Source organism: Ranitomeya variabilis, chromosome 4, assembly GCF_051348905.1.
Source record: "Ranitomeya variabilis isolate aRanVar5 chromosome 4, aRanVar5.hap1, whole genome shotgun sequence".
In the NCBI taxonomy this organism is placed as follows: Eukaryota; Metazoa; Chordata; class Amphibia; order Anura; family Dendrobatidae; genus Ranitomeya; species Ranitomeya variabilis.
Window position 1 is genome coordinate 415,871,579 of NC_135235.1, and position 72,089 is coordinate 415,943,667.

General features: G+C 45.6%; 1 protein-coding gene and 1 pseudogene across 1 annotated transcript; both read right to left on the reverse strand.

The window, feature by feature from the left end:
• Positions 1-25,084: 25,084 nt before the first annotated feature.
• On the reverse strand, positions 25,085-26,702 carry NPB (neuropeptide B). Its single transcript, XM_077257580.1, has 2 exons — positions 26,300-26,702; positions 25,085-25,349 (listed from the first exon to the last, which is right to left on the reverse strand). The coding sequence occupies exons 1-2, from the start codon at positions 26,579-26,581 to the stop codon at positions 25,221-25,223; spliced, it is 411 nt and encodes a 136-aa protein (XP_077113695.1). The 5' UTR covers positions 26,582-26,702; the 3' UTR covers positions 25,085-25,220.
• A 36,991-nt stretch (positions 26,703-63,693) lies between these two features.
• On the reverse strand, positions 63,694-64,055 carry LOC143770898 (18S ribosomal RNA; annotated as a pseudogene).
• Between the last annotated feature and the right edge of the window lie 8,034 nt (positions 64,056-72,089).

The window sequence follows — 72,089 nt, forward strand, 5'->3', positions numbered from 1 at the left end:
TTTCTTAATCCAGTCAATTGGTTTGAGGGACTTGGGGGCTGGATAGCTGAAATCTTTCAAAGTTTGTTATATATTGTTGCCTTTATCCTTGAAGATCCTGATGAAGATGTTGGAGCCAAGCGCATGGCTATCTTCAAAAGATCCCCACTACTGTTATCAACAATTGTTATTTGTAAATTCTAGTATACAGGGGGGACGGGTACGCCGCAACAGCCATGGCTGGTAACAAGGCACCAGCCATGTGAAGACCAGTACCCCTCGAGCTTAGAGCTTGGGATAGTACCTCTGATGCTGGACATTAATTAACAAAATTTATCTAGGGGGGAATGTGAAGGAAGAAATTAAGAAAGATTCTCCATTTTGTGCTTTTCGACTCCATTTTCTTGTTGTTAAAGATAAATTCTGTTAACAACAAGACAATGATCCCAAACATAAAGCAAAATCTACAATGGAATGGTTCACAAATAAACATATCCAGGTGTTAGAATGGCCAAGTCAAAGTCCAGACCTCAATCCAATCGAGAATCTGTGGAAAGAGCTGAAAACTGCTGTTCACAAAAGATCTCCATCAAACCTCACTGAGCTCGAGCTGTTTGCCAAGGAAGAATGGGCAAGAATTTCAGTCTCTCGATGTACAAAACTGATAGAGACATACCCCAAGAGACTTGTGTTGAGGGAGGATCTAAATTGATCCTTCACGGTTAACTCAGTGATTTCCAAATTATTCTACAGGGCGTTGCCGGCAACTGAAAATGACCAGACGGAGACGTGTGCCTCTGTATGGGGGATCGAGCAGATCTCTGGCCCCCGTTTTATTGTGTATTGCTTTTCATAATCATAGAAATTATACTTCAACCAATCAGCATAAGAACACGCTCACAGTTCTTAACCTATAAGAATGCAGGAAAAACTTAACCCATGAGTATACAGAAAAAACGGAAACTACATATATGGTCATATCTTCTTGGCATAGAAAAACATATACTCACAGGTGCCTCAAAGTCTTATCTAGCAATACACCCCCGAGTCCCTTCCCTGGCTCGAGTCAGAAGACTCAAGGTCTTTATACCAATTATAAACCATAGCCTAGTTGAATACCAGGCTTGTGAACAACAAGATAAAGTTACTTCATGGCAGCTATAACCTTTTACCTAATTAACAGAATTTATCTTTAACAACAAGAAAATGGAGTCGAAAAGCACAAAATGGAGAATCTTTCTTAATTTCTTCCTTCACACTTGCAGCTGTAATCGCAGCAAAAGGTCGCGCAACAAATTATTAAGTTAAAGGGGCCGAATAATATTGCACGCCCCACTTTTCAGTTTTGGAATTTCCACAAAAATGTACAATAACCAATAAATTTCGTTCAACTTCACAATTGTATTCCACTTTTTGTTGATTCTTCACCAAAAATTTACATTTGGTATCTTTATGTTTGAAGCATGATATGTGGGAAAAGGTTGAAAAGTTCCAGGGGGCCGAATACTTTCGCAAGGCACTGTAGATCAATAATAAATATATATATATAATATAAATCAATACATATGAAAAAAGGGAGGAGGATGACAACCAGAATGAGGGCTCTAATCACGGTGTGTACTCATGCTTCAACATCATTATTGAATACTCTGTCCTCCTTCTCCTGGACCTGTCTTCTGCCTTTGACACAGTGGACCACTCCCTTCTGCTACAGATCCTCTCATCTCTTGGCATCATAGACTTGGCCCTATCCTGGATCTCGTCATATCTGACAGACCGAACATTCAGTGCCTCCCTCCCCCACACCACCTCCTCACTCCGCCCCTTGCCTGTCGGTGTTCCTCAAGGCTCTTCTTCTCCATCTACACCTTCTGCCTGGGACAGCTCATAGAATCCCACGGTATGCAGTATCATCTCTATGCCGATGACACGCAGATCTACCTGCTCAGACCTGACCTCACCTCCTTACTTACCAAAATCCCACACTGCCTGTCTGCTATCTCGGCCTTCTTTTCTGCTCGCTTTCTAAAACTGAACACGGCCAAAACAGAATTCATCATCTTTCCCCCATCTCACTCTACCCCTCCACCAAACCGATCTATCAATGTCAATGGCTGCTCACTTTCCCCAGTCCCACACGCTCGGTACCTCGGGGTGATCCTCGACTCTGCCCTCTCTGTCAAGCCACATATCCAAGCCTCCTCCTGCCGTCTCAAACTCAAAAATATCTCCCGGATCCGCGCATTCCTTGACCGCGACACCACAAAAACACTAGTACATGCCCTTATCATCTCCCGCCTTGACTACTGCAAACTCCTACTCTCTGGCCTCCTGTTGTGAATTCCGTTCTCGGGCTCCCTCCTGTGGTCATGAGTGGTACTGTGTGAGTTTGTTCTTGGGCTCCCTCTGGTGGCCTTTAGCGATATGGCTGGGCTCAGCTGCTTCATTTCCTTCTATGCTGGGCCTATTTAACTCACCTGGACCTTCATTTGTTGCCTGCTGACGGTGTATTCAGTCCTGATTCTGAGCGCTCCTGAATATTCCTTGTGACCAGTCTCCTGCTGGAGAAGCTAAGTTTGCTTGTTCATTTTGCTCATTATTTCCTTGAAAACGTTTCTCAGTATATGATGAGTTTAGTCCAGCTTGCTTTTATGTGATTTTTTGCTTGCTGGTTAGTTCTGGGGTGCAGAGTGCGCCCCTCACATCGTGAGTCGGTGTGGGGGTTCTTGTATTCTCTGCGTGGTTTATTTTTGATAGTTTTTGTACTGACCGCACAGATTCCTATCTATTTTCTGTCTATCTAGTGTTAGCGGGCCTCATTTGCTAAACCTGTTTCATTTCTACGTTTGTATTTTCCCTGTCATGGTTCCCAATGGCAGGGAAACATCAGAACACAAAAATAACGGACGAGCTCTGGGTGATGGAATCTAAAGCTGACCGTGAGCTAAATCTACCACACAACTCACAGTAGCCAGGGAGCATACCTACGGCTTCCTAGATGCCACGCGCCAGCCGGAGGACTAACTACCCCTGGTAGAGGAAGGAACAGACCTGGCTTACCTCTAGGGAAATACCCCGAAAGATGATAGCAGCCCCCCACATGTAATAACGGTGAGTTAAGAGGAAAAGACATACACAGTATGAAAGTAGATTTAGCAAAGAGAGGTCCACTTACTAGATAGCAGAAAGATACAAAAGAGGACTTCACGGTCAACTGAAAACCCTTTCAAAAACCATCCTGAAATTACTTTAAGACTCCTGTGTCAACTCATGACACAGGAGTGGCAATTTCAGCCCACAAGAGCTTCCAGCTACAGAGAATAACAAAACTGCAAACTGGACAAAAGATACAAAACAAAAGGACAAAGTCCACTTAGCTGATCAGCAGACTAGTAGCAGGAACATGCAACCGAAGGCTCTGGTTACAATGATGACCGGCAAGGAAATGACTGGAGAGCAAAGCTAAATAGGAAACTCCCAAACACTGATGGGAGCAGGTGAACTGAGACAGCAAAGACACACAAGTCACCAGTACCACCAGCAACCACCAGGGGAGCCCAAAAGCGGATTCACAACATTTCCCCTTAACTCACCGTTATTATTTGTGGGGGGCTGTCTATAACTTTGGGGTTATTTCTCTGAGGCAAGTGAGGTCTTTGCTTTCTCTCTAGGGGCAGTCAGTTTCTCAGGCTGTGAAGAGACGTCTAGGTTTTTAGGTAACGCTCCACGGCTGCCTTTAGTGTGTTGGATAGGATCAGGATTGCGGTCAGCATAGCTTCCACATCCCCAGAACTTGTCCTAACATTCTGGTTATATGTATCAGGTCAGTTTTGAGATCCTACCACCGGATCATAACAGTACAGCAGGCCCAAAAGTGTTAATGCAGCAGAAGAGGGAGAAGAGAAATCCTGAAGTCATTTTTTTTTTTTTTCTTCTCTGCACTGTGTTTAGCCTATCTCCTCCCCTTAATCTCTGGGTGGTTCTGAACTCAGCTGCAGATATGGACATTCAGAGTCTGTCTTCTAGTGTGGTTCATCTCACTGCAAGGGTACAGGGCATTCAGGATTATGTAGTCCGCAGTCCTATGTCAGAGCCTAAAATACCAATTCCTGAGCTGTTCTCCGGAGATAGATCTAGGTTTTTAAACTTTAAGAATAATTGTAAGTTATTCCTTTCTCTGAGACCTCGCTCCTCTGGTGATTCTGTTCAGCAAGTTAAAATTGTTATTTCTTTGTTACGTGGTGACCCTCAAGATTGGGCATTCTCTCTGGCGCCAGGAGATCCTGCATTGCTAAATGTGGATGCGTTTTTTCTGGCGCTTGGAGTGCTTTATGAGGAACCTAATCTGGTAGACCAAGCAGAGAAGGTTTTGCTGGCTCTCTCTCAGGGTCAAGATGAAGCAGAGGTTTACTGTCAGAAGTTTAGGAAGTGGTCTGTGCTCACTCAATGGAATGAGTGCGCCCTGGCGGCGATTTTCAGAAAGGGTCTTTCTGAAGCCCTTAAAGATGTTATGGTGGGGTTCCCCACGCCTGCGGGTCTGAATGAGTCAACGTCTTTGGCCATTCAGATTGATCGGCGTTTGCGGGAGCGCAAACCTGTGCACCATCTGGCGGTATTTTCTGAGCAGAAACCTGAGCCTATGCAATGCGACAGGATTCTGACCAGAGTTGAACGGCAAAACCACAGAATGGGTTGTGCTTTTACTGTGGTGATTCTACTCATGTTATCTCAGAGTGTTCTAGGCGCACAAAAAGGTTCGCCAAGTCTGTCACCATTGGTACTGTACAACCTAAATTCATTTTGTCTGTTACTTTGATTTGCTCTCTGTCATCCTACTCAGTTATGGCTTTTGTGGATTCAGGTGCCGCCCTGAATTTCATGGATTTGTCATTTGCCAGGCGCTGTGGTTTTATCTTGGAGCCTTTACAATTCCCTATCCCACTAAAGGGAATTGATGCTACGCCATTGGCCAAGAATAAACCTCAGTACTGGACCCAAGTGACCATGTGCATGGCTCCAGCACATCAGGAGGTGATTCGCTTTCTTGTGCTACATAATTTGCATGATGTTGTAGTGTTGGGTCTGCCATGGCTGCAGGCTCATAATCCAGTCCTGGATTGGAAAGCAATGTCTGTGTCAAGTTGGGGTTGCCAGGGAATTCATGGCGATGCTCCTTTGGTGTCAATTGCTTCTTCTACTCCTTCTGAAGTCCCTGAATTTTTGTCGGACTACCAGGATGTATTTGATGAGCCCAAATCCAGTGCCCTACCTCCTCATAGGGATTGTGATTGTGCTATAAATCTGATTCCTGGTAGTAAGTTCCCTAAGGGACGACTTTTTAATTTATCTGTACCAGAACATGCCGCTATGTGGAGTTATATAAAGGAGTCCTTGGAGAAGGGGCATATTCGCCCGTCCTCGTCCCCTTTGGGTGCGGGGTTCTTTTTTTGTGGCCAAGAAGGATGGTTCTCTGAGACCCTGTATTGATTATCGCCTTCTAAATAACATCACGGTCAAATTTCAGTACCCCTTGCCACTGTTGTCCGATCTGTTTGCCCAGATTAGCGGGGCCAGTTGGTTCACCAAGATAGATCTTCGAGGAGCGTATAATCTTGTGCGCATAAAGCAGGGCGATGAATGGAAAACAGCATTTAATACGCCCGAAGGCCATTTTGAGTACTTGGTGATGCCTTTTGGGCTTTCTAATGCCCCCTCTGTGTTTCAGTCCTTCATGCATGACATCTTCCGAGAGTATCTGGATAGATTTATGATTGTGTACCTGGATGATATTTTGGTCTTTTCTGATGATTGGGAGTCTCATGTGAAGCAGGTCAGGATGGTATTTCAGGTCCTGCGTGCCAATGCCTTGTTTGTGAAGGGCTCTAAATGTCTCTTCGGAGTCCAGAAGGTTTCCTTTTTGGGCTTTATTTTTTCTTCTTCTACTATTGAGATTGATCCAGTCAAGGTCCAGGCTATTTATGACTGGACTCAACCTACATCTGTGAAGAGTCTTCAGAAGTTCTTGGGTTTTGCTAATTTTTACCGTCGCTTCATCACTAATTTTTCTAGTGTGGTTAAGCCTTTGACGGATTTGACCAAGAAGGGTTCTGATGTGACGAATTGGTCTCCTGCGGCCGTGGAGGCCTTTCAGGAGCTGAAATGTCGATTTTCTTCGGCTCCTGTCTTGCGCCAGCCCGATGTCTCTCTTCCCTTTCAGGTCGAGGTTGATGCTTCCGAGATTGGAGCGGGGGCTGTCTTGTCGCAGAGAAGCTCTGATGGCTCTGTGATGAGACCATGTGCCTTCTTTTCAAGAAAGTTTTCGCCTGCCGAGCGGAATTATGATGTTGGTAATCGTGAGTTGTTGGCAATGAAGTGGGCATTTGAGGAGTGGCGACATTGGCTTGAGGGAGCCAAGCATCGTGTGGTGGTCTTGACGGATCACAAGAATTTGACTTATCTCGAGTCTGCCAAACGGTTGAATCCGAGACAGGCTCGATGGTCGCTGTTTTTCTCTCGTTTCAATTTCGTGGTTTCATATCTTCCGGGTTCGAAAAACGTGAAGGCTGATGCCCTTTCTAGGAGTTTTGTACCTGACTCCCCGGAAGTTTCTGAACCGACTGGTGTCCTCAAAGAGGGGGTGATTTTGTCTGCCATCTCTCCTGATCTGCGACGGGTGTTGCAGGAGTTTCAGGCCAATAGACCTGACCGTTGTCCACCGGAGAGACTGTTTGTCCCGGACAGATGGACCAGTAGAGTTATTTCCGAGGTTCATTCTTCGGTGTTGGCGGGTCATCCTGGGATTTTTGGTACCAGGGATTTGGTGGCGAGGTCCTTTTGGTGGCCTTCCTTGTCGCGGGATGTGCGTTCCTTTGTGCAGTCCTGTGGGATTTGTGCTCGGGCCAAGCCTTGCTGTTCTCGTGCCAGTGCATTGCTTTTGCCTTTGCCTGTCCCGAAGAGGCCTTGGACGCATATTTCCATGGATTTTGTTTCGGATCTTCCTGTCTCTCAGAGGATGTCTGTCATCTGGGTGGTTTGTGATCGTTTTTCTAAAATGGTCCATTTGGTACCTTTGCCTAAGCTGCCTTCCTCCTCCGATTTGGTGCCACTGTTTTTTCAGAATGTGGTTCGTTTACATGGTATTCCGGAGAACATTGTGTCTGACAGAGGATCCCAGTTTGTGTCCAGATTTTGGCGGTCCTTTTGTGCTAAGATGGGCATTGAATTGTCTTTTTCGTCGGCCTTCCATCCTCAGACGAATGGCCAAACCGAACAAACTAATCAGACCTTGGAAACTTATTTGAGATGTTTTGTTTCTGCTGATCAGGATGATTGGGTGACTTTTTTGCCATTGGCTGAGTTCGCCCTCAATAATCGGGCTAGTTCTGCTACTTTGGTTTCACCTTTCTTTTGCAATTCTGGTTTTCATCCTCGTTTTTCCTCGGGTCAGGTTGAGCCCTCTGACTGTCCTGGGGTGGATTCTGTGGTGGATAGGTTGCAGCAGATTTGGAACCATGTGGTGGACAAATTGACGTTGTCCCAAGAGAAGGCTCAGCGCTTTGCTAACCGCCGTCGTTGTGTGGGTCCCCGACTTCGTGTGGGGGATTTGGTGTGGTTGTCTTCTCGTTATGTCCCGATGAAGGTTTCCTCTCCTAAGTTCAAGCCTCGTTTCTTCGGTCCTTATAAGATTTTGGAAATCCTCAACCCTGTGTCATTTCGTTTGGACCTCCCAACATCGTTTGCCATTCATAATGTGTTCCATAGGTCATTGTTGCGGAGATATGTGGTGCCTGTGGTCCCTTCTGTTGATCCTCCTGCTCCTGTCTTGGTCGAGGGGGAGTTGGAGTATGTGGTGGAGAAGATCTTGGATTCTCGTATTTCGAGACGGAAGCTTCAGTACTTAGTTAAATGGAAGGGCTATGGTCAGGAGGATAATTCCTGGGTTGTCGCCTCCGATGTCCATGCGGCCGATTTGGTTCGTGCCTTTCATTCGGCTCGTCCTGATCGGCCTGGGAGCTCTGGTGAGGGTTCGGTGACCCCTCCTCAAGGGGGGGGTACTGTTGTGAATTCCGTTCTCGGGCTCCCTCCTGTGGTCATGAGTGGTACTGTGTGAGTTTGTTCTTGGGCTCCCTCTGGTGGCCTTTAGCGATATGGCTGGGCTCAGCTGCTTCATTTCCTTCTATGCTGGGCCTATTTAACTCACCTGGACCTTCATTTGTTGCCTGCTGCCGGTGTAATCAGTCCTGATTCTGAGCGCTCCTGAATATTCCTTGTGACCAGTCTCCTGCTGGAGAAGCTAAGTTTGCTTGTTCATTTTGCTCATTATTTCCTTGAAAACGTTTCTCAGTATATGATGAGTTTAGTCCAGCTTGCTTTTATGTGATTTTTTCTTGCTGGTTAGTTCTGGGGTGCAGAGTGCGCCCCTCACATCGTGAGTCGGTGTGGGGGTTCTTGTATTCTCTGCGTGGTTTATTTTTGATAGTTTTTGTACTGACCGCACAGATTCCTATCTATTTTCTGTCTATCTAGTGTTAGCAGGCCTCATTTGCTAAACCTGTTTCATTTCTACGTTTGTATTTTCCCCTTAACTCACCGTTATTATTTGTGGGGGGCTGTCTATAACTTTGGGGTTATTTCTCTGAGGCAAGTGAGGTCTTTGCTTTCTCTCTAGGGGCAGTCAGTTTCTCAGGCTGTGAAGAGGCGTCTAGGTTTTTAGGTAACGCTCCACGGCTGCCTTTAGTGTGTTGGATAGGATCAGGATTGCGGTCAGTATAGCTTCCACATCCCCAGAACTTGTCCTAACATTCTGGTTATATGTATCAGGTCAGTTTTGAGATCCTACCACCGGATCATAACAGCCTCCCCTCTAGCACTCTGGCACCACTCCAATCCATCCTACACTCTGCTGCCCGACTAATCTACCTGTCTCCCCGCTATTCCCCAGCCTCTCCCCTATGCCAAGCCCTTCACTGGCTTCCTATCACCCAGAGACTCCAGTTCAAAACCCTCACAATGACATACAATCTCCCGGTACCTACCTACACGCAACCTCCGATCCTCTCAAGACCTCCTTCTCTACTCCCCCCTCATCTCTTCTTCCCACAACCGCATCCAAGACTTCTCCCGTGCTTCCCCATACTCTGGAACTCTCTACCCCAACACATCAGACTCTCGCCTACCACAGAAACCTTCAAAAAGAACCTGAAGACTCACCTCTTCCGACAAGCCTACAGCCTGCAGTGATCCTCAACCTACTGAACTGCCGCACGACCAGCTCTTCCTTCTCCTAATGTATTCTCACCCATCCCTTGCAGACTGTGAGGCCTCGTGGGCAGGGTCCTCCCTCCTTCTGTACCTGTGTGCCTTGCTTTTTGCTCATGTTTAATTGTACTTGTCTATATTTGCCTCCTTTTCACATGTAAAGCGCCATGGAATAAATGGCGCTATAAAAATATATAATAATAATACATAATAATAATATCAGAAGCAAAAAAGACAAAAAAAAAATAAAATCAATTACATATATGCTAGAATAGTCACATGCAGCAATTCATATATCAGGTGCAATAGTGCTACAGTGCATAAATACATAGGTGTCATTTGCGGTAACCTAAAGTGTGGATATAGATGAAGTAACTGATATAAAGCTTATGCCAAATTGATCATATGCAGTAATTAATATATAAAGTGTAATAGTGCTACAGTACATGCATGCATAAGTGTATTGAAATCATATTTGGCAGCCTAGTGTTTTGACATGAATGTGATGCATGATGTGAAGCTGATCATAAAACCAAGAGAAATCCAGGGGATAAATAATAATGCAATATCTGGCAATAGATAGATATATCTACCTGGGTAGAGATGAGAGGACTCACGATGATTTCCCACCCTGATGCACGTTTCAGCATCTCCCACATCAGCCATCCCCCAATCCTGGGTCACTAATCCTGTTACAAGAGTCTAGGAATATGAGATTGTGTCAATTACTGAGCAATTCCCTCAATATCCGTGGATGAATTCCATCTACACCCAGTGATTTTCCAATGTTTAATTTGCTCAGATGTAGGCGTACTTCTTCTTGTGTTAAATTACGGTAGTTATTTTGGTGAATTTTGATTTTTGCCTTATTGAATGATCCCTGGAAAAGTTGATTGGTGAACATGGATGAAAAGTGCCTAATATCTCAGCCTTTTCGTCCTCTATTATTGACTTTTTATCGTCTTTTAAGGGGCCGATACCATTCGATTTTTTATTTTTGGCTTAATGTATTTATACAATTTTTTGGGATTTATTTTAATGTCTCTGGCAATTTGTGTTTCAGTAGCTAACTTTGCTAGCTTGATTTCTCTTTTACATTTCTTATTGAGCTCTTTATTCTCATGAAATGCTATTTCTGTATTGTCAGCTTTCAAGATTTTGAATGCCCTTTGTTTTTGTCTTATTAAACTTTGTACTGTCTTATTTATCCATACTGGTTTCTTTTTATTCTTGGACATTTTATGGCCAGAAGATATAAGTTTTCCACAGATTCTAGTAGTATTTCCTTAAAAATGCCCAATTCATGTTCGGTATCCCCAGTTACCATGACGTGGTCCCAGTCTACACGATTAAGCTCTTCCCTTCTTTGTGGAAATCAGCTTTTATAATTTGCTGCCTTTTTAATTTGTTGCAGCATTTCATCATTTACCTGTTCAGCTATAATAGGAGGCTTGTAGCAAACTCCAATTAGCTGCTTAAAGTTGGATTTGACGAAAATACACACACTTCAACCTTTTTGTCTTTCCTGTCCTTTCTAAATTTAGTGTAACCCTCTACATTTATCACCCAGTCACTGCTTTCGTCAAGCCAGGATTCCGTAATGCCAATCATATCATAATCTGTGGCTGACATAAGAGTCTCCAGTTCATTCATTTTGTTTGCAAGCCTTCTTGCATTTGCCAGGAGACATTTAATACTATGAGCACATGTATTATTCCTCCTCATCTGCCTATATTCCTTGCATGCCCCAGTCCCCCTAAATCCTCACTGACCGCTATTGTCTCACTGTCTCTGTCTAATCTATCTATCCTTTTATTAGCACAACTACCTTCCCCCCAGATCCTAGTTTAAAAGCTCCTCCATCCGACTGATTTTTCCCCAAACACAGCTGTGCCCTCCCCATTGACGTTCAGCCAGTCCCTACCATAGAGTCTGTAGCCGACAGAGAAGCTGGCCCAGTTTTCCATGAACCCAAACTCTTCCTTCCTGCACTAATTTCTAAGCCACTTATTTATTTCCCTAAGCTCCCACTGTCTTTCTAGTGACGCTCATGGCATTGGTAGTATTTTTGAAAACACCACCTTGGAGGTCCTGGCCTTCAGCTTCTCTCCTGGTTCCCTCTAATTATTTTTATGGACCTTCCACCTCCCTCTAAGTTTGTCATTGGTACCGCTGTGTACTATAACTGCTGATTTTTTCCCAGCCCCACCCAACAATTTGTCTATCCGATCCGCAATTTGCCAAACCGAAGCACCCAGCAGACAACACACTCGGTCTCAGTGGCAGATGACCCTGTCTGTCCGCCTAATTATAGAGTCCCCTACCACCAACATCTGTCTGGCCTTTGCTGCACTCCTATTTCCCTCCTTCCTACAGCAGTTGTTTCCCTGGTGGCTAGGAGCAACGTCCTGCTATAGTGTTCCCAGTACTGGGTTTACATTAATAATATCAGCCAAAAAGACATATTTACTAAGTTGTCCCAGATCAGTACTGGGTACACTGCCACTTTTTCTCCTTCCCTTTCCTCTAACTGTCACCCAGCTACCTACTTTTGGGTCCTGATCTTTCCCACCTCCACCCTCCTCCATATCACTGGCCTCAGCCAGGGCATGCTCAGTGAGCTCTAAACTCTCCAGGTTTGCAATGCTCTTGAGTACTGCAAGCTGCACATTTAACTCTATTACCTGGCATCGAGTGCAGATACAGTATATCATAAAAGTGAGTACACCCCTCACATTTTTGTAAATATTTGATTATATCTTTTAATGAGACAAAACTGAAGATATGACGCTTTTATACAATACAAATTAGTCGTTTACAGCTTGAATAACAGTGTAAATTTGTTATGAACTCTAAATAACTGAAAACACAGCCATTAATGTCTAAACCACTGGCAACAAAAGTGAGTACACCCCTGGCCAAATTGTACCCAAAATGTCAATGTTTTGTGTGACCACCATTATTTTCAAGCCATGACTTAACTCTCTTGTGCATGGAGTTCACTAGAGTCTCACAGGTTGCCACTGGAATCCTCTTCTACTCCTCCATGATGACATCACAGAACTGGTGGATTTTAGAGACCTTGCGCTCCTCCACCATCCATTAGGTCCAGAGACATGCTTGGCCAGTCCAGCACATTTACCCTCAGTTTCTTGTGTGGGGTCGTTATTAGTGATGAGCGAACCTGAACAGTAAAGTTTGGGGTCCTGTTATGGACTGGTAATTTAGGAGCGACATGCGACTAGCTCTGAGCAGGTGGTAACTATACAGACCGCAGTTCCTGATCTTAACACAACACTAGCAGTAGCCGTGGGATGTTCCTGTCACTCCCTGGACACCTCGTCACAGCCAGAGAACTAGCTACCCCTAAAGGTAGGAATAGGAAAGCTATCTTGCCTCAGAGAAGATTCCCAAAGGATAGGACAGTCCCCCACAAATATTGGCTGTGAGAGGAGAAGGAAATGACATACGTAGTATGAAACAAGATTTAGCAAAGGAGGCCACTTCTAGCTAGATAGATAGTACAGGAAAGAACACTGTGCGGTCAGTAATAAAAACTAGAAAAAGTCCACCGCAGAGATATGCAAAAATCTCCACACCTGACTAAAGGTGTGGAGGGCAAAATCTGCAGCCCAGAGCTTCCAGCTTGGCTGAATAGATCCATACTGATAAGCTGGACAAATGAGCAAAACATAGAATGTGCTGAACAAATAAGTCCACAACAAGTGGACTGCAAAAGGACAAGCAAGGACTTATCTTTGCTGAACTGGACAGAGTGTCAGGGAAATCCAAAAGAGCAGTGGCTCCAAGCAGGAACAATTGACAACTGGCATTGATTGAGGGATAAGGCCAGAATAAAATAGCCGAGCCAGAAAGACGATCAGTGGAAGCAGCTGCTGATGCTAAATCCAAGAAGCAGCTATACCACTCAAAACCACAGGAGGGAGCCCAAGAGCAGAATTTACAAAAGTGCTACTTACAACCACCGGAGGGAGCCCAAGAGCGGAATTCACAACAGTACCCCCCCTTGAGGAGGGGTCACCGAACCCTCACCAGAGCCCCCAGGCCGATCAGGACGAGCCAAGAGAAAAGCACGAACCAAATCGGCAGCATGGACATCGGAGGCAACCACCCCTTCCCTAAGAATGCCAACCGGCTCAAGAACTCCAGGAGAATCAGGCAAAAAACTCCTAGAGAGGGCATCCGCTTTAACATTCTTAGATCCCGGAAGATATGAAACCACAAAATCGAAACGGGAGAAAAACAGGGACCATCGAGCCTGTCTAGGGTTCAGCCGCTTGGCCGACTCGAGGTAAATCAAATTCTTATGATCGGTCAAGACCACAACGCGGTGCTTGGCTCCCTCAAGCCAATGTCGCCACTCCTCAAATGCCCACTTCATAGCCAACAACTCCCGATTGCCGACATCATAATTGCGTTCCGCAGGCGAAAACTTTCGGGAAAAGAAGGCACATGGTTTCATCAAGGAACCATCAGAAGTCCTCTGTGACAAAACGGCCCCTGCCCCAATCTCAGAAGCGTCAACCTCAACCTGAAAAGGAAGAGACACATCCAGCTGACGCAAGACAGGGGCAGAAGTAAATCGGCGCTTAAGCTCCTGAAAGGCCTCAACAGCCTCAGAGGACCAATTTGCACATCAGCGCCTTTCTTCGTCAAATCGGTCAGGGGCTTAACCACACTAGAGAAGTTGGCAATGAAACGGCGATAAAAATTAGCAAAGCCCAAAAATTTCTGAAGGCTCTTCACAGATGTGGGTTGAATCCAGTCATGAATGGCTTGGACCTTAACAGGATCCATTTCTATAGACGAAGGAGAAAAAATAAACCCCCAAAAAGAGACCTTCTGAACTCCAAATAGGCACTTAGACCCCTTCACAAATAGAGCATTATCACGAAGGATCTGGAATACCATCCTGACCTGCTTCACATGAGACTCCCAATCATTGGAAAAAATCAAAATATCATCCAAATACACAATCAAGAATTTATCAAGATAATTGCGAAAAATGTCATGCATGAAGGACTGAAATACAGAAGGAGCATTAGAAAGCCCGAAAGGCATCACCAGGTATTCAAAATGGCCTTCGGGCGTATTAAATGCAGTTTTCCATTCGTCACCCTGTTTAATACGAACAAGATTATATGCCCCTCGAAGGTCAATCTTGGTAAACCAACTAGCCCCCTTAATCCGAGCAAACAAATCAGAGAGCAAAGGTAAAGGGTATTGGAATTTGACCGTGATCTTATTAAGAAGGCGATAATCAATACAGGGTCTCAAGGAGCCATCCTTCTTGGCAACAAAAAAGAATCCCGCTCCCAATGGTGACGAAGATGGCCAAATATGCCCCTTCTCCAAGGACTCCTTAACATAGCTCCGCATAGCGGTATGTTCTGGCACAGACAGGTTGAAAAGTCGGCCCTTAGGGAACTTAGAGCCTGGAATCAAGTCAATAGCACAATCACAGTCCCTATGTGGAGGAAGGGAACTGGACTTGGGCTCATCGAATACATCCTGGAAATCTGACAAAAATTCAGGAACATCAGAAGAGGGGGAAGAGGAAATTGACATTAAAGGAACGTCACTATGTACCCCTTTACAACCCCAACTAGTCACAGACATCGATTTCCAATCCAACACTGGATTGTGTACTTGTAACCATGGAAAACCCAGTACAACAACATCATGTAAATTATGCAACACCAGAAAACAACAATCTTCCTGATGTGCTGGAGCCATGCACATAGTCAGCTGAGTCCAATACTGAGGTTTATTCTTGGCCAACGGTGTAGCATCAATACCCCTCAAAGGAATAGGGCTCTGCAAAGGCTGCAAAGAAAAACCACAGCGCCTGGCGAATTCTAAGTCCATTAAGTTCAGGGCAGCGCCTGAATCCACAAATGCCATGACAGAGAAAGATGACAATGAGCAAATCAGGGTCACAGACAGGAGAAACTTAGGCTGTACAGTACTAATGGTAACAGATCTAGCGACCCTCTTAATACGCTTAGGGCAATCAGAGATAGTATGAGCTGAATCACCACAGTAAAAACACAGCCCATTCTGACGTCTGTATCCCCTCTGTTCCGCTCTGGTCAGAATCCTATCACATTGCATAGGCTCAGGACTCTGTTCAGAGGATGCTGCCATATGGTGCACCACTTTGCGCTCGCGCAGGCGCCGATCAATCTGAATGGCTAGAGACATAGATTCGCTCAGACCAACAGGCGTGGGGAACCCCACCATAACATCTTTAAGGGCTTCAGAAAGACCCTTTCTGAAAATTGCTGCCAGAGCGTCCTTATTCCATTTAGTGAGCACAGACCATTTTCTAAATTTCTGGCAGTATAATTCTGCCGCTTCCTGACCCTGGCACAGGGCCAACAAGGTTTTTCCGCATGATTTACAGAGTTAGGTTCGTCATACAATAATCCAAGCGATTGAAAAAATGCATCTACATTAAGCAATGCCGGATCCCCTGACTCAAGGGAGAATGCCCAGTCCTGAGGGTCACCACGCAGCAGAGAAATAACTATTTTAACTTGCTGAGTGGGGTCACCAGAGGAACGGGGTTTCAGAGAAAAAAACAATTTGCAGTTATTTTTAAAGTTCAAAAACTTAGATCTATCCCCATAAAACAAATCTGGAGTAGGAATTCTAGGCTCTAAGGCTGGAGTCTGAACAACATAATCTTGGATACTCTGAACTCTTGCAGCAAGCTGATCCACACGAGAAAACAAACCCTGAACATCCATGTCCGCGCCCAAATCCACCCAGAGATTAAGAGGAAGGAAAAAGACAAAACAGACTAAAGAAAAAAAAAATGGCTCAGAACTCTTTTTCTTTTCCTTCTTTTGAGATGCATTCAACTCATTTTTGGCCAGTTGTAGTGTTATGGACTGGTAATTTAGGAGCGACATGTGACTAGCTCTGAGCAGGTGGTAACTATACAGACCGCAGTTCCTGATCTTAACACAACACTAGCAGTAGCCGTGGGATGTTCCTGTCACTCCCCGGACACCTCGTCACAGCCGGAGAACTAGCTACCCCTAAAGGTAGGAATAGGAAAGCTATCTTGCCTCAGAGAAGATTCCCAAAGGATAGGACAGCCCCCCACAAATATTGGCTGTGAGAGGAGAAGGAAATGACATACGTAGTATGAAACAAGATTTAGCAAAGGAGGCCACTTCTAGCTAGATAGATAGTACAGGAAAGAACACTGTGCGGTCAGTAATAAAAACTAGAAAAAGTCCACCGCAGAGATATGCAAAAATCTCCACACCTGACTAAAGGCGTGGAGGGCAAAATCTGCAGCCCAGAGCTTCCAGCTTAGCTGAATAGATCCATACTGATAAGCTGGACAAATGAGCAAAACATAGAATGTGCTGAACAAATAAGTCCACAACAAGTGGACTGCAAAAGGACAAGCAAGGACTTATCTTTGCTGAACTGGACAGAGTGTCAGGGAAATCCAAAAGAGCAGTGGCTCCAAGCAGAAACAATTGACAACTGGCATTGATTGAGGGATAAGGCCAGACTAAAATAGCCGAGCCAGAAAGACGATCAGTGGAAGCAGCTGCTGATGCTAAATCCAAGAAGCAGCTATACCACTCAAAACCACAGGAGGGAGCCCAAGAGCAGAATTCACAAAAGTGCTACTTACAACCACCGGAGGGAGCCCAAGAGCGGAATTCACAACATGGTCCATACCGAACACCAACAGTCCGTGCACGGACCCCAAACACGGACTTCTCCTGGAAGTCCATGTTACTGTTCGGGTTTGGCAGCCCCAACATTGGCTGTTTCGCACACTGTCATCTGTGTGACAGCGCAAGAAACACCTGCAGGTCTGATTGGCTGTAAGTCCTTTACCATGTTGCCCTATGGTTCCCGTGGTGTCAGATGACCGAATTTGAGCCAGCAGCTGTGACCGACGGGTGAAAAGGTTACCGCCAGTCACAGGTGGCATCTGACGAGAGTAGTACTTTCATCATCCTACACCTGCTTTCGCTGAGAGCAGGTGAGGCTGATGAGAGTATTCATCAGCCGGTGCCTGTGCAATAAATAAATAATAATTTAAAAAATGGTGTGTGGCCCCTTCTAGTTTTGATAACCAGCGCAGGCAGGGAGCAGGTGTGGGCTGCAACCCCCATCTGTCAGCTTTATATTGACTGGTTATCAAAAATAGAGGAGTCCTCATGCCATAATTTTACATAATTTAAACCATTTTTAAAGACTGCATCACTGATGCGACCGCTCCCCATGCCAGTCAGACCACATTAAGCAGAACGTGAGAAACACTGCCTGCCTGTGACCGGTGGTCACAGGGAGAGCTTCTCAAGTTCAGGTAGTGTGGAGAGCTCAGATTCCAAAGGAAGGGGTTCATGCTTTGTTTTAGTATGTCACAGTACATGCTGGCATTCATGGTTTCCTCAATATGCAAATTGCCTCTTCAGAGAAAAAGAGGACTTAAACTCTATAGCGCCACCTGTTGGTAGTAGTGATCCTACAAGTCACAATCAACCCTTTAACAAGTCGTGCAATATGACTTAGGATAAAAGCCAAATCAGTATCTCAATTCGCAAACACGGTGTATCGGGCTGTTGGCCCTCGTCAGTGCGAAGCATGAGAACTAATTTGGCTAGATGAGAGGCTCTGGACTGGGGTCTAAGGGGCAACGTTTCTCCTTATAGAGAGTGACATACCAGCTCTGGCTTGTCAAGGTAAGGAGGCTTATTCGCCGTGCAATGCTCCTCTGGGAAATTAAATATGCAAATTGCCTCTTCAGAGAAAAAGAGGGCTTAAACTCTATAGCGCCACCTGTTGGAAGCAGCGATCCGGTGGTGCTATAGAGTTTAAGTCCTCTTTTTTTCTGAAGAGGCAATTTGCATATTAACTGAGCGTTGCCCCTTAGACCCCTGGTTTCCTCAAAGAACTGTAGGTCCCCGGGAGCACACATGCAACCCCAGACCATGACACTCTCACCACCATGCTCGACTACATGCAAGACACATTTGTCTTTATACCCCTCACCGGGTTGCCGCCACAAATGCTTGGCACCATCTGAACCAAATAAGTTTATCTTTGTCTCATCATGGTTCCATGGTTACATGGTTCCAGTAATCCATGTCCTTAGACTGCTTGTCTTCAGCAAATGTTTACAGGCTTTCTTGTGCATCATTTTTAGAAGAGGCTTCCTTATGGGACGACAGCCATGCATGCCATTTTATGATGCAGTTAACAATGCTGGCAGCATATGCCTATTTGAAATGACATCCTCTGGATATTATGCTGAGCACGAGCAGTCAACTTCTTTGATCCATCATGGCGAGGCCTGTTCTGAGTGGATCCTGTCTTGTTAAAGGGAACCTGTCACCCCCAAAATCGAAGATGAGCTAAGCCCACCGGCATCAGGGGCTTAGATAAGCCCCAAATGTAACCTGAAAGATGAGAAAAAGAGGTTACATTATACTCACCTGAGTGGGCGGTCCGATCCGATGGGCGTCACAGTCCGGTCCGGGGCCTCCCATCTTCTTACGATGACGTCCTCTTCTTGTCTTCACGCTGCAGCTCTGGCGCAGGCGTACTTTGTCTGCCCTGTTGAGGGCAGAGCAAAGAACTGCAGTGCGCAGGCGCCGGGAAAGGTCAGGGAGGCCCGGCGCCTGTGCACTGCAGTACTTTGCTCTGCCCTCAACAGGGCAGACAAAGTATGCCTGCTCCGGAGCCGCAGCGTGAATACAAGAAGAGGGCGTCATCATAAGAAGATGGGAGGCCCAGGACCGCGACGCCCATCGGACCGGACCGTGGCGGGACCGCCCCTTGGTGAGTATAATCTAACCTCTTTTTCTCATCTTTCAGGATACATCAGGGGCTTATCTACAGCATTACAGAATTCTGTATATAAGCTCCTGATGCCGATGGGCTTAGCTCATTTTCGATTTTGGGGGTGACAGGTTCCCCTTAAATGGACGTATGGTCTTGGCCACCATGCTCTAGCTCAGTGTCAGGGTGCTGACAATCTTCTTATAGCCTAGGTCATCTTTATATACAGCAACATTTCTTTTTTTTTTTCAGATCCTCGGAGAGTTATTTTCTATGAGATGCCATTTAGAACTTCCAGTGACCAGTATGAGAGAGTGTGAGAGCGATAACATTAAATTTACCACACCTGCTCCCCATTCACACCTGAGACATTGTAACACTAATGAGTCACATGACAGTGGGAAGGGAAAATGGCTAATTGTGCACAATTTGGCCATTTTCACTTAGAGGTGTACTTACTTTTGTTGCCAGTGGTTTAGACATTAATGGCTGTGTGGGCATGCCAAATTTACACTGTGATACAAGCTGTATACTGACTACTTTACGTTGTAATAAAGTGTCATATCCTCAGTGTTGTCCCATGAAAATATATAAAATATTTACAAAAATATGTGGGGTGTACTCACTTTTATGATACTCTGTATATTCACCCTCAAACAGCTATTCAAGGCATGCATACATCTCACAAGATGCACACCTGGTAGTATTGTCCATGGAGCTAGGGCCAGTTTTAGACAATGTGGGGCCCTGGGCAAAAGTTTAAAGTTGGGCCCCAAATGGTAACATATTGCACCATCACGCAGAAACATTTTGTTTGTATTTGCAATCGCTGATTTCAGGCCGCTAAACAAGTGTGATAGACAATATTGAAGTCGTCTGACGCTTGTTTCCAGGCCTCCTTACATCGGGTGAGGAACAATGATGTGGACAGAACGATCACTAGTAGATAAATCTGTCCCCATACAGTATCATGTTATCAGCAGCATATATACAGCTTTCACCGTGTGATGTGCTGCTGAGAACAATGATTTTTGTTTCGGCATAAACAATCCAATCACTCAATGAATAGGCAGCATTTTGCTTGTTTAGTATAATACATCCCATAGTCCTCCACATAGTATAATGCACCCTATAGTCCTCAGTATAGTATAATGTGCACCATAGTCCTCCATATTTTATAATACACACCCCATAGTCCTCCACATAGTATAATGCACTCCCATAGTCCTCCATATAGTAAAATACACTCCTCAGTTCTCCATATAGTATAATACACTCATTAGTCCTCCATATAGTAAAATACATTCCTTAGTCCTCCATATAGTATATTACTCCTCATAGTCCTCCATATAGTATAATGCACACCCCAGTCCTCCATGTAGCACAATGCACTCCTCATAGTATAATGCACCCCATAGTTCTTCATATAGTATAATGCATTCCCCATAGTCATTGATACAGTATAATGCAGGTCCCAAATAGTATAATGCACTGTTCATAGTCTGATAGAGTAGAATACAGCCTTATATAGTATAATGCACACTATAGTCCTAGAAAGAGTATAATTAAGCTACCCCACCACCCATAGCGTATAGTTATGCCCTCTCATAGTATGATGCAGCCCCCTTAGAATATAATGCAGGCCCCCCTTAGAGTATAATACAGCCCCACAGTCTTATGGCCACCATGTATTCAGTTGATGTAAAAAAAAAAATGCAATACTCTCCTCTCCTCCTTGTTCCCTCGCTGCTCTGGTCTCTGAAGAGCGTCTCAGCAGCTCCACTGCCCTGCACAGCACAGTGCGTGATAAAATGATGTCACTGCGCACTCACTGCGTGAGAGGCAAAGGGGAATGATGGGGGAGGGAGCGTCACGTGACAATCTCTCCTCCATTATTGCTTTTAACTATATCTGCATCTATGATGCTGATACAGTTGAATGCGTGGGGGGGCGCTACTGGTGTGGTATGCCGCTATTAGCAACACTGACTGACAGACATACTGTATGTGCAAGTGGAAATATTTAGTTTTTTTTTTACCACAGTTATTAAGTGCTGTCGCTATTCATATACGGATTGCTCTGTGCATTACTACTTCAAATAACTATTATTTATAGGGATCCCAGACAAAATAAAAAAGACCAGTGGGGTGACACTATTTGCTTTTGAGTCAAGTCCTCAGATCTGAATATACATAGAGATTCAGGTGTCAATTGAGATTTGCGGGTATGATACATTTTCACAGAGCTGCAGTAAAATGTCAGATTTATTTTAATAAAATAAATATGGTAAATGACCCTGGCAAATAACTAATTTATATATGGGCATGAGAATTAGTCTAATTGACCGAGCCAGTAATTATCAGCATCACTAGTTTCTACAATGGAGATGATACAGAGATCTCTGTGCCTAGTGTGACAAATTGTTGTTATGAGTCTAGTGAAATCCTGAGCTGATGGGGTCAATAAAACACATAATCAAAGTCAATTAAACACTGTCCAATTTTCTGTTATCTGTAGGCCAAAGCAGAGTAGTGACTGATAGAATCGCCCAATGTAATCATCAGACTGACGACTGGCATTTATCAGATTTGTAGTTTTGAGATTCAAGGCCACTTTACACTTTAGACAAAAGACAGCTGAATTTCCTGCTTTCTGTCGGATCAGCCAAATGTATGGGGGTCTCCCGATTCACCATTGATCGATGATATCGGTGAGGAGAAGGCTTGCAATAATAGATAACTCCTCCTATATACAGTAGATAGCACATGAAAACCATTCCCAATTTGTGTTTTTTACTTTGTCTTCATTAGCACCTCCTAATGGTGCAATCAATTTTTAATTAAATCAAAGAAAAATGGAGTAATGAAAATGTTAAATTGTGCAGAATATGGGGGATATAATTTAATGTCAATTGAATGTATCATATCCAGTCCAAGATTATAGACCTCTTTCAAATTGTGAAGCTGAGACAGGCCACCTGGCTTAGCAGATAGTCCACCTCCAAAAGCTTCAAGTGAAAAAAATCACAAAAAAATCAAGTGGTCTTTCTGACAGGATGAACCTCTGCTGGGAGCCCAAGCTTCTTAACTGCTTGAAGGAAACCATCTGGGACAGACTGGAACCATAATTTCATAAGAAGTTATCGTACATCCTAGCCATAAAGAGGTAAAATTTCCAAGATCGCGAGAATGGGACGAATGGCCTCCTTGGTCTTGACCTGTTCTAGCTATGTAGAATGACTAGTGGAAACTAGGTAGCGAAGCCATGTTTGATCTCAAATCGTAATGGGGATCCGGCAGGATCTGATGGTGCCCAAACTGCCTTCCTATGATCTTCTGTTGAGAAGTTATGGTCCATCATAGGTTTTAGAGTTTCAGCTCCCAGAACCAAGGGGAGGGAAACTAGGACCTTTTCAGGGGTGAGAAAGGGAGTGGCCAACTAAGGGGTTAATTGCTTGTTCGAGGCTGTGGCCTAGCGTTCTTTTCTAAGGGAGATCATATCCTGTTGGAAGAAACCAGAAACTGCTGGCATCCCACACCTGCCAAGTGGCTGTGCAGCACCAAGACCTACCGTAGCATCCAACTGGTAACTGACTTTTGAATGATCTGCTCATGCTTATTGTACTACACCTGTATTTGCATATCTGACCCTTCTATATGGATATCCATTGTGTATCAAGTTTTGTCTAGTGTGCCATTAAGGCTATTAAATATCCAATTTAACCTTGGGTTGCTCTTTTATCTCGATCCACAAATCCACACAGTACGTGTTATTGGTTTAACGTCACATGCTACTGAGGCTGGTTTCTAGCCCAATATAATCCCATTAACGAACCAGGGTTATATCTCACAATGAACTGGAGGCAGTCCTACCGTTTCACTGGTGCTAGTGAAAGAGGTCTCTCAGCCTGTTAGAGTTGTGAGCAAGTGTTGTGCCATGCCAGCGGTTGCGTGGGCCACCCTGTCTCACTCTGCATGTCTCCCTGTGCCCATGTGGACAGGGGTGTCTGTGTAAAACTGTGCCAAGCTGACATTACATATCCCCAGGGGGTGCAGAACATCATGTTGTTGAAAGTGGGGAAATCGTACAGAGTGGCCACAGACGTATTAGTGACATCAGGCGGGCTGCGAGGTGCTGTTCGTCACATAAATAATCTGTATTAATTTAAAAACAAATTTTGTGGACTGGTTTTGAATTAAAAATACTGCTATTTGTTTATATTTGTACAGTATGCAGCAACCTTCCTGTCAGGGGCATAATGATCGTGGTCTGCGAGGTCACAACTGCTATTGGGCTGCTGTAGGTGGGGGCCCATTGTTGTCAACACAAACTTCAACTGGACATGCATCTTTGGATGAACATTCAACTGAAGTGTATTGCATCGCGATACACATTAATGGCAACAAGCAGCAGCTGATATCGGCATGCAAGTGACTGGGGGCGTATGGCAGTGACATGATGTGCTACCGTCACTTGCATGCTGAAATCAGAGGGAAGGGGAGTATAATGTTTTTGTGTTTTTTATGCATTAAAGAACAGCGGCAGAATGGGGGACATATACCAGAGTGGAGGACATACTGTATTTATACACCAGGATTTAGCACAGGACAAGGGACAAATATACAAGGATGGAAAACATACAGTTTTCTCTGCCTGTGACACACAAGCCAAAGTTTCAGGATTTTTTTTTACTCGCAATTTAGGACACTACTGTGTATCACAAATCATTTATTTCACAGTCACACTATACAGGTTCAACACGTTCACTTGAATCTTTGGATTATTTTTCACAGACCCATTTTCAATGTTCTTCAATACTGGTGCAGTAATTTGGTCCCTTTTCTGTCCCTATGTGGAATAAGCTGCGTGCAGATTCACGACCTCTGGAGGATAGCGAGAAAGGTTTTATCCACTGACAGCAAACAGTCTTGTGATGCTAAGGAAATGAAACACAAAATAAGTTGTACATTAGAAAGTTGTAGAACATTTTCTTAATTGAGGTTTATATCCATTAAACTGGAAGAAAATGCGCATGGAGGACTGAGAACTTTCATCCTCCTCCGTCCCTTCCTGTCAAGGTGATACCCTTGTGTACAGATTAGTTCTGTGTTATTTCACTCAGAAAGTGGAAAATTGCTTCTGAATTAATGATTAGCATGGCACATTAGATGCACTGTGACCCTCGTTACCTGCTTGTTAATCACTGCTCCAGGGACTGGCAGATAATGTCACCAAGACTCCCTGAAATGTGTACGTGTGGTGGGGGGCAGTTCTATATCTTGTCTCAACAAAGTATTAAATCTACGATTATCGCTCCTGTGTGCCCATACGTTGCTAGATGCCCACTCATTTACTGGAATACGTTTCCGTGATTGGAGGGTGGTTGGCATAGAGTCCCTGGCAGGTGTTTCTTTATGAGGAGACGGCTGGGAACAGAATATTGTTTCTGCATTATTTGGACTGCAGAGCTTATAAGAACAATTAGATTAGTGCGGAAATGAATCAGATCACAAGAAAATATATAAAATATGAATAAACCTCTCATGAGAGGAGAGTATTATTTGTATGTAAATTCCGGGAGCTGGAGAGCCGAGGCGATTTACATTACTAACTGACTAGACCTGTCACATCCACTCTCCGAGACTGGGACTCAACGTTGCCCAATATATCAGTCTATGAATGAGGTAATGGATTGGTGAATCATGTTTTTTTGCTTTCCTCATATTTCTCATTCTCTCATATATATCTTTATTGCAGGCTCTTGCTCATTATCGCTTCATCTCAGCCATACTCTTCGGTGGCTATTCCAGTTGGTTCATTATCATGGATCATTCATTTTGAAGTGAAGAATAAAAATAAATCATGTAAGTACTCTTTCTAGCCACTCTGTACCACACATGGGGCACATCAAAATTCTTGACGTACCCTCATATACACTGTTAAGTCTTTATTTTTTCAAATACACTCAATGACACACACAGACACAAGAAGGCAAGCCATTCGTTTATTAGTTGAACCAATATGTTCTAATGCAGCAGATACAGAATCAAGTACAAATCTACACAAATATGTGGCCCCTAATTTAAAGAGAAGGGGTCCAGCAGAATTAGGAGCAGTACATGGCAGTCTCTGAGTTGGAGGGGTCAGGGATTGAGACAGTCGGAGCTGTCCAGTGACAGGTAAATTTGAGCTTTGCACTGGAAAGTGCTGGAGGTGTCGGGGAGCAGCTCGCAGCTGTGAAGGTTTGGGGATACATCTTTTACACAGAGAGCCTGTAGGAGAGAGAAAGAAGAGAAGAGGGTTAAAAAATAGGTGAAATTGGATTAATAACTCATCAGCATTCATATGCTGATTTTTGTTCCCACTCAATTTTTTCACCCTATTAGCATTGATACACATTTGTTGTAAAAGTGCAACAAACTTTTAGTTGTGCAAAAGCTGGGGACCTCCAAGTTACAGACCACTGATTTACAACGGCTTCAATTGCTATCTTTTATGTTTTGATTTATACTTACCATGGTCAAGCTTCATTAGTAATGAATGTCCACCATGTTCGCCAATCTTTAATAGTCAGGTTGGGTTTGGTTTTTTTTGTACTTAGAAAAGTGGTGGGACTTGTTTCTAAGTTAATAAAATACTTGGTCCAAGTGTAAAGTTTGGATGGGAATGATTTTTCCTTAGGAAAGCCCTTTGCATAATGTTCACTTGAAGGTTATAGTGAAATAAAACAACCTCGTCAAAGACAATGGGAGAAAAACTGGTGTAAGGGAAAAGTGTAGCAGATTTTCAAAGCAATCTATAAAGTTATTACTTTTATTTTCCAAAGGGCATCTGAAAAATTAAAACTGATTAGTTATGACAGACAACTTCACTTATGCTTAATAAATCTTCTCCATTGAATGCAGTAGTAAAGTGGTTTCCATGCAAACATGTGGCCAAAATCAGCCAGGCGCAATTATGAACTTCCAAGTTTCCCTGTACATTACCTAGGAAAATATTCTGGAACTTCCACTAAGATGGTCTTGGTTGTGTCATTTACCTGGTAGCCTTAGGAAACCACATTTTATAGACATACACTTGGCAAGATTTAATTCGTAACCCAAAGCCAAGCCAAAAAAGACTAACTATGTAAAGAAGACTTACCAGACCCATGAGACTGTTTTCATTAACACCAATGGTAGTTGGCATCACATTGTAGAAATGGAATAATATTGATACTCACCATGCTTTTGAGCAGCGCTCCTTGCCGTTGGTTGCTGTAGTTGTTCAAGAAATTGTCTTCCATATTCTCTGCGCTCTCCCCTGCATTTTCAGGCTCTGAGCGTCGAATGTCTGGAGATCTGCGGATACCAGACAGTAGCCCTGATGCCCTTCCCACAGAATAATAGCTGGGGCCAGTTGACTGCTTGTACCAGGCATTTGTGCATTGGCAAGAGAGCAGCAGAGCTAGGGCACTGCATATCAAGGTCAGCCGTAGTGAAGAGCGGGAGCCTAGAGACAGCATGATGAGGATGTGGAGCTTTGGGCTGTCGTAAGGAACAGTTCTAAAGGAGAATAGGGTGTCAGACTTTTATAGAGGAGAGGGGTGTGCATGCCAGCTCAGACCAGGAGGGAAGGATGGCGAAGTGAGAGATAACTGGGGGTGGAGGGATGTTGTTATTCTCTTATTAAGCCCATGACAGCTCTCTGATCAGTCAGTATCTACAAGGAGCCTGGGGCGAATAATATAGAGATGTTCTGCCAAGTGACAGATCTAATTTGACTGGGTAGTAAGTGATAAAGAATCAGTAGTTCTGATTACAGTGTGACAATTGACCCAAAAAGCTGATCTACATAGTGACAGATGCTGCAAATGCTGGTCTCAACTCCCCAGCTACATAGAAGTGACAGAAGAATCCGCATAACTGATTCTGTCAAATGAGAACATATTGGAAACACCGTTTCCCTAGTAGATATTGCGCTCTATGGAAAGTATGCAAAGCAATCTCTCAGAATATTACTCCTCTTATCATCTCCAATACCTCCTGCACATGATGTGACACTTCGAGTTAATCCGACAGCTGATGAATTGATTACTTCTTATCTTAGTCAATGTGCTGCGATTGACCGCTCAGTGACTCACTCAACTCCCTGTTTATATGATGAGGGAGACCATTTGCGGGGTTTTCTGTGATATATATGACTCTGGGTGACTTATGAGACACAAACCGCAAAATAAAATCCTAATGTGATTTACATTTTTTTACGTTTTGTTACATAAGACTATAAGAATGGAAAAGAAGTGAGAACAGCAAGTCCGGGACAAGGTATTTTGGTGCCCTAGGCAGATGAAACTGATGGCGCTCCCTTCTCCGATGAACCCTCAGCCCCCAAGTAACAAAATAAGTCAAAGACTAAGGGTACCGTCACACAGTACCATTTTGATCGCTACGACGGTACGATTCGTGACGTTCTAGCGATATCGTTACGATATCGCAGTGTCTGACACGCAGCAGCGATCAGGGATCCTGCTGAGAATCGTACGTCGTAGCAGATCGTATGGAACTTTCTTTCGTCGCTTGATCACCCGCTGACATCGCTGGATCGTTGTGTGTGACAGCGATCCAGCGATGTGTTCGCTTGTAACCAGGGTAAACATCGGGTAACTAAGCGCAGGGCCGCGCTTAGTAACCCGATGTTTACCGTGGTTACCAGCGTAAACGTAAAAAAAACAAACAGTACATACTTACATTCTGGTGTCTGTCCTCCGGCGTCTCAGCTTCTCTGCACTGTGAGCGCCTGCCGGCCGGAAAGCGAGCACAGCGGTGACGTCTGACGTCACCGCTGTGCTTTCCGGCTATGGCGCTTACACAGTGGAGAGAAGCAGAACGCCGGAGGACAGACACCGGAATGTAAGTATGTACTGTTTGTTTTTTTTACGTTTACGCTGGTAACCACGGTAAACATCGGGTTACTAAGCGCGGCCCTGCGCTTAGTTACCCGATGTTTACCCTGGTTACCGGGGACTTCGGCATCGCTCCAGCGCCGTGATTGCAACGTGTGACTGCAGTCTACGACGCTGGAGCGATATTCATACGATCGCTGCGACGTCACGGATCGTGCCGTCGTAGCGATTAAAATGGTACTGTGTGACGGTACTAAGGTAACAGAACCCCTAACACACACACACCTCCGATGGATCAGGTAAACTCTGACGACCACTTCCTCTAGATCTGTTACCTTTTCACCAAAAAATATCAGCAAAAACAAAAATAAAAGTGATGTACTTTAGGGGTGAGGCTCAGAGTTTTCAAAGTTAGATATAAAATCATTCATTGTTTGGGGACCATTTACACAATACCAGGGACAAATAGCGATATTCATTCCTGACATCCTACATTTTAATATTAAATGTCAGACCCAAGGACGGTCATGGTAACTAATATAGCTTAACTTTAATGAGGTCTATTTAGTTTCAATTAAGATGTCTAGCAATTGGTGGATACCCTAATGAAAACTAAACAGACCCCATTATAAATAAAGACATATGTATAATGGTTTTTATGCCCATCATGCAACAAATACAGTTTGCAACAAAACTGTTGGTGGTTCTGGTGATGCGTTAATGTACTTATGGTGCTTCTGGTGATTCATTTATCTACTGATGGTGGTTCCTGTGATGTATTCATGTACTGATGGTGGTTCAGGTGTTGTATTTCTGTAGTGATGGTGGTTCTGGTGACATGCTCATGTAGAGATGGTTGTTCTGGTGTAGTTTTCATGAACTAGTGATGGCCCTGGCGATGTATTCATGTAGTTAGGATGGTTCTGGGGTGGTATTCATCACCAGAACCATCATCAATAAATGAATAAGAAATGAAAATCATCATCAGTACATAAAGAGAACACCAGATCCATTAATAGTACATAAATATGACACCAGAATCATCATCAGTAAAAAATAGGCCACCAGAACCACCATCAGTATATGAATACAGCACCAGAACCATTAGAAATACATTAATTTGGCAACAGAGCCACCATCAGTAGATAAATGCATTGCCAGGACCACCATCAGTACATTAATGCATCACCAGAATATCAATCACTACACTAATACATGACGAGAACCAGTCAGTAAATAAGTACAACACCAGTACATGTATATACCACCAGAACCACTATCAATACATGAATACATCACGAAAACCACCACAATAAATTAATGGCACCAGAACCACTGTCAGTACATGAATATATCACCAAGCGTAGTACAGCAATCAATTATAATGCCAGTCAGGCCCATGTACATTTGTATCTCATGAAACTACAACTCCTAGTATGTTGTTAACAATGGTAAGCAGATGCTGGGAGTTGTTGCTGTCAGTCTTTATCAGACTGCGGACCATACAGGAACCACAGGACTGATAGTCAATATCAAAAGTAAACATTTACATCCAGATATCCTATAGATTACATCTGCTCTGATAGAGTGCTTTCTTTCTTTTTGTCTCCATCTTGTCCGTATGCCATGTTGACTTTTCCTAAGAGTATTAGTAACCCCTTCCCGACATGCGCCATACTAGTACTGCTCTGTGGGAATTGCATTCCCACAAACAGCAGTACTAGTACAGCGCACCGATAGCGCGGCCTTACACTGAACACCGCGGCGATCGTAATGACTGTAATCGTACTGACCCGAAGAATAAAGTTGTCTTACCAATTTTACCACATGCAGAACGGTATAAAAACAAACAAAACAAAAAGCAATTCCTGAATTGCTGCTTTTTGTTTATTCTGTCTCCTAAAAATCAGAATAGAAAGTGATCAAAAAATGTCATGTTCCAAAAAATTGTACCAATAAAAACTTCCCGCAAGAAACAAGCCCTCACTTGACTCTGTCGGCTGAAATAGGAAAAAATTATAGCTCTCAAAATATGGTGATGCAAAAACTAGTTTTCACAATAAAAAGCGTTTTTTAGTGTGTGACAGCAGCCAAACATAAAAACCGGATATAAATCTGGTATCGCTGTAATCGCACCGACCCGAAGAACAAAGTAGCCTAATCACTTATACCGCACGAGGAATGGCGTAAAAAATAAATAAAACCAATTCTTCACATACTGTTGATTTTTTAATTCTGCCTCCCAAAGATCGCAGTAAAGCTCAGCGCACATTTATCCTGCGCTCTGCGTTGAGTGCTTACGCCAGAGTTTCTGTGAAAATCTCTGAAATATGTGATTCAGACAGCACACCCGGTGGAAGATTCCCTATAATGAGGAAGATGGAGGCACTGTGGACGCCATAGGACCTTGATCCGGTGGTGTCCATCTTTTTAGGATTGCATAAAAGTGCTGTCGGCCACAGTTTTGTGCACTTCTGAAAAGGACACCGCTGAACAGAGGCCAGACAGAGTCTGGAGTAACTCTGCTGCCTCATTATAGTGAATGGATACCTGGGGGGTTTCATCTGTCACGTCACTCAGAGATTTAGATGGAAATCCCAAACGTTATGTAAATTGTTCCCAATGAAAGCTTCAACTCAATCCACAAAAAAAGCCTCATTCAGATCTGTCATCTGTTAACAGAAATATAGGGGGCTTCCACGTTACTGGTAGCACAAAGGCTCTGGAAAATCAAAATGGCTCCTCACTCCCCAAAAGAAATTCAGCATATTCTCTGCTCCCAAATCCAAATGCCCCTCTCCAGAGACGTAGCAACGGTTTTGGTTCGGGGGTGCGAAACTTCTAAGTGTACCCCTAACCAGGTGACCTTGATTACAACTGGGTGACACACCCTAATAGTGGAAGTAGGAGAACCTCAGCAGATGAGTGCGCTGTTACTGAAAATAATCTCTATATAAAAAGCCCCATGGATATTACCGCCATATGCTCAGTGGTAGATACCAGTCCTACAGAACATATAAGAGATCACAGCACAGTTACAGATAATGTCTTACCGCTGACATCCTTTCTGATGGAATCGTTCATTTTTCCCGTCTTTTCCATCTGGCCCAGACCGACATGACAACTTTTTCCACCCAGGACTCGGCTGCAGAGAATACAACAAAGACACATTTCACGTCTCATATTTTAAGCACCGTCACCAATGGGACTATTCCCAACCAGCATAAACTTATCATCCTGCTGATACCCCAATACTGAGCGCTGCTGCCATATGTGTCCCTATTACTGCACCTGCTGTGTGGTACTGTGTGCCTTCTAAATTCTAAAGCAACTCTCTACAATATAGTAAAGCCGGATGCAAGTGCCCTAGAAAACAGTGCCCACATTTTGCCCCTTGAAAGTATTAATGCCCTGTGTGCCCCTTTAATAGTCACAGTAACCTGAGTTCCCCTATAACAATAAGGGCCCACTTCACATTGAATAATGTCCCGAGTCTCCCCCCTGTACAGCTCCCCTATATACAGCATGATGCTCTCTTATACACAGTATAATGCCCCATCACTCAGGGCCGTATTTGCCACTAGGCACGTGAGGGCACATGCCTAGGGCGGGGACAATGCAGGGGGCGGCACCTGAGCAAGGTTTGTTGTGGTTTTTTTTTGTTTTTTTTATAAAAGCTGGGTCACCTCCCGACCGACCCCGCCCGCCCGCCTCCCACCCACCCTCCTTGAAGACGATACTCACCCTGCTCCAGCGATGCCTGGTCTCGGCTTTTGCAGCACTCCTGAATGAGCGGTCACGTGGTACCGCTCATTAAGGTCATGAATATGCGCATATTCATGACCTTAATGAGCGCTATCACATGACCGCTCACGCAGGAAGAAGGTGCTGCGCCGGGAGTCGGGACAGAGCCAGAGGGATGTCGGCGCAGCCGCACGGTGAGGAACAGGTAAGTATGAGGGACAGAGGGACGGGGGGACAAGGGAGGGGGGATGAAGGAGGACGGTAAGCCGCGCCATTCAAGATGGGAGCGGGGGGTGGGGTGGAGAGATGAGTCATGCATACAGGGGGGGAAATATGAGCCATGCATACAGGAGAGGGAAATATGAGCCATGCATACAGGGGGGGGGGGAATATGAGCCATGCATATAGGGGGGAAATATGAGCCATGCATACAGGGGGGGGAATATGAGCCATGCATACAGGAGGGGGAAATATGTGGCATGCATACAGGGGGGGGGAATACGAGCCATGCATACAGGAGGGGGACATATGAGTCATGCATACAGGGGGAGAATATGAGCCATGCATACAGGGGGGGGAAATATGAGCCATGCATACAGGGGGGGGGAAATATGAGCCATGCATACAGGGGGGAATATGAGCCATGCATACAGGAGGGGGAAATATGAGCCATGCATACAGGAGGGGGAAATATGAGCCATGCATACGGGGGGGGGGAATATGAGCCATGTATACAGGGGGGAAAAATGAGCCATGCATACAGGAGGGGGAAATATGAGCCATGCATATAAGCCATGCATATAAGTCATGCATACAGGGGGGGGGTGAAATATGAGCCATGCATACAGGAGGGGGAATATGAGCCATGCATACAGGAGGGGGAATATGAGCCATGCATACAGGAGGGGGAATATGAGCCATGCATACGGGGGGGGGGGAGATATGAGCCATGCATACGGGGGGGGTGAAATATGAGCCATGCATACAGGAGGGGGAATATGAGCCATGCATACAGGAGGGGGAATATGAGCCATGCATACAGGAGGGGGAATATGAGCCATGCATACGGGGGGGGGAGATATGAGCCATGCATACGGGGGGGGGTGAAATATGAGCCATGCATACAGGAGGGGGAATATGAGCCATGCATACAGGAGGGGGAATATGAGCCATGCATACAGGAGGGGGAATATGAGCCATGCATACAGGAGGGGGAATATGAGCCATGCATACAGGGGGGAATATGAGCCATGAATACCATGTGGGATCATTATACAGAATGGAGAACTGTGTGGCCATTATACAGTATTGAGCATCATGTGTGGCCATTATACAGTATGGAGCATCATGTGTGGCCAATGGCCATTATACAGTATGGAGCATAATGTGTGGCTGTTATACAGTATGGAGCATAATGTGTGGCCAATGGCCATTATACAGTATGGAGCATCATGTGTGGCCGTTATACAGTATGGAGCATCATGTGTGGCCATTATACAGTATTGAGCATCATGTGGAATCATTATACAGTATGGAGAACTGTCTGTGGCCGTTATACAGTATGGAGCACTATGTGTGGCCATTATACAGTATGGAGCACTGTGTGGCCATTATACATTATGGAGCATCATGTGTGGCCATTATACACTATGGAGCATCATGTGTGGCCATTATACAGTATTGAGCATCATGTGTGGCCATTATACAGTATGGAGAACTGTGTGTGGCCATTATACAGTATGGAGCATCATGTGTGGTGGCCGTTATACAGTATTCAGCATCATGTGTGGCCATTATACAGTATTGAGCATCATGTGGGGCCATTATACAGTATGGAGCATCATGTGTGGCCATTATACAGTACTGAGCATCATGTATGGCCATTACACAGTATGGAGCACTGTGGCCATATTTTTTTTTGTTTATAATTATTGTATATAAAACAGTGTGATCAGCAGTGCTAAATGGCTGTGGTTGGGACGTAGATATGGGTGTGACTAGTTGTGAAATGGGTGCGGTCAGAGGCGTGGCCTAAAATTTGCCGCGGAGCACTACGCGCGCCGCAAACTTTATACCTCCTTCCCTTCTTCAAAAGTTGGGAGGTATGGTACCGCATTTGCCAGATCATGGCAAGTGCCGCAAATCCCATAGGGAATGAATGAGGCCTAACGCAGTGTTCAAGAAAAAAAAAAGGGAATGTGAGTTCCAGCTCCGTAAAATTCAAAAAAGTTTAATGAAGTCCAACATTAAAATACAGACAAATGACTGTGCTCCCTGCGGTGTACATCCCCAATTGTGAGGAGCAAATTTGCTCCTCACAATTGGGGATGTACACCGCAGGGAGCACAGTCATTTGTCTGTATTTTAATGTTGGACTTCATTAAACTTTTTTGAATTTTACGGAGCTGGAACTCACATTCCCATTTTTTTTTCTTGGATTCAACCCGACTTCCTGCTACGGAGTTCCGTGCACCTGCGTTCATCAATGGTGAGCTGGCTTACAACTTTTTTCTATCTAACGCAGTGTTGCCGTAAGTGATCCGTTATGAGGCAGATGTAGAAAAACTGCCCGATCTGCTGCAAAAGGCGACTTTCACATCAGCGATTCTTGCCAAAGTCACTGCCGATAGTGTCAAACTCACCAAAAGGGGAGGCAGCACTAAAAGTGCCTAGGGCAGCAGAAACTCTAAATACGGCCCTGCCATCACTGTATAGTACCACTCACACAGTATACTGACCTCTTAGTTTCCCCCAAACTGTTTAATGGCTACAACAATGTATGGTGGCCCGCCTCACTGTAATTTCCACACTGTATGATGGCCCCCTAGATAGCCTCCATATAGTATAATGCACCAGATAGTCCTAAATAAGGTATAATGTACTCCCCATAGGTCTCCATATTGTATAATGCACTCCCCATAGACACTCTATATAGTATAATGCACTCCCCATAGACGCTCTATATAGTATAATGCACTCCCCATAGGACTCCATATAGTATAATACACCCCCTATAGGCAGACTCTATATAGTATAATGCAGCCCCCCATAGGCAGACTCCATTATAATGCAGCCCCCCATAGGCAGACTCCAATATAATGTAGCCCCCCATAGGCAGACTGTAATATAATGCAGCCCCCCATTGGCAGACTGTAATATAATGCACCCCTTTAGGCAGACTGTAATATAAATGCAGCCCCCCATATTTTAGACTCCAATATAATGCAGCCCCCCATAGGCAGACTGTATTATAATGCACCCCTTTAGGAAGACTGTAATACAGTATAAATGCAGCGCAGCCCCTTAGGCAGACTAATATAATGCAGCGCAAACCCCTTAGGCAGACTAATATAATGCAGCGCAGCCCCTTTAGGCAGACTAAATGACAAAAGAGAAAGCTGCTGACCAATACCAGGGATCACCTCAAACAATTAGAACATTTTATTGATAGAGTACAAAACAGACCAAACTCATAAAAACATTTAAAAAGTCACTGACATGACATAATCACAGCACATATGGCTCATAATGAAGCCAAAAGGCCCCTACCCAGGTGTCGAAGTATCAAGATAAATACAAGACAAAAGAGTAACATGCAAAGAATGTAAACATGAATGACTGGATGATATGTAAACCATACAATATAATGGGAATAGATAATTTGTGTTCCTATAATAAGGCACAAAAAACAAAGTACACAGAAAATAACAGATGAGAAACATATGCATGTAACAGTATGAAAATGAAAAAAGCCTAATAATAATACCAATGCTCAAAAAACAGGCCTTGACAAATAGTGGGGGCTTCAATATAAAGAAATACCCTTTATCTCCAAGAAAACAAGACCACTAAAAGGAATCGTAACCCACAGAGAATAAGTGGGCAGGGTACCAAAATGTCAAAAGAAGCATACCCATAAGCCATCAAAAAGAACCCGATATAGCGATACTTAAACGACCATATGGTGGGGGAGCCTGTGGAGATGCCCATCTGGGTATGGGTATGCTTCTTTTGACATTTTGGGGCCCTAGCGAGATGGGGGATGCCTATGCAGCAGCAATAGTAAAAAAGATATGTTAAAAATAATAAATAAATAAATAATACTCACCTGCTCCTGCCGCGGTCCCTGCACGTCCCTGGTTCCCTGGCGCTGGCAGCTTCTTCCTGTACTGTAGTGAGCGGTCACATGGTACTGCTCATTACAGTAATGAATATGGACCTGCCTCCACTCTCATAGGGGTGGAGCTGCATATTCATTACTGTAATGAGCAGTACCATGTGACCGCTCACTAAAGGAAGAAGCTGCCGGCGCCAGGGAACAGACGTGCAGGGACGCGCCAGGAGCAGTTGAGTATGGCGGGGGCAGTGTGTGATATTCACCTGCTCCCCGTTCCACCGTCGGCGCCGCTGCATCTTCCGCGTCCTCTGCAGTGACGCGCAGGTCAGAGGGCGCGATGACGCGATTAGTGCATGCTGCCCTCTGCCTGAATGTCAGTGCAGAGGACATAGCGGCGGTCCGCGGTGGAACGGGAAAGGTGAGTATAGCAAGTGCCGGGGGCCTGAGAGGTGAGTATGTCATTTTTTATTTTTTTAATCGCAGCAACAGTATATAGGGCAAATGTCTTTATGGAGCATCTTATGGGGCCATGTGCAGCGTTATGTGGGGCAAATATCTGTATGGAGCATCTGTATGGGGCCATGTGCAGCATTATATGGGGCAAATGTCTGTATGGAGCATCTTATGAGGTCATGTGCAGTGTTATATGGGGCAAATATCTGTATGGAGCATCTTATGGGGCTATGTGCAGCATTATATGGGGCAAATATCTGTATGGGGCCATGTGCAACATTATATGGGGCAAATATCTGTATGGAGCATCTTATGGGGCCATGTGCAGCATTATATGGGGCAAATATCTGTATGGGGCCATGTGCAGCATTATATGGGGCAAATATCTGTGTGGGGCCATGTGCAGCATTATATGGGGCAAATATCTGTATGGGGCCATGTGCAGCATTATATGGGGCAAATATCTGTGTGGGGCCATGTGCAGCATTATATGGGGCAAATATCTGTATGGAGCATCTTATGGGGCCATGTGCAGCATTATATGGGGCAAATATCTGTATGGAGCATCTTATGGGGCCATTATCCACATTTGTGGAGCATTATACGGGGCAAATGTGTCTATGGAGCATCTTATGGGGTCATAATCAACATTTGTGCAGCATTATATGAGGCATATTTTAATATGGAGCATCTTATGGAGTCCATCATAGACTGTATGGAGCATCTTATGGGGCCATCATGAACTGTATGGAGCATTATATGGGGCTCCTGATTGAATATGGATATTCAAAAACACTTAAACTACTGATGACTCAATTAATTTTAATTTTATTGGTATCTATTTTTATTTTTGAAATTTACCAGTAGCTGCTGCATTTTCCACTCTAGGATTATACTCGAGTCATTAAGATTTCCCAGTTTCTTGTGGCAAAATTAGCGGGGGGGGGTCATTTTATACTGGAGTATATACGGTACTTAAAAAAGATTTAAATACAAAAGACATACATATACCAAAACAGAATGTTCCTAGAAGTGGCACCACTAACATGTACCAAGTGAGAGATGTAAAGTAACACGACAGATTCCAAATAGGACAAAGAACCCAATCTACGTAATAATTCAAGTCAACTACCAAGTGTCATGATTGGTACTAAATAGTTTACTGAAAAAATGCATGGTTCTTGTTGGTGAAGAAGGGTGGTTCTTGTACATGCGTCCTGGTCCACCAGCCCCAAAACACGGTTCACCAGAGGCTTCGTCAGGGGACGTGTCCCTGACGAAGCCTCTGGGTGAAACCTTTGTGTGCACTTGTTTTCAGATGTTGGTTGGTAGATTAGTTTTAGAGTGTGTCTCTAATATTTCCTCTTCTTTGTCCAGTCTTTTGTGTTGGTATTCAAAATACGAATACTGCTTTAAATCCAAGCCTACAAGGGCACCAAGTAATAAAGAAAGTCAGACCAGAGGATCTTCACCGCTTGACAGTGACTTGTTTGGGCCAATGAAACTGCCGACACCAAGAAGCAAGGTATACAGATGACTTCTCAAGATACACATAAGAAACACAGTCACTTACCTAATGAAAAAGAAAAGTGTAACAAAGACCAGTAACACATGTCAGTGGAAGACCCTCACACTTCAAAATGATAATGGAGGTAAATTCACGAGACAACAAGTAGAAGACTATCTAAAATAAAATAAAATAGGAAAAAGCATCATACAGAGCTGAGCAAAACAGAATCTGGACTACCTGAAAAGTATAGGGGTGAAGCCACAATGACAGCAACTAATTTACAATATAGACTATTTTCCAGAACTCTCGATGTAAACTGGTGCATGGTTGGAAGTCAACTTTAAGAGTTTTTGGTTGTAGTGCGTTTGTCTATATTCCACAAGAAAAACTCACCAAACTTCAAAACAGTTCAACAAGAGATATCTTAATCAGATATAGTGTCAACTACAAAGAGTACAGAATCTTAAACCCCAAAACATACAGAGTCACTATTAACAAGTGTTACCTTTACTGGGGACCAGAAAAATAATGTGATGACATCACTGAAAATAAGAGCAGATGAGAAAACTGGACTGAGACTACTACAATAAGACGCTTCTTCATATCCTACATCTACAAATAATGGAGAACTGCTTTTCACCTGGCATGTTTGCTGCTACCCTGCTCCGTGTATAAAATATTTATCGGACGCTATGCATTACAGGATGGCGCAGCTGCTTCCTCCCTAAGGCAAGCAAATAGCACAGATGTTAGTTACAAGCCATTTGCGTGATAGTTCGCCTTCTTTATTTATGTCGCTCGGAATCCACATTTCTTTCCAGCTCTTTATGGTTCTGCGAGGAGGCTTCTAAACAGCGTGCGCTCTGTAGTTCCAGGAAACCTAATCATACAAGTCAATAGGAAAAGTTTCCTACCAGCCAGGCCTCAGAGGCGCACACAGAGGAGTGAATAAACACTAAGGACGTATTCACACCTATCTGACACGATGCACATTTTATGTCCTGAATTGGTGGCAGAAAATTTCTCGCACAGGGGCCCCAAGCTGTCAGTGTCCACCCCAGTTTAAGACTATTTCCTTCAAATTAAATTTTCAAAATTCCATTTTCATTCTTTGTCGTATTTGATTCTAGATGACAACTGATATTCTGAATGCTGGCTGGTCATTCATAGGGGGCAATTATGCTTCCATTTGGGCTCATTATTCATCTCTCCTAGGACCCTGAATGGAAAATGAGCTGAGATGTACATGAAAGTTTGAAAGTGGAAGACTCATGTAGCAGTGTGCCTCACAAACCATGGCAAGCAACTCATAGAATACAATGCCCATATCACAAGTAATGGTGCAATGTAACAAAAGTATAGAATCCTATATCACTAGCATCAGTGGATTCCCCATAAAAAAGTGCTAATACATTAGCGCCAGAGGCTTACATAGAAATTATGGGGCCTCATAGTAAAAGTTGTAACTGGGTCCCTCTCTTCCAGTCCCAAAAAAATCTGGCATAGGAGGTGAGATAATAGCTCATAGGTGCCAAGGCCATATATCCCAACTTTTAGAGACAGGGAAGGGAACATGTGCTGCAGCACTTACAGAGTAACTTTGTCCCTACTGAAGCTCCTTATTTTATCCACTATTTTCATGTCTTCCATGGAGTACAATGCCCCCACACACAGTATGATAGCCACACAAAAGTACCGTATTCCCCCACATCAGTGGCATTAATAGAGTCCTATAGGCCCTGATGCAAAATTTGAAAAAGAAACACAGTATTTACACGTTTCGAGCTCACCGCTCTTAGTCTATTTAAAGGGTGATCCGTGATTTTCCAGTCAAGAAGGGCTCCTAGCGCTGCAGCATGAACTTTAAGGCTATGTGCACACGTCAGGATTTTGTCAGGATTTTGTCAGGATTTTGTCAGGATTTTGTCAGGATTTTTCCTCAGGATTTGTAGCCAAAACCAGGAGTGGAACAATTAGAGGAAAAGTATAATAGAAACATATGCACCACTTCTGCATTTATCACCCACTCCTGGTTTTGGCTACAAAACCTGATGAAAAAGCCTGACAAAATCCTGACAAAATCCTGACGTGTGCACATAGCCTTAGGGTACTCTTTCTCAGCCCTTTCTCCCACCCTCTTTGTAAGAACTCCAGAATAGACACTCAGGGGACCTGACTGTTTCTCAGTGGATGTAACCCTGAAAAGTTTAAGAACTTTGCCCACACTCTAGAATAAATATGACATGATTTTTTTCCTAGATGTTTTAAGGGTGGAGATTAAAGGGAACCTGTCACCAGGTTTGGCCGATATAAGATACGGCCACCGCCTTTCAGGGCTTATATACAGCATTCTATAATGCTGTATATAAGCCCCCGATCGAACCTGCAAGTGAAGAAAAATAAGTTATATAATACTCACCTGCAGGGCGGGCCAATCGGATGACCGGACCTTTCCTGGCGCCTGCTCACTACACTACTTTGCTCTGCCCTCAACAGGGTAGATAAGTACACCTGCGCAGGAGCGCAATGCTGGGGAGCCATGAAGCAGCAGGAGGGTGGCATTGCAAGAAGATGGGAGGCACCGGACCAGTATCTGTGACACCCATCGGACTGGACCGCCCTGCAGGTGAATATAATAAAAGTTATTTTTCTTCTCTTGCAGGTTGGATCAAGGACTTATCCACAGCATTATAGAATGTTGTAGATAAGCCATGAAAGGCTGTGGTCGAACTCATGACGGCCAAACCTGCTGACAGGTTCCCTTTAAGTTCTCTTAGCATCCATTAGCTGCTAGAAGTCTCCCTTCAAATGCCATGCCTTCAAATGGAGACCCCCTCATGTTGAGATGTCATATGGGTCCCCGGGATAGGAGTTCTGGGATTTCCGGAAGAACCCACGGGTCTCCCACAGCCAGTCGGCATAGCCAGGTGAACCAAGCTTTCCTGGGCCAGAAGGGGGCTTTTATAAAGATTTTTTAATTTCCACTCTAATGATGGTTTTCATATTCTCCATGCGGGATGGGGACTCTTCTGTCAGGGTTCTTTCATTGCATTCTTTACACAGCTGCTTAGAGTAAGTGGCCACTGATCTACGCTTACGTAGAGCACAATCCTTGTGCTTAGTTTTAAATTGCACTTTCCTAGATCTGTACTAAAAATCATATAAACAAAAATATGGTGTAATGGGGTCTACCGTGCTGGAGTACCTCTTTCAGTACCACCCCGTGTTTTAGGAGGTCCACTCTGCTTTGGCTGGATTCTGAATGAAGGATGCTGACTGGAATGGCTTCATTACATGGGCGCATATAAAATATCACTTCTTCTCCACGTATTTCCAGTGTGACAACTCTTTACTCACAGGACAGAGAATATATATCACAACAGATACAGAGGGCAGGCCAATACAAAAGTGGCAGGCCAGACATACATTGCAATAGCCGCAGGTGGCCGGAGCCTGCGGATATTTACTGTGGGAATTACAAAGGTGGGGGAGGTCAGACGGAGAATATCTTGTCCCCTCTGCCCAGGGGCGCAGCCTGTGGGCTGATGCATTAGGGACATGAATCTCACGTGGAACCTATTAAGGCTGAGTCACACATAACGATATCGTTAACGATATCATTGCAACGTCACGCTTTTGGTGACGTAGCAATGATCCCGCTAACGATCTCGTTATGTGTGACAGCGACCAACGATCAGGCCCCTGCTGGGAGATCGTTGGTCATTGGGGAATGATCAGGACCATTTTTTGGTCGCTGATCACCCGCTGTCATCGCTGGATCGGCGTGTGTGACGCCGATCCAGCGATGTGTTCACTTGTAACCAGGGTAAATATCGGGTTACTAAGCGCAGGGCTGCGCTTAGTAACCCAATATTTACCCTGGTTACCATTGTAAAAGTTAAAAAAAAACAGTACATACTCACATTCTGATGTCTGTCACGTCCCCCAGCGTCCACAGGGTTAAAACTGCTTTCGGCAGGAGCGCTGCTAATGCACGCGCTGCTGCCGAGAGCTTCCCTGCACTGACTGTGTCAGCGCCGGCCGTAAAGCAGAGCACAGCGGTGACGTCACCGCTGTTACTGCCGGCGCTGACACATTCAGTGCAAGGAAGCTCTCGGCAGCAGCGCGTGCATTAGCAGTGCTCTTGCCGAAAGCAGTTTTAACCCTGTGGATGCCGGCGGGGGACGTGACAGACATCAGAATGTGAGTATGTAGTGTTTTTTTTTTTACTTTTACAATGGTAACCAGGGTAAATATCGGGTTACTAAGCGCGGCCCTGCACTTAGTAACCCGATGTTTACGCTGGTTACCCGGGTGCTGCAGGGGGACTTCGGCATCGTTGAAGACAGTTTCAACGATGCCGAAGTCGTTCCCCTGATCGTTGGTCGCTGGAGAGAGCTGTCTGTGTGACAGCTCCCCAGCGACCACACAACGACTTACCAACGATCACGGCCAGGTCGTATCGCTGGTCGTGATCGTTGGTAAGTCGTTTAGTGTGACTCCAGCTTTATACATACATATGACTGCACAACATATTCTGGGTGCTGGGAGGTTCTGTAACACGGCTCCACCTTTCAGCGACGCGATCGGCATACAGTCTGATCCTTAACGGATCGGTTTGGGGATGACCGAAGTTTATGGGGTTGGTACAAGTTCCGTTTGTCGACTTAGTCCATCGGCGTTACAGTTTTGTTTGCCGGGTCTGTAGTGGATGGTGAAGTCCAGAGGTTGTAGGGCTAAACTCCACCGCAGTAATCTGCCGTTGTCTCTGGAGACCCGATTAAGCCACACTAAGGGATTATGGTCCGTTAGGAGGGAAAACTGTTGTCCATACACATATAGTTGTAACTTTTTGAGTGCCCATACTACTGCCAGGCACTCCTTCTCGATGGCCGCATAGCTTACTTCACAGGGCAGTAGTTTCCGACTCAGGTAAGCTACCGGGTGTTCTTGGCCGTCCGGCCCGACTTGGCTCAGTACTGCCCCCAATCCAAACATAGAAGCGTCCGTGTGAACAAGGAAACGTTTAGTTGGATCGGGTGCGGCCAATACAGGGGTATTGGTGAGGGCGTCCTTTATCTGGTGGAAGGCTTCCTCACACTCTGGGGTCCAGGTTACCTGGCGGGGTTGGATCTTACGGGTCAGATCAGTGAGGGGCTTGGCTACGCTGCTGTAATTGGGGACGAATTTCCTGTAATACCCTGCTGTCCCTAGAAACGCCATGACCTGGGTTTTCGTGCGAGGGGTGGGCCATTTGGCTATGGCCTCAATGTTGGCTGGTTCTGGTCGCTGTTTCCCACTTCCCACCCAATGTCCTAAATACTGAACCTCCGCTTTGCCCACGTGACACTTGTTTGGGTTCAGGATGATTCCGGCCTTGTGGATCCTGTCTAATACTGTCTCTAGGTGATTTAGATGCTCTTCCCATGTCGCGCTGTAGATGGCAATGTCATATAGGTAGGCACACGCATAGTCCTGGAGACCATCCAGAAGCCGGTCAGCCAGCCTCTGGAAGGTCGCCGGGGCATTCTTCATCCCAAATGGCATAACTTGAAACTGGAATAAGCCGAACGGGGTGACAAATGCAGACTTGGGAATAGCATCAGGACTAAGGGGAATCTGCCAGTAGCCTTTGCATAGATCGATGGTGGTCAAATACTTTGCCCCCGCCAGCCGGTCTAACAGCTCATCTACGCGCAGCATGGGATACGCATCCGTCACCGTTTTCTCATTGAGCCTGCGATAGTCTACACAAAACTGTGTAGTCCCATCCTTCTTGGGCACTAACACTACGGGGGATGCCCAGGGACTATCTGATTCTTCAATGACCAGTAAGCGCAACATCTCTCATATCTCTTGTCGCATCCCTTCTCGTACAGACTCAGGGACACGGAAGGGGGGGTTGTCTCAGGGGGGTCTGATCCTGGGTCTCAACCTTGTGTTGTGCCAGGTGGGTGTACCCAGGTCTCTCTAAAAACATCCTCTGTCGCTGCCTCAACAACGCCTCTGCCTGCTGTCTCTCCCGGGGACCTAGGTCTTCACCCCAGTGTACCTGGTCCCATGTTTTAGACTGAGTCCTCTCCCCTAAGACATCAGGCAAGAGGAGTCCCGCTAAATCCTCTGCTTCAGGTGCACAGATAGCCACTACCTCTTCAGGGCGCTCCCGGTAGGGCTTCAGCATATTCACGTGGAACATGCGGATAACCCTGGGGTCGTCAAAATCGGCGACATTATAGGTGGTGTCGGCTATTTTCCCCACTACCTGGTAGGGCCCCTGCCTAGTGGGTTCTAACACCAGGACCTTCTGTCCTATCTCAAAGGTGCGTTCTCTGGCCCTCCGATCGTACCATATGCGCTGGCGCCGCTGGGCCACCTGCATGTTCCCACGTACAACCTGGGTCAGCTCCTGCAGGCAGTCCCAGAATTCCAGCACATAGGGTACAATAGGTACCCCTTCTATGGTGCCCTCCCCTTTCCAGTGTTCTAGCACTAAGTCTAAGGGTCCCCTTACCTGCCTCCCGTATACCAGTTCAAACGGGGAGAACCCCGTGGATTCTTGGGGTACCTCCCGATAGGCAAACAGGAGGTGTGGCAAGAATTTCTCCCAGTCCCTATAGGTCCTGGTAAAAGTCCCAATGAGTTGTTTCAACGTTCCGTTAAAGCGTTCACACAACCCATTGGTTTGCGGGTGGTACGGGGCGATCCTAATGGACTTTACGCCGCACAGCTTCCACAGTTGGTTCGTCACTTCTGCTGTAAACTGGGTACCCTGGTCCGAGATAATCTCCCAGGGAAATCCAACCCGTGAGAAAACCTGGAGCAGGGCAGCCGCCACCGTCTCTGCCAATATGTTAGGTAACGCAACCGCCTCTGGATACCGTGTGGCATAATCTACCACTGTCAATATATACCTTTTCTCTGACGGACTGGGTTTGGCTAACGGCCCTATCAGATCGACCGCTACTCGGCTAAATGGCTCCTCCACAATGGGGAGGGGGCGTAATTTGGCCTGGCAGCGATCTCCTCTCTTGCCAATGCGCTGGCAACTGTCACAGGTCTGGCAGTACTGATGAACATCATAGGTTACCCCCGGCCAAAAGAAGTTTTGTGTCAGACGATGCCTGGTGCGACTGACGCCGAAGTGCCCGGCCAAGGGTATGTCATGAGAGATTTGCAGTAACTCCTGCCTGTACTTCTTGGGAACTACCAGCTGTCGTTTTATAGTGGGGCTCGTCCCTGTGTGGTGCTGCTCTGTGATCCGGTAGAGGAGTCCCTGCTTCCATACAAACTGTTCCCCTTCCAGTACCCCTCTCCCCTCCTGTGCCTTCCCACGATATCCCTCCAATGAAGGATCCTCAAGTAACTCCCTCTTAAATTCAGCTGTGGTGGCCCAAGAAATGTGTCTGGCTATGGGAATACGTGTAGGGCTGGGGTGTCTTACCTGGGCCTCCTCTGAGTGTGATTCCGCCTCCGCAGCTCGAGCTTGTCTCCGGGTGGTCACAGGATATGTCTCAGCCAGAGGGCCAACTGAGAAGGCAGACAACATAGGCCCCAAGTCATTTCCCAGCAAGACATATGCAGGCAATTCCTCCATCAAGCCGACCTCAACCAGGCCATCCCCGACTCCCCAGTTCAGGTGAATCCTGGCAGTGGGCAGTCGATGTATGGCTCCCCCTGCTACACGGACTGCCACTGTCCGGTCCGTCTTCTCTTGGTCCCGGACGAGATGAGGCTTCACAAGGGTCAAAGTTCCTCCGGAATCTCTTAGTCCCTGCATACGTTTCCCATTAACCCACACGACCTGTCGATGCTGTTGTCGATTATCTGCCCGGGCCGCCTGCACGGGGTCTACTTCATGCAGCACTTCCTCCATCTCTTCCATCCCCTGGTCAGTCATAGCCCTCAATGCCGGATCAGCTTCGCCTTGGTAGCAGTGTACAGCGGCCCGGCTGAAGGTATTTGTTCCCGCCTTTGGCCACTGGGTACGCTGAGTCCGGTTGGGACATTGTCTTTGCAGGTGGCCCAGCTGATGGCAGGTGTGGCATCGCGCCCCAGGGGGACTGTGGTAGGTGGGGTCTTGAGCTGGTCCCCCGACAATCTTCTGTGGTTTGGGGGCTTCCAGACCCATGGGAGGACCCCTAGTGACCATCTTTGATCCTGCCGACTGAGACCTCCTGGCATCATGGTGTTCGTCGGCCAGACGAGCGGCCTCCTCAAGAGTCATTGGTCGTCTGTCCCAAAGCCATTCCTGTGTCTCGGGGGTTAGTCCATTATAGAATCGCTCTAACAAGAAGAGCTGGAGGACGTCCTCCTTAGTGGTTGCTTGGCTCCCTTGTACCCACTTTAGCAGTGACAGCTGTAATTTACAGGCCCATTCAGCGTGGGTATCGGTTACCCGTTTTATAAGTCTGCGGAACTTTTGGTGGTATGCCTCTGGTGTCAGCGCATACCGGGCCAAGATCACTTCTTTGATCCACTCATAGTCCATACAGTCCTCATCAGGTACCGTGCGATAGGGGTCCGCTGCCCGGCCTGTCAGCTTGCTGGCCAGAATCTGAACCTGTTCCTCCGGCTTCACTTGATGCAGGGCACACTGCAGCTCAAAGTCCTGCAGAAAGCCATCAATGTTTTTCTCTTCCTCCCCCAACTGTCGGAAGGCATTATTCTGGATCTTTTTGTAGCTTACTGTTGAAGGTACCTGGACGGAGGCCAGAGCTCACCCTGCTCGCTGACTCTCCTCTCTCCGCTCTGCCATCTCCACCTTGGCCAGCTCTATTTTGGTCCGCTCTGCCATCTCCATCTTGGCTAGTTCTATCCTGGTCTGCTCTGCCATCTTTTCCTTCAGATCCCTTACGCACATCAGCCATCACCTCTCGTATGAGCTCTACTGCCGGGTTTGGGCCATAGAACGCCAGTCTGTTCTTTACCTCCCTCTGAATTCAGTCTCCTCCACGTTCACATTGGGGGGCGCTGCACTGTCGTGTTCCATGATGGCTGCTATCAAATCCACTTTTGTTTTTTTGCTGGCGATTAACCCTCGAGCTTCCACCAGGTCTTTTAATGTAGTCCTCTTTAACTTCTGGTAGTTGTTTTCCATTCATTCCTTTCCTCCTGTAGACGGGGTATCACATCCCGCTGTCTGCCACCAGTGTAACAGGGTCTACCGTGCTGGAGTACCTCTTTCAGTACCACCCCGTGTTTTAGGAGGTCCACTCTGCTTTGGCTGGATTCTGAATGAAGGACGCTGACTGGAATGGCTTCATTACATGTGCGCATATAAAATACTAGACTGTGGCCCGATTCTAATGCATCGGGTATTCTAGAATATGCATGTCCCCGTAGTATATGGACAATGATGATTCCAGAATTCGCGGCAGACTGTGCCCGTCGCTGATTGGTCGAGGCAACCTTTATGACATCATCGTCGCCATGCTGTGCCCGTCGCTGATTGGTCGAGGCCTGGCGGCCTCAACCAATCAGAGACGTGGGATTTCCAGGACAGACAGACAGACAGACAGACGGAAAAAACCCTTAGACAATTATATATATAGATCACTGCTTCTCCACGTATTTCCAGTGTGACAACTCTTTACTCACAGGACAGAGAATATATATCACAACAGATACAGAGGGCAAGCCAATACAAAAGTGGCAGGCCAGACATACATTACAATAGCCGCAGGTGGCCGGAGCCTGCCGATATTTACTGTGGGAATTACAAAGGTGGGGGAGGTCAGAAGGAGAATATCTTGTCCCCTCTGCTCAGGGGCGCAGCCTGTGGGCTGATGCATTAGGGACATTAATCTCACATGGAAGATATTATACATACATATGACTGCACAACATATTCTGGGTGCTGGGGGGTTCTGTAACATATGGCATTTAGGACAAATTTTTATCCAGGGATCAACTCGGACTCACCCCACCTGTCACAGGACTACCAAGGTTGGAGGGGCTGCTGTCGTAGGTTCTCCAGGCTGGCTATTGTCTTCCATCTAAAATAGAGTCTTTAGTGGCTTTGCTACTTAGTTTAGTGTAGGACTTGTAAGCGTGGGGACTAGGGTTGAGCGACTTTCATTTTTTTAAGATCGAGTAGGGTTTTGGGAAACCCGATTTTGTCCAGAGTCGAGTCGAGTGCAGTCGGCCGATTATCGCTAAAAGTCGGGGATCGACCGAAACACGAAACCCAATGCAAGTCAATGGGGAAGCATAGTCGGCAGTGAGTGGAGGCCAGGAAAACACCTACAGTGCCCATTTTAATGCCAAAAACATCCATTCTTGTTTCTGAAGCTTGCCAATCTTAATTAACTGTATAATAATAGTTGGGCATAGGGAATTGGGGGAAAGTTGTGGGGGGAGTAGGGCTGGCTCAAGTTTTTCGTGGGCCCAGGAAATGCGGACTACGTCACGGCGGTGTTGCAGGGAAAGGTAAGTATTTAAAAGTTGCAAGTGCTGTGATCCTGAGCAAGCAGGGGGGGGCCCACTCGTTCGCATTGCCACTGGCACAGGGCCCCTCAAAGTACGGCGGTGTGTTTGCATGGCGGGGGCGCCTCCCACCAGCAGCGACACTTTTGCGTACTCTGAGGGGCCCTGTGCCAGTGACGTCGCCAACGAGTATGCCCCCCCACCTGATGAAGGAACCTGCACTTTCATCTGCACCTTCCTCTTTGTCCCTGTGTAAGGTGGTATAACATGCGGGAAGGGGAACCTTACTTTCAGCAGGGACAGATTCTGGCTGTGTAGAGTACAAGGGGAATGTAGTGGTCTAGGTCAATGTACCAGCAGACTCATTTAGCAGTGGCTGGGCAATGGGCAGGATGAGGAGGAAACAGATATAGGGCCAAAGAATAAAGTAGGCTACATGCAGTTCAAAATTGGTAACAGGACTAAACAGGCGGCATTGCTTTGTTCAGTGGAGTAGCAAACCCAAGAGCAGCAGACACTGTTTCAAGGGCCTAACCACACTAGTAGGCCAAATGCAGTTTAATATCTGATAGTATAGGGCGAAAGCCAGAATGTGGAAGCTCAGCTTTGTTCAGTTGAGGACAACACCAGGGAGGGGCAGACACCTTTAGTAGGCCGGAAAAGCCTATTGCATTTTTTAAAATGGTAATTTGGAGCAGAAGGTTGAAGCTCAGCTTTATTTAGTTGAGGGCAACACCAGGCAGGGGCACACAGACAGACACCTTTAGTAGGCCGGAAAAGCCTATTGCATTTTTCAAAATGGTAATTTGGAGCAGAAGGTTGAAGCTCAGCTTTATTTAGTTGAGGGCAACACCAGGGAGGGGCAGAAGCCGTTAGTAGGCCCTAACCACCATTTTTTTTTTTTAAAACCACTTAATGAGAGCCGGAAGGTTGAAGCTCAGCTTTATTTAGTTGAGGACAACACCAGGGAGGGGCAGAAGCCGTTAGTAGGCCCTAACCACCATTTTTTTTTTTAAAACCACATAATGAGAGCCGGAAGGTTGAAGCTCAGCTTTATTTAGTTGAGGACAACACCAGGGAGGGGCAGAAGCCGTTAGTAGGCCCTAACCACCATTTTTTTTTTTAAAACCACATAATGAGAGCCGGAAGGTTGAAGCTCAGCTTTATTTAGTTGAGGACAACACCAGGGAGGGGCACACAGACAGACACCTTTTGTAGGCCTGAAAAGCCTATTGCATTTTTCAAAATGGTAATTTGGAGCAGAAGGTTGAAGCTCAGCTTTATTTAGTTGAGGGCAACACCAGGGAGGGGCAGAAGCCGTTAGTAGGCCCTAACCACCATTTTTTTTTTTAAAACCACATAATGAGAGCCGGAAGGTTGAAGCTCAGCTTTATTTAGTTGAGGACAACACCAGGGAGGGGCACACAGACAGACACCTTTAGTAGGCCTGAAAAGCCTATTGCATTTTTCAAAATGGTAATTTGGAGCAGAAGGTTGAAGCTCAGCTTTATTTAGTTGAGGGCAACACCAGGCAGGGGCAGAAGCCGTTAGTAGGCCCTAACCACCATTTTTTTTTTTTAAAACCACTTAATGAGAGCCGGAAGGTTGAAGCTCAGCTTTATTTAGTTGAGGACAACACCAGGGAGGGGCAGAAGCCGTTAGTAGGCCCTAACCACCATTTTTTTTTTTAAAACCACATAATGAGAGCCGGAAGGTTGAAGCTCAGCTTTATTTAGTTGAGGACAACACCAGGGAGGGGCACACAGACAGACACCTTTAGTAGGCCGGAAAAGCCTATTGCATTTTTCAAAATGGTAATTTGGAGCAGAAGGTTGAAGCTCAGCTTTATTTAGTTGAGGGCAACACCAGGGAGGGGCAGAAGCCGTTAGTAGGCCCTAACCACCATTTTTTTTTTTTAAAACCACATAATGAGAGCCGGAAGGTTGAAGCTCAGCTTTATTTAGTTGAGGACAACACCAGGGAGGGGCAGAAGCCGTTAGTAGGCCCTAACCACCATTTTTTTTTTTAAAACCACATAATGAGAGCCGGAAGGTTGAAGCTCAGCTTTATTTAGTTGAGGACAACACCAGGGAGGGGCAGAAGCCGTTAGTAGGCCCTAACCACCATTTTTTTTTTTAAAACCACATAATGAGAGCCGGAAGGTTGAAGCTCAGCTTTATTTAGTTGAGGACAACACCAGGGAGGGGCAGAAGCCGTTAGTAGGCCCTAACCACCATTTTTTTTTTTAAAACCACATAATGAGAGCCGGAAGGTTGAAGCTCAGCTTTATTTAGTTGAGGACAACACCAGGGAGGGGCACACAGACAGACACCTTTTGTAGGCCTGAAAAGCCTATTGCATTTTTCAAAATGGTAATTTGGAGCAGAAGGTTGAAGCTCAGCTTTATTTAGTTGAGGGCAACACCAGGGAGGGGCAGAAGCCGTTAGTAGGCCCTAACCACCATTTTTTTTTTTAAAACCACATAATGAGAGCCGGAAGGTTGAAGCTCAGCTTTATTTAGTTGAGGACAACACCAGGGAGGGGCAGAAGCCGTTAGTAGGCCCTAACCACCATTTTTTTTTTTTAAACCACATAATGAGAGCCGGAAGGTTGAAGCTCAGCTTTATTTAGTTGAGGACAACACCAGGGAGGGGCACACAGACAGACACCTTTAGTAGGCCTGAAAAGCCTATTGCATTTTTCAAAATGGTAATTTGGAGCAGAAGGTTGAAGCTCAGCTTTATTTAGTTGAGGGCAACACCAGGGAGGGGCAGAAGCCGTTAGTAGGCCCTAACCACCATTTTTTTTTTTAAAACCACATAATGAGAGCCGGAAGGTTGAAGCTCAGCTTTATTTAGTTGAGGACAACACCAGGGAGGGGCACACAGACAGACACCTTTAGTAGGCCTGAAAAGCCTATTGCATTTTTCAAAATGGTAATTTGGAGCAGAAGGTTGAAGCTCAGCTTTATTTAGTTGAGGGCAACACCAGGCAGGGGCAGAAGCCGTTAGTAGGCCCTAACCACCATTTTTTTTTTTTAAAACCACTTAATGAGAGCCGGAAGGTTGAAGCTCAGCTTTATTTAGTTGAGGACAACACCAGGGAGGGGCAGAAGCCGTTAGTAGGCCCTAACCACCATTTTTTTTTTTAAAACCACATAATGAGAGCCGGAAGGTTGAAGCTCAGCTTTATTTAGTTGAGGACAACACCAGGGAGGGGCACACAGACAGACACCTTTAGTAGGCCGGAAAAGCCTATTGCATTTTTCAAAATGGTAATTTGGAGCAGAAGGTTGAAGCTCAGCTTTATTTAGTTGAGGGCAACACCAGGGAGGGGCAGAAGCCGTTAGTAGGCCCTAACCACCATTTTTTTTTTTTAAAACCACTTAATGAGAGCCGGAAGGTTGAAGCTCAGCTTTATTTAGTTGAGGACAACACCAGGCAGGGGCACACAGACAGACACCTTTAGTAGGCCTGAAAAGCCTATTGCATTTTTCAAAATGGTAATTTGGAGCAGAAGGTTGAAGCTCAGCTTTATTTAGTTGAGGGCAACACCAGGGAGGGGCAGAAGCCGTTAGTAGGCCCTAACCAAAGTTGAAGGCCAAATGCAGTTTAATTTCTGATACTATAGGCCGAAAGCCAGAAGGTGGAAGTTCCGATTTAGACAGTGGAGGACAATTTGAATTAGGGACTGCAGACAGACTTAGTAGGCTGTCCCCTGTGGACCATGCATCCACCACATTAACCCATTGCGCCGTAATGGACACGTAATCTTCCGTGGCCATGCCTACAGGTCCATGCGTCTGTTGTCAGGTGCACCTTTGTACTCACAGATTGCCAGAGTGCATGGACAATGCGGTCTTCTACATGCTGGTGGAGGGTTGGGATGGCTTTTCTCGCAAAAGAAGTGTCGACTGGTTAGCTTGTAGCGTGGTACAGCGTAGTCCATCATGGCCTTATTAATAGTAAATAAAATATATAACTAGGCTCTATGAACTTTTAAATAGGTTCCAGGGGTACACGGGCAGCATTGGTGTGGTCAGTGGAGGAGTATTGCAAGTAGGGGCTGCAGACAGGCTATCAAAGGCCTAAAATAACAAACAGTAGGCAGTCATGGCAGTTTTACATCGGTTACATGGATACACAGGCAGGCACTCCAGGCAGCATTGTGGTCAGTGGAGGAGTATTGCAAGTAGGGGCCGCAGACAGGCTATCAAAGGCCTAAAATAACAAACAATAGGCTCATGGCAGTTTTACAGCGGTTACATGGATACACGGGCAGGCAGCTTGGTGGTCAGTGGAGGAGTATTTAAAGTAGGGACCGCAGACAGGCTATCAAAGGCCTAAAATAACAAACAATAGGCTCATGGCAGTTTTACAGCGGTTACATGGATACACGGGCAGGCAGCTTGGTGGTCAGTGGAGGAGTATTTAAAGTAGGGACCGCAGACAGGCTTCAAAGGCCTAACATAAGAAAATGGGCTGGCTGTAGGCACTTTATAATTGGTTCCAGGGGTACACGGGCAGCAGTGGTCTGGTCAGTGGAGGAGTATTTAAAGTAGGGACCGCAGACAGGCTTCAAAGGCCTAACATAAGAAAATGGGCTGGCTGTAGGCACTTTATAATTGGTTCCAGGGGTACACGGGCAGCAGTGGTCTGGTCAGTGGAGGAGTATTTAAAGTAGGGACCGCAGACAGGCTATCAAAGGCCTAACATAACAAACAATAGGCTCATGGCAGTTTCACAGCGGTTACATGGATACACGGGCAGGCAGCTTGGTGGTCAGTGGAGGAGTATTTAAAGTAGGGACCGCAGACAGGCTATCAAAGGCCTAAAATAACAAACAATAGGCTCATGGCAGTTTTACAGCGGTTACATGGATACACGGGCAGGCAGCTTGGTGGTCAGTGGAGGAGTATTGCAAGTAGGGGCCGCAGACAGGCTATCAAAGGCCTAAAATAACAAACAATAGGCTCATGGCAGTTTTACAGCGGTTACATGGATACACGGGCAGGCAGCTTGGTGGTCAGTGGAGGAGTATTTAAAGTAGGGACCGCAGACAGGCTATCAAAGGCCTAAAATAACAAACAATAGGCTCATGGCAGTTTTACAGCGGTTACATGGATACACGGGCAGGCAGCTTGGTGGTCAGTGGAGGAGTATTGCAAGTAGGGGCCGCAGACAGGCTATCAAAGGCCTAAAATAACAAACAATAGGCTCATGGCAGTTTTACAGCGGTTACATGGATACACGGGCAGGCAGCTTGGTGGTCAGTGGAGGAGTATTTAAAGTAGGGACCGCAGACAGGCTATCAAAGGCCTAAAATAACAAACAATAGGCTCATGGCAGTTTTACAGCGGTTACATGGATACACAGGCAGCTTGGTGGTGAGTGGAGGAGTAGTGCAAGGAGTGTCTGTCCCAGTACTCCCAAAATATAAATAGATGTTAATGTCTCGCAAAACAACCAAAACAAAAAAAAAAGGTGGCATACTTAGGTACAGGGGTGGGCTCATCTACTGAGTTTCTGACATAGTAATTTGGCAGTAACTATTTAATGGTGCCAATATAGGACACAGACACAGACTACTTTAAGTTGCATCATAGATGTCTACAAATTTGTATTGTCAGTGCCAGACATTGAATGATGTCAGCGAATAGACTAAAGATTGGTGGAGCTGTGCGACATAATTTTGCACGTGGTAGAGCACATTTTGAGCTGGGGTAGGGGGGAACTCTCTTGAGGCCGGCGGGACCGCCCCAGGGCCCCTCATGTTACAACGGTGTGTCTGACGTTGGGTGCGCACCACCACCGCCAGAGACACTACATTGTACTATGAGGGACCCAGTAGCAATGCCGTCAACCAAAAGCGAGCACACCCACCTCTTCAGACAAACAGCAGTCTCACGGGTGCTTGCGCCAAGTCGCGATACCACGGCCCCGTGTGGGGAGTTTTGCCATTTAGGGAGGTGTAAACATGTCGTATGCTGTACAATCAGCTGCAGCAAATTAGACATTAGAAAAGTAATTCACAGGCAAGAGCTTTTCATAGGAAAGCTAGGTGTCGGCCGGGCAAGGTGGGGCAAAAGATTTCGAAATCCAGTTGTGGTTCATTTTAATGAATGTTAGATCGTCAACATTTTGGGTAGCCAGACGAGTCCTTTTTTCGGTTAATATTGAACCTGCAGCACTGAATACTCTTTCTGATAGGACACTTGCTGCCGGGCAAGCAAGCTCCTGCAATGCATATTCTGCCAATTCTGGCCAGGTGTCTAATTTGGAGGCCCAGTAATCAAATGGGAATGACGGTTGAGGGAGAACATCGATAAGGGATGAAAAATAGTTAGTAACCATACTGGACAAATGTTGTCTCCTGTCACTTTCAATTGATGCAGCAGTACCTGTCCTGTCTGCGGTCATAGCAAAATCACTCCACAACCTGGTCAGAAAACCCCTCTGTCCAACGCCACTTCTGATGTGTGCACCCCTAACACTCCTAGTCTGCTGCCCCCTGGAGCTCGTGTGAGAACGATCACGTGCGCTGTGTGCTGGGAATGCCTGAAGCAAACGGTCAACAAGAGTTGATTGTTTGGTTGCTAATATTAGTTCCAAGTTCTCATGTGGCATAATATTTTGCAATTTGCCTTTATAGCGTGGATCAAGGAGGCAGGCCAACCAGTAATCGTCATCGTTCATCATTTTCGTAATGCGTGTGTCCCTTTTTAGGATACGTAAGGCATAATCCGCCATGTGGGCCAAAGTTCCAGTTGTCAAATCTCCGGTTGTGATTGGTTGAGGGGCAGTTGCAGGCAAATCTACGTCACTTGTGTCCCTCAAAAAACCAGAACCCGGCCGTGACACGCAACCAAATTCCTGTGCCCCCGGGAAAGGTTCGGCATTAAAAATATACTCATCCCCATCATCCTCCTCGTCCTCCACCTCCTCTTCGCCCGCTACCTCGTCCTGTACACTGCCCTGACCAGACAATGGCTGACTGTCATCAAGGCTTTCCTCTTCCTCTGGTGCAGACGCCTGCTCCTTTATGTGCGTCAAACTTTGCATCAGCAGACGCATTAGGGGGATGCTCATGCTTATTACGGCGTTGTCTGCACTAACCAGCCGTGTGCATTCCTCAAAGCACTGAAGGACTTGACACATGTCTTGTATCTTAGACCACTGCACACCTGACAACTCCATGTCTGCCATCCTACTGCCTGCCCGTGTATCCTCCCACAAATAAATAACAGCACGCCTCTGTTCGCACAGTCTCTGAAGCATGTGCAGTGTTGAGTTCCACCTTGTTGCAACGTCTATGATTAGGCGATGCTGGGGAAGGTTCAAAGACCGCTGATAGGTCTGCATACGGCTGGCGTGTACAGGCGAACGTCGGATATGTGAGCAAAGTGCACGCACTTTGAGGAGCAGGTCGGAGAACCCAGGATAAGTTTTCAATAAGCACTGCACCACCAGGTTTAAGGTGTGAGCCAGGCAAGGAATGTGTTTCAGTTGGGAAAGGGAGATGGCAGCCATGAAATTCCTTCCGTTATCACTCACTACCTTGCCTGCCTCAAGATCTACTGTGCCCAGCCACGACTGCGTTTCTTGTTGCAAGAACTCGGACAGAACTTCCGCGGTGTGTCTATTGTCGCCCAAGCACTTCATAGCCAATACAGCCTGCTGACGCTTGGCAGTAGCTGGCCCATAATGGGACAACTGGTGTGCAACAGTGTCATCTGCCGATGGAGTGGTTGGCAGACTGCGTTCTGTGGAAGAGCTGTAGCTTCTGCAGGAGGACGAGGAGGAGGAGGAGGAGGGGGTGCGAACGCCTACAGCCAACTGTTTCCTAGACCGTGGGCTAGGCACAACTGTCCCTAAATTGATGTCGCCTGTGGACCCTGCATCCACCACATTCACCCAGTGTGCCGTGATGGACACATAACGTCCCTGGCCATGCCTACTGGTCCATGCATCTGTAGTCAGGTGCACCTTTGTACTCACAGATTGCCTGAGTGCATGGACGATGCGCTGTTTAACATGCTGGTGCAGGGCTGGGATGGCTTTTCTGGAAAAAAAGTGTCGACTGGGTAGCTCGTATCGTGGTTCAGCGTACTCCATCAGGGCTTTGAAAGCTTCGCTTTCAACTAACCGGTAGGGCATCATCTCTAACGAGATTAGTCTAGCTATGTGGGCGTTAAAACCCTGTGTACGCGGATGCGAGGATAAGTACTTCCTTTTTCTAACCAGAGTCTCATGTAGGGTGAGCTGGACTGGAGAGCTGGAGATCGTGGAACTTTCGGGTGTGCCGGTGTACATGGCAGACTGAGAGACGGTTGGAGACGGTATTGTTTCCGCCGGTGCCCTAGATGCAATATTTCCTCCTACAAAACTGGTGATTCCCTGACCCTGACTGCTTTTGGCTGGCAAAGAAACCTGCACAGATACTGCCGGTGGTGCGGAAAATGGTGGCCTTACAGTGACGGAAGGGATGTTGCGTTGCTGACTAGCTTCATTGGCCGAGGGTGCTACAACCTTGAGGGACGTTTGGTAGTTAGTCCAGGCTTGAAAATGCATGGTGGTTAAGTGTCTATGCATGCAACTAGTATTTAGACTTTTCAGATTCTGACCTCTGCTTAAGCTAGTTGAACATTTTTGACAGATGACTTTGCGCTGATCAGTTGGATGTTGTTTAAAAAAATGCCAGACTGCACTCTTCCTAGACTCGGATCCCTTTTCAGGGATTGCAGACTGAGCTTTAACCGGATGGCAACGCTGTGCTCCAACAGGTTTTGGCTTTGACACGCGTTTTGGTCCAGATACGGGCCCGGCAGATGGAACCTGTTGCGATGTTGATGCCTGCTGCGGCCCCTCCTCCACCTCCGCTTCTGAACTACTGCCGCCTGCACCCTGTTCCCCCAATGGCTGCCAATCGGGGTCAATAACTGGGTCATCTATTACCTCCTCTTCGAGCTCGTGTGCAACTTCGTCTGTGTCACTGTGTCGGTCGGTGGTATAGCGTTCGTGGCGGGGCAACATAGTCTCATCAAGGTCTGATTGTGGATCTGTACCCTGAGAGGGCAATGTGGTGGTCTGAGTCAAAGGAGCAGCATAGTACTCTGGCTGTGGCTGTGCATCAGTGCACTCCATGTCAGAATATACTTGTAATGGGCATGGCCTGTTAAATGTTTCACTTTCTAAGCCAGGGACGGTATGTGTAAAGAGCTCCATGGAGTGACCCGTTGTGTCGCCTGCTGCATCCTTCTCTCTTGTTGTAGTTTTTGCTGAGGAGGACAAGGAAGCGACTTGTCCCTGACCGTGAACATCCACAAGCGACGCGCTGCTTTTACATTTACCAGTTTCGGAAGAGGAGGCAAAAGAGCTAGAGGCTGAGTCTGCAATGTAAGCCAAAACTTGCTGTTGCTGCTCCGCCTTTAAAAGCGGTTTTCCTACTCCCAGAAAAGAGAGCGTTCGAGGCCTTGTGTAGCCTGACGACGAAACTGGCTCCACAGCTCCAGACTTAGGTGGAATATTTTTATCCCCACGACCACCTGATGCTCCACTACCACTACCATCATTACCAGCTGACAATGAACGCCCACGACGACCTCTTGCACCAGACTTCCTCATTGTTTTAAAATCTTAACCAAAGTAACTTTATTTGTTGCTGTCAAACAACTTACACGGTGAGCTATAACTTCAGTATGATTTCAATATCCCTTAACAGGTTGGTGAGACCACAAGGAAAATCAGGCACAATGTTACACACTCTGTTTTCTGTGGCACAAAATCACAGAGATGACACACACGCAGGACTGTCACTCAAGCACTAATGTCAATATTAATCTCCCACCTAATTTATTTTTTTTTTTTTTTCAGGGAGACTTTAGAAACCAAATAATATTAAAAAAAAAAAAAAAAAAAAAAAATAGGCTTGCTATAGCCCACTGAATGAGAGATAGCACACACAGCAGTGGCACACAAGCCCTGACTGAGGCCAATATTTTTCTCCCACTGATTGATGTAGTGTTTTTGTGTTGAGGTAGAATTTAGAACACAAATCACAGAAAAAATAAATAGGCTTTCTATGGCCCACTGAATGAAAGGGAGAGAGGTGGCACACCCAGGAGTCAAGACTGGCACACAAGCTGAAAGGGCAATATTACTCTCCCACTGTTTTTTTATGTATTTTTTGTTTTTTCAGGGAGACTTTAGAAACCCAATAATATTTAAAAAAAAAAATAAATAGGCTTTCTATGGCCCACTGAATGAGAGGGAGAGAGGTGGCACACCCAGGAGTCAAGACTGGCACACAAGCTGAAAGGGCAATATTACTCTCCCACTGTTTTTTTAGGTTTTTTTTTTTTTTTCAGGGAGACTTTAGAAACCAAATAATATTAAAAAAAAAAAAAAAAAAAAAAAAATAGGCTTGCTATAGCCCACTGAATGAGAGATAGCACACACAGCAGTGGCACACAAGCCCTGACTGAGGCCAATATTTTTCTCCCACTGATTGATGTAGTGTTTTTGTGTTGAGGTAGAATTTAGAACACAAATCACGGAAAAAATAAATAGGCTTTCTATGGCCCACTGAATGAAAGGGAGAGAGGTGGCACACCCAGGAGTCAAGACTGGCACACAAGCTGAAAGGGCAATATTACTCTCCCACTGTTTTTTTATGTATTTTTTGTTTTTTCAGGGAGACTTTAGAAACCCAATAATATTTAAAAAAAAAATAAATAGGCTTTCTATGGCCCACTGAATGAGAGGGAGAGAGGTGGCACACCCAGGAGTCAAGACTGGCACACAAGCTGAAAGGGCAATATTATTCTCCCACTGTTTTTTTAGGTTTTTTTTTTTTTTTTCAGGGAGAATTAGAAACCAAATAATATTAAAAAAAAAAAATAAATAGGCTTTCTATGGCCCACTGAATGAGAGGGAGAGAGGTGGCACACCCAGGAGTCAAGACTGGCACACAAGCTGAAAGGGCAATATTATTCTCCCACTGTTTTTTTAGGTTTTTTTTTTTTTTTTCAGGGAGAATTAGAAACCAAATAATATTAAAAAAAAAAAATAAATAGGCTTTCTATGGCCCACTGAATGAGAGGGAGAGAGGTGGCACACCCAGGAGTCAAGACTGGCACACAAGCTGAAAGGGCAATATTACTCTCCCACTGTTTTTTTAGGTTTTTTTTTTTTTTCAGGGAGACTTTAGAAACCAAATAATATTAAAAAAAAAAAAAAAAAAATAGGCTTGCTATAGCCCACTGAATGAGAGATAGCACACACAGCAGTGGCACACAAGCCCTGACTGAGGCCAATATTTTTCTCCCACTGATTGATGTAGTGTTTTTGTGTTGAGGTAGATTTTAGAACACAAATCACGGAAAAAATAAATAGGCTTTCTATGGCCCACTCAGTGAGAGATGGCACACACAGGGATGGCACTGTAGCAGAAATGCCAATCTTAATCTCCCACAAAAAAAAAACAAAAAAAAAAAAAAAACTGTCCTACAATTACTATCTCCCTGCAGTAATGTAAGCCAGGTATGGCAGGCAGCAATAGGAGTGGACTGATGCACAAATTAAATAAAAAGTGTGGACAAACAAAAAAGATAGCTGTGCAGAAAGGAAGGAACAAGAGGATATGTGCTTTGAAAAAAGCAGTTGGTTTCCACAGTGGCGTACACACAGCAATACAGCTATCACGGAGCCTTCTAGGGCAGCCCAATGAGCTACAGCGCTGAGGGGAAAAAAAAAAAAAAATAGCTTCCACAGTCCCTGCACACCGAAGGTGGTGTTGGACAGTGGAAATCGCTGCAGCACAAGCGGTTTGGTGGTTAGTGGACCCTGCCTAACGCTCTCCCTGCTTCTGACGAAGCGGCAGCAACCTGTCCCTAAGCTCAGATCAGCAGCAGTAAGATGGCGGTCGGCGGGAACGCCCCTTTATAGCCCCTGTGACGCCGCAGACAGCAAGCCAATCACTGCAATGCCCTTCTCTAAGATGGTGGGGACCAGGATCTATGTCATCACGCTGCCCACACTCTGCGTTCACCTTCATTGGCTGAGAAATGGCGCTTTTCGCGTCATTGAAACGCGACTTTGGCGCGAAAGTCGCGTACCGCATGGCCGACAAGCACAGGGGTCGGATCGGGTTTCATGAGACGCCGACTTAGCCAAAAGTCGGCGACTTTTGAAAATGATCGACCCGTTTCGCTCAACCCTAGTGGGGACCCTTGGCATGGGTTACAAGCTTACGTATTTTGGCCAAAATATCAACCAATACCTCACATATTTTTGTTCTTTTTTTTGCACTATATTTTTTGGGGTGCAGCCAAGCCCAAACATGTTCGGACGAGCCTGAGGGGTGTTCGCACTATGATGCATTGAGAGTGTGCTGGCCAGCCCGCCTAATCGAAAAGTAGGTGCATGACTAATAGGCTGTGAACCAGACACTATGCAGTACTCTTGTGTGAACAACGCCCTATGCAGGCATTCATTGTGCAATTGTATACTGGGCAGTCACGCCCTCCAGAAATGGGTAGGCGGAGAGTGGCTGTTGATCTGGTATTTTGCACCTGTGTTGCTATTATCTTGCTTTATGGGCTGCACCCTCTAGTGCATTTGTTCCAAGATCTGGAGACTTTGAGTCTTTAGTGGCTTTGCTATTTAGTTGCATCTAAATACCTTCTTGCAGCATGGCTTCTTATCCTCTACCACCCCCAGATCGAATCAGATGTAGGGGGTGCTCTCTTGTTCCGCCCCTTTCCTGCATTCTGCTGCTGTTATACAGGGACGCACTAGACCATACTAAGCTGTGGCCCTGGAAGATGTACTGCGTCATTCCAGGCCATGCCCCTAGAATGCAAAAATCCCGACCTGCCAGCTCCCAGAGATGCAGAGCGCCATCAAAAGTGATGTCAGATGCTTTGCTGGGTTCTGGGGAAGCACAGCGTGATGCTAGGCCGTGACCCTGACATCACTCTTTGTCTGCTGGCTCCCAAGGATGCACTGCGCACAGAATGGCCGTGCTCCTTGAGAGATGTCCCTGCACGCTGCTCATCAGCGACCTCTGGATCTGATCCATGTGATGCTGGGACCTCAGCCCCGTGTAAGATATCTTCCCTCTCCGGCAGCATTGGAGAACAGTAGGGTCTCCCTCAAGGAGAGGAAACCACTGAAGTGTACTAGATAGCTCCGCCTTTTAAGCTAGAGTTTCCTGTCCTTGGGGGGCAGATCCTCTCTCTCCATGGTGCTGTCATGGGGAATGGGAAACCAGAACGTAATATTTTATACAGAAACCTTTTTTTTTTTTTTTTTTTGCAATTACAGAGGTCATATGTTTTCTGTAGTTCTTGACCAAATTTGCACACACTGCAGTAAGGATTTTGGCCCACTCCTCCATACAGATCTTCTCCAGATGTTTCAGGTTTCGGAGCTGTGGTTTAGCAACATTGAGTTTCAGCTCCCTCCAAAGATTTTCTATTGAGTTCAGGTCTGGAGACTGGCTAGGCCACTCCAGGATATTAAAATGCTTCTTACAGAGCCACTCCTTAGTTGCTCTGGCTGTGCGCGTTTCGGGTCATTGTCATGCTGGAAGACCCAGTCATGGCCCATCTTCAATGCTCTTACTGAGGGAAGGAGGTTGTTGGCCAAAATATTGCGATACATGACCCCATCCAACCTCCCTTCAATACAGTGCAGTCGTCCTGTGCCCTTTGCATAAAAGCGCACCCAAAGAATGATGTTTCCCCCACCATGCTTAACGGTTGGAATGGTGTTTCTGGGGTTGTACTTATCCTTCTCCCTCCAAACACGGCTAGTGGAGTTGATACCAGAATGTTCTATTTTGGTCTCATTTAACCACATGCCCTTCTCCAATGCTTCCTCTGAATCATTCAGATGGTCATTGGTGAACTTCAAATGGGACTGGTCATGTGTTGTGTGCGCAGGGGGACCTTGCATGCCCTGCATGATTTTAATCCATTACTAACAGTAATGTTTGAGATGGTGGTCCCAGCTCTCTTGAGGTCATTGACCAGATCCTTCCGTGTAGTTTTGGGTTGATTCCTGGCCTTTCTCAGAATCATCCTTACCCCATGAGGTAAGATCTTGCATGTAGCCCCAAACTTAGGAAGATTGTGTTTCTTCCAATTTCTAATAATTGTGGCAACAGTTTTTGCCTTCTCACCAAACTGCTTGCCTATTGTTCTATAGCCCATTCTAGCCTTGTGCAGGTCTATTATTTTGTTCCTGGTGCCCTTTAACAGCTATTTGGTCTTGGCCATGGTGGAGAGGTTGGAGTGTGATTAATTGTGTGGACAGGTGTCTTATACAGATAACAAGTTCAACCAGGTGCAATGAATACAGGTAATGAGTGCAGAGTAGGAGGGCATGTTAAAACCCAGTCATGTATGTCCACCAAGAATAAATGGTATTGCCAAAATCCTGGCATGCAAAAAGGCAAGCCCTCATTGTGGATGTGATGTCACCAGGACAGAACTACACAAGTCTTATACATCAGCTTCAGAGAGGTTTCTACAAGGGTTATTTGCCAATTGCCTCTGCTGATCATACAGTAGGGAAAATAAGTATTTGATATTCTGTTGATTTTGCAAGTTCCTCACCTACAAAGAATGAAGTGGTCTGCAATTTTTATCGTACACTTCATTCGTGAGAGAATATAAAAATAAAAAAACAGAAAATCACATTTGCATGATTTTTAAATAATTAAATTGCATTTTATCGAATGAAGAAGTATTTGATCAGCTGCCAACCAGCAAGAATTCTGCTTCTCACAGACCTGTTAGTTTTTATTTAAGTAGCAAAAACATGTTCGCCATCATAGAGACAGACTGTTTGTTCTTCGGGGCGGCCTTAGGGCAGGTCTTTCCTTGGTTTCTCTGGCCTAGAGCAGGAAGATAAGACTCTGCCTACAGTCCCACCCCGGAGCACGGGCATCTCATTAACTGAAAACTTCACTGATTACACAAGAAACACAAGATGGATTTCTTCACCCCAGGTATCATTTTAATCAGTTTAACACTGCTAGTCTGACAATGCCTGTAGTTTACTTACCAAAATCCTGCTTTAATGACCATTCGCAGTTTCATTGTACCATCTGTGTATACGCGGTAATCGTCGGAGAGGGCCTCATCTTCCAAACTTTTTAAAATCCAATCTACTTCACCATCTTTTTAAATTCCTCCCAAATTTTTTTCAGAGGCCAAATCAACTTCTTACTTTTTGCCATCTTGGTCTGTTTCTTGTTGTTTCATATGAGTATCATCTGATGGAAGTGTTCATTCTGGTCACATGCATCTCTTCCACAGTCCTCAATATGATAGCTTTTTCCATGCATTCATTTACAGATTCAGGGTTTTTATAGTCATCTATAAACAGAAATTCACAAAAGGTACTGATTTAATGACTATTCGCAGTTTCACTGTACCATCCGTGTGTACATGGTAGTCGTGGGAGACTTTACTGTACACTACTGGAGCTGGAAGTACTGTGGCTGCTGGCACCAGACTTGCCCTCCAATAGATCCCTGTTAAAGAATTTAAAGTACTCATTCCAATTACAGAACCTCTAATGAGTCCGGTATGGTTATTTTGCCTCACTACATCACCTGGTCGGGAGAGGGTAATTTGCACGCCTGCTGCCTTCCTTGGATGTGCTAACCATTTCTCAGGCTCCTTCTCCGGAATCGACCCCTAATTCTCCATTACACATGATTACCATAGAAGGGAGCCCGTACGGTATGGGAGATAGTTGGAAGGTAGAGCGACCGCCCTACCTCGTCACCAACCGCATCCATGGCGACGCACAGGGTTGCTCAGGAAAGGGTGTGGGGGCCTAGGCTTGACAGGGGGGGGGCTCATTGGAAGCACAAGGCAGAGGAGGGGGAGGAAGTTGCAAATGCAGCTGGGTGTTATGAACTGGTGGCCTAGGAGCAGCATGGATGAGCTCTGGAGTAGGTGGCCTCTATACTGACCGCAGACCCTGAACTTAACACCGCAACTAGAAGTAGCCGTGGGATGTTCCTGTCACTCCCTAGACACCTCGTCACAGCCGGAGGAGCTGTTTCCCTAAAGAAACAGGAAAACTATCTTGCCTCAGAGAAAATTCCCAAAGGAAAGGCAGCCCTGTCATGATCTCTGCAGGCAGAGATCATAGCAAGCCTATAGAGGGACAAGCTCTCGGAAGATGGAACTATACTGACCATGAACTAAGCCTGCCGCGCAACTAGAAATAGCCAGGTAGCATTTCCTATTTATTGCTAGATGCCCAGCTCTGGCCTAAGACCTAAATAGCTAGCAGAGGGAAATATAAGACCTGGCTCACCTCTAGAGAAATATTCCAAAGAAGACAGTAGGCCCCCACATATAATGACGGTGAGTTCAGATGAAACAACAAACGCAGCAGGAAAATAGTCTTAGCAAATTTGAGGTCCGCTTACTAGATAGCAGAAGACAGATAGTATACTTTCATGGTCAGCAGAAAAACACTAACAAAACACCATCCAGAGATTACCTTAAACTCTGGCATTAACTCATAACACCAGAGTAGCAATCCCTGATCAACGAGAGCTTTCCAGACACAGTAACAAAACTTCAGCTGTGAACTGGAACAAATAGGCAAAACGAAACATGGACAAAAGTCCAACTTATCTAGTAGTTGTCAGAAGCAGGAACAAGCACTGAGAGGCATCAGATAACATTGTTGACCGGCAAGAAACCACCAGAGAAATGAGCTTAAATAGCGACACCCACTACTGATGGAAACAGGTGAAACAGGAAAGAGGATGACAAGTCCAATTCCACAAGCGGCCACCGGGGGAGCCCAGAATCCAAATTCACAACAGTACCCCCCCCTCAAGGAGGGGGCACCGAACCCTCACCAGATCCACCAGGGCGACCAGGATGAGCCCTATGGAAGGCACGAACAAGATCAGAAGCATGAACATCAGATGCATTGACCCAAGAATTATCCTCCTGGCCGTAACCCTTCCAATTGACCAGATACTGGAGTCTCCGTCTGGAAACACGAGAGTCCAAAATTTTCTCCACAACGTACTCCAACTCACCCTCAACCAACACCGGAGCAGGAGGCTCAACTGAAGGTACAACAGGTACCTCATACCTGCGCAATAACGACCGATGAAAAACGTTATGAATGGAAAAGGACGCAGGGAGGTCCAAACGGAAAGAAACAGGATTAAGAATCTCCAATATTCTATAAGGGCCGATGAACCGAGGTTTAAACTTAGGAGAAGAGACCCTCATAGGGACAAAACGAGAAGACAACCAGACCAAATCTCCAACACAAAGCCGAGAACCAACACGACGATGACGGTTGGCAAAACGCTGAGTCTTCTCCTGGGACAACTTCAAATTGTCCATAACCTGCCCCCAGATGTGATGCAATCTCTCCACCACCGCATCCACTCCAGGACAATCCGAGGATTCCACCTGACCGGAGGAAAATCGAGGGTGAAACCCCGAATTACAGAAAAACGGGGACACCAAGGTGGAAGAGCTGGCCCGATTATTGAGGGCGAACTCTGCCAATGGCAAAAAAGCAACCCAATCATCCTGGTCAGCAGAGACAAAACACCTCAGATATGTCTCCAGGGTCTGATTAGTCCGCTCGGTCTGGCCATTAGTCTGAGGGTGAAAAGCAGATGAAAAAGACAAATCTATGCCCATCCTAGCACAGAATGCCCGCCAAAATCTAGACACAAATTGGGTACCTCTGTCAGAAACAATATTCTCAGGAATACCGTGCAATCGGACAACATTCTGAAAAAACAGAGGAACCAACTCAGAAGAAGAAGGCAACTTGGGCAGAGGAACCAAATGGACCATTTTAGAGAAACGGTCACAGACCACCCAGATGACAGACATCTTCTGGGAAACAGGCAGATCTGAAATAAAATCCATCGAGATGTGTGTCCAAGGCCTCTTAGGAATAGGCAAGGGCAACAGCAGTCCGCTAGCCCGAGAACTACAAGACTTGGCCCGAGCACAAATGTCACATGACTGCACAAAGACTCGCACATCTCGTGACAGGGAAGGCCACCAGAAGGATCTTGCCACCAAATCCCTGGTACCAAAAATTCCGGGATGACCTGCCAATGCAGAAGAATGTACCTCAGAGATGACTCTACTGGTCCAATCATCCGGAACAAACAGTCTATCAGGCGGACAACGATCCGGTCTATCCGCCTGAAACTCTTGCAAGGACCGCCGCAGATCAGGAGAAACGGCCGACAAAATTACTCCCTCCCTAAGGATACCTGTGGGTTCAGTATTACCAGGAGAGTCCGGGTCAAAACTCCTAGAAAGGGCATCTGCCTTAACATTCTTAGAACCCGGTAGGTATGACACCACAAAATTAAAGCGAGAAAAAAATAAAGACCAGCGCGCCTGTCTAGGATTCAGGCGCCTGGCAGTCTCAAGATAAATCAAATTTTTGTGGTCAGTCAATACCACCACCTGATGCTTAGCCCCCTCTAGCCAATGGCGCCACTCCTCAAACGCCCACTTCATGGCCAAAAGCTCCCTATTCCCAACATCATAATTCCGCTCTGCGGGCGAAAATTTGCGAGAAAAGAAGGCACAAGGCCTAATGACGGAGCAGTCGGAACCTTTCTGCGACAACACTGCCCCAGCTCCGATCTCCGAAGCGTCAACCTCAACCTGAAAAGGCAGATTCACATCAGGCTGACGTAACACAGGGGCAGAGGCAAAACGGTGCTTAAGCTCCTGAAAGGCCTCTACAGCATGAGGGGACCAATTAGCAACATCAGCGCCATGTCTGGTCAAATCAGTCAGTGGTTTAACGACATCCGAAAAACCAGCAATAAATCGGCGGTAAAAGTTGGCAAAGCCCAAAAATCTCTGAAGACCCTTAAGAGAGGAGGGCTGAGTCCAGTCACAAATAGCTTGCACCTTGACGGGATCCATCTCAATGGAAGAGGGAGAAAAAATATACCCCAAAAAGGAAATTTTCTGGACCCCAAAAACGCACTTAGACCCCTTCACACATAAAGAATTAGACCGCAGAACCTGAAAAACTCTCCTGACCTGCTGGACATGAGAGTCCCAGTCATCAGAAAAAATCAGAATATCATCCAGATATATTATCATAAATTTATCCAGAAAATCGCGGAAAATATCATGCATAAAAGACTGGAAAACTGAAGGGGCATTAGAAAGACCAAAAGGCATGACCAAATACTCAAAGTGGCCCTCGGGCGTATTAAATGCGGTCTTCCACTCATCCCCCTGCCTGATCCGCACCAAATTATACGCCCCACGAAGATCAATTTTAGAGAACCACTTAGCACCCTCTATACGAGCAAACAAATCAGTAAGCAATGGCAATGGGTATTGGTACTTAACAGTGATCTTATTCAGAAGCCGATAATCAATACATGGTCTCAAAGAGCCGTCCTTTTTTGAGACAAAGAAAAACCCAGCTCCCAAGGGAGAAGAAGATGGACGAATATGTCCCTTTTCCAAAGACTCCTTTATATATTCCCGCATAGCAGCATGTTCCGGCACGGACAGATTAAACAAACGACCCTTTGGATATTTGCAACCCGGTATCAAATCTATGGCACAATCGCACTCACGGTGCGGAGGTAACGACCCAAGCTTGGGTTCGTCAAAGACGTCTTGATAATCTGAGAGGAACTCAGGGACTTCAGAGGGAATGGACGACGAAATAGAAACCAAAGGTAAGTCCCCATGAATACCCTTACATCCCCAGCTCAACACAGACATTGCTCTCCAGTCCAAGACTGGATTGTGAGACTGCAACCATGGCAATCCCAGTACCAAATCGTCATGTAAATTATACAGCACCAGGAAACGAATAATCTCCTGGTGATCCGGATTGATACGCATGGTTACTTGTGTCCAGTATTGTGGTTTATTATTAGCCAATGGGGTGGAGTCAATCCCCTTCAGAGGAATAAGAGTCTCCAAAGGCTCTAAATCAAAACCACAACGATTGGCAAAGGACCAATCCATAAGACTCAGAGCGGCGCCAGAGTCAACATAGGCGTCCGTGGCAATGGATGACAAAGAGCAAATCAGGGTTACAGACAAAATAAACTTAGACTGAATGGTGCCAATGGAAACAGACTTATCAAGCTTCTTTGTACGCCTAGAGCATGCTGATATAACATGAGTAGAATCCCCACAATAGAAGCACAATCCATTCTTCCGTCTAAAATTCTGTCGCTCGCTCCTGGACAGAACTCTATCACACTGCATACTTTCTGGCGTCTTTTCCAAAGACACCGCCAGATGGTGCACCGGTTTGCGCTCCCGCAGACGCCTATCAATCTGAATAGCCATTGTCATGGACTCATTCAGACCTGCAGGCACAGGGAACCCCACCATAACATCCTTAACGGCATCAGAGAGACCTTCTCTGAAAGTTGCCGCCAAGGCGCACTCATTCCACTGAGTAAGCACAGACCATTTACGGAATTTTTGGCAGTAAACCTCAGCTTCGTCTTGCCCCTGAGATAGTGCCATCAAAGTTTTTTCTGCCTGAAGTTCCAAATGAGGTTCCTCATAAAGCAAGCCCAAGGCCAGAAAAAACGCATCCACATCGCGCAACGCAGGATCCCCTGCTGGCAATGAGAAGGCCCAATCTTGAGGGTCACCCCTGAGCAAGGAAATCACAATCCTAACCTGCTGAGCAGGGTCTCCAGCTGAACGAGACTTCAGGGACAAATAAAGCTTACAATTATTTCGGAAATTCTGGAAGCTAGCTCTATTCCCTGTGAAGAACTCCGGCAAAGGAATTCTCGGCTCAGATACTGGAGCATGTACCACAAAATCTTGTAAATTTTGTACTTTCGTGATGAGATTATTCAAACCCGCAGTTACACTCTGAAGATCCATTATTGTCAGGTGCACACAGAGCCATACAGAGATTAGGAGGAGAGAGAGAAAAAAAGACTGCAGCAAGGCAAACTGGAGGGAAAAAAAAAAAAAAAAATTCCAGCAGACTTCTTATAACGCTCCTTTCTCAACCTGGGTCTTTAACACTTTATTGGCCGGTCAAACTGTCATGATCTCTGCAGGCAGAGATCATAGCAAGCCTATAGAGGGACAAGCTCTCGGAAGATGGAACTATACTGACCATGAACTAAGCCTGCCGCGCAACTAGAAATAGCCAGGTAGCATTTCCTATTTATTGCTAGATGCCCAGCTCTGGCCTAAGACCTAAATAGCTAGCAGAGGGAAATATAAGACCTGGCTCACCTCTAGAGAAATATTCCAAAGAAGACAGTAGGCCCCCACATATAATGACGGTGAGTTCAGATGAAACAACAAACGCAGCAGGAAAATAGTCTTAGCAAATTTGAGGTCCGCTTACTAGATAGCAGAAGACAGATAGTATACTTTCATGGTCAGCAGAAAAACACTAACAAAACACCATCCAGAGATTACCTTAAACTCTGGCATTAACTCATAACACCAGAGTAGCAATCCCTGATCAACGAGAGCTTTCCAGACACAGTAACAAAACTTCAGCTGTGAACTGGAACAAATAGGCAAAACGAAACATGGACAAAAGTCCAACTTATCTAGTAGTTGTCAGAAGCAGGAACAAGCACTGAGAGGCATCAGATAACATTGTTGACCGGCAAGAAACCACCAGAGAAATGAGCTTAAATAGCGACACCCACTACTGATGGAAACAGGTGAAACAGGAAAGAGGATGACAAGTCCAATTCCACAAGCGGCCACCGGGGGAGCCCAGAATCCAAATTCACAACACAGCCCCCCACAAATATTGACTGTGAGAGGAGAGGGAAATTACAAACGCAGACTGAAAACAGAATTTAGCAAAGGAGGCCACGCTACCTAGAAAGAAAAGACAGGAAAGAGTACTGTGCAGACAGTATAAAAAATACTACAAAATCCACCACAGAGAATACAAAAATCTTCACACCTAACTAAAGGCATGGAGGGTAACTCTGTGACTCCAGAGCTTCCAACTTGGCTGAATAAATCTTTACACAGACAAAGCTGGACAAGAAAAAACATAGCAATTCACAGAACTATTAAGTCCACCGCATGTGGACTGCAAAAACAGAGCCAGGACTTATCTTTGATTTGGACAATCCAGAAGGAGAAACCAAGCAGAGATGTGGATCCCTAGAAAACAATGGACAACTGGCACTCACTAAAGGAAGGAGCCAGACTAAATAGCCCCGTCCAAAGTGGAAGCAGCTGATGACTGTTGTGAAGGACAAACAGCAGCACTACCACTTATAACCACCGGAGGGAGCCCAAGAGCAGAACCCACAACAGAATTCACAACAGCTGGGGCACCCCCACTAACTTGGAAGGGAATGTTAGTATGGCCGAAATGTGGAAAACCTTCCTTAACACGCAACAATATCCACAACCATCATCTGATATGGTCCGTATTAGTAGGAGGCGGCGTTTCAACAACATGGTGGTAGAGTACGCGTTCACACATCTTTACGTAATGAGTGATGTGTCTGCCCCATTTAACTTCTTGGTCTCTAAATTGGACACATGGCCTGAGCTTGCCTTTTATGCTTCGGAGGTGCTGGCTTTGAGAGGCAAGTGTACTGTCATAACATGTGTTTCGCACGGCAGGGAGTGTGTCCCTTGTGAAAAAAAAATTGGGTATAAAGTAAAATGTTTGTAAAAAAAAAAAAAAGTTTATGTTCACATTTTTTCCTTCAAGATTGCTTCAGTTCCTGTGAAATACCTGAAAGGTTAATAAAACTTCTTGAATGTGATTTTTGGCTGTTTTCTGTGATATAGACCCCTTAAAGTCATTTCAAATGTGATGTGGTCCCTAAAAAAGATGATTTAGCAAATTTTGTTGGAAAAATTAGAAATTGCTGGTCAACTTTTAATCCTTATAACTTCCTACCAAAAGAAAAATTCTGTTTCAAAAATTGTGCTGATGTAAAGTAGACATGTGGGAAATGTTATTTATTAACTATTTTGCGGGACCTAACTCTCTGGTTTAAGGGCATCAAAATTTAACGTTTTGAACAATTCAAATTTTTGAACAATTCAAAATTTTCTCTATATTTCCGATTTTTTTCTCAAATGCAAGTCATATAGATCAAATTTTACCACTATCATGCAGTACAATATGTAACAAAAGTGCTCCCACAGTGCCTGTTTTCAGAGTGCCCCTCAAAAAATAAAGACACACAAAAACAGTATTGGCTACTTCATCCCCTGCCTCTTTCACCTACAGCACCACGTCCACCTCCTCCATGTAGACCTCCGCCTCCTGGTTCAAAATTATTTTTTATTATTCTATGTTATTTTAAGTCATTTCCCTATCCACAGTCGTTTTCAGTGCAATTGTCCTTTTACCCCCATTTTGCAGCCCCCTAGCCATTACTATGACCATTTTACAGCACCTAAGTTTGGGTCCCCATTGACTTCTATTGGGTTTCAGTCTGGGGGGTCAAGTTCTGGTACCTGAACTTTGGATTGAAGTTCGGCCGAACCCAAACTTCCATGGGTCTGCTCATCCCTAGCCATGACCTTTGTCAGCACATGCACAAAAATCCTTCTGAGTCTAGCAAACTCATAAGCTTTGGCCTAGGTACTGAGGCCTGGGGATCTCAGCACTCCGAACGATGATTCAAAGGTGCGACGAGGACCGGATGGGTGGTGGTGAGGAGCGGAGGGGCCTGAGAGGTCAGCGGTGAGTACAATGAGATATATATCTCTATCTTATTTTTCAGACTATAAGACAAGACATACTTTTTTTCCCCAGAAATTTAGAAGATAGGGGGTGCATCTTATAGTCCGAATGGCGGCCATTTTCCTGAATCCGTGGGACGCTGGAGGC

Bases quoted from the DNA above. Each gene is read 5' to 3' on its own strand.
- NPB (XM_077257580.1), bottom strand. From the start codon at position 26,581: ATGCTGTCTCTAGGCTCCCGCTCTTCACTACGGCTGACCTTGATATGC. The intron at 25,350-26,299 runs GTGAGTATCAAT...TCTCTCCTACAG, and splicing joins GAGCGCTGCTCAAAAGCATG to GCTCTCTGTGTAAAAGATGT.